At 42.1% G+C, this 72,089-nt stretch overlaps 2 protein-coding genes and 1 long non-coding RNA gene across 3 annotated transcripts; 1 reads left to right on the top strand and 2 right to left on the bottom strand.

The window, feature by feature from the left end:
- The first annotated feature begins 26,385 nt into the window (after positions 1-26,385).
- LOC131308162 (uncharacterized) lies at positions 26,386-31,346 on the top strand. Its single transcript, XM_058334977.1, has 5 exons — positions 26,386-26,584; positions 26,668-26,757; positions 26,859-26,972; positions 27,109-27,504; positions 31,008-31,346. Exons 1-5 carry the CDS (start codon positions 26,423-26,425, stop codon positions 31,020-31,022), a joined length of 777 nt encoding a protein of 258 aa, XP_058190960.1. The 5' UTR covers positions 26,386-26,422; the 3' UTR covers positions 31,023-31,346.
- A 6,333-nt stretch (positions 31,347-37,679) lies between these two features.
- On the bottom strand, positions 37,680-47,260 carry LOC131306777 (uncharacterized). The gene is made up of 5 exons (XM_058333203.1): positions 47,137-47,260; positions 46,089-46,237; positions 42,571-42,753; positions 38,238-38,410; positions 37,680-37,794 (listed from the first exon to the last, which is right to left on the bottom strand). Exons 1-5 carry the CDS (start codon positions 47,258-47,260, stop codon positions 37,680-37,682), a joined length of 744 nt encoding a protein of 247 aa, XP_058189186.1.
- An 8,954-nt stretch (positions 47,261-56,214) lies between these two features.
- On the bottom strand, positions 56,215-57,720 carry LOC131308161 (uncharacterized). The gene is made up of 2 exons (XR_009194352.1): positions 57,532-57,720; positions 56,215-56,270 (listed from the first exon to the last, which is right to left on the bottom strand). It is a non-coding gene; the product is annotated as an uncharacterized LOC131308161 (long non-coding RNA).
- Between the last annotated feature and the right edge of the window lie 14,369 nt (positions 57,721-72,089).

Genomic DNA, 72,089 nt, shown 5'->3' with positions numbered 1-72,089 from the left:
ATTGTTACTTGGTCATGCCGTTTGGTTTGAAAAATGCTGGTCCCACCTACCAAAGAGCCGCTACGACCATTCTGCACGACATGATGCATAAAGAGGTTGAGGTCTACGTAGACGACATGATTGCTAAGTCAAAAACTCGGGAAGGGCATGTGCCTGTACTGAGGAAGTTTTTCGAGAGGCTCCGAAAGTTTCGCATGCGTCTCAATCCACAGAAATGCACCTTTGGGGTCACAGCAGGTAAGATGCTCGGTTTCATGATCACTTCGCGTGGGATTGAGGTCGATCCGTCCAAGATCAAAGCGGTGCTTGAAATGAAGCCACCAGAAACTGAAAAGGGAGTGCGAAGCTTTTTGGGGAAGGTTCAGTTCATCAGCAGATTCATCGCCAAGTTAACCTTAACTTGCGAGCCGATGTTTCGTCTACTCAAGAAGGACACCCCGTTTGTATGGTCGGACAGATGTCAGGCGGCTTTTATGTCCATTCAGAGCTATCTGCAAAACCCGCCTGTCTTGATGCCACCAGTGCCCGGAAAGCCCTTGATTGTATACTTATCTGTGAGTTCTACATCCATGGGATGCTTGCTAGCTCAAGAGGGTGACCAGGGAGTTGAGAAGGCCATTTATTACTTGAGTAAGAAAATGGTTGGGTCTGAAGAGCGCTACTCTGCCTTGGAAAAAACGTGTTGGGCTTTGGTTTGGGCTTCTAAGAAGTTGAGACACTACATGCTGGCTTACCCAGTGAAATTGATTTCTCGAATGGATCCACTCAAGTATCTGTTTGAGAAACCGGCTCTCACTGGTAAGTTAGCACGCTGGTTGCTCCTTCTGGCAGAATTCGACCTCGAATATGTCACGAGGAAGTCGGTAAAGGGGCGAGCCATCGCTGAGTTTTTGGCTGATCACCCTGTGGATGGACCGAAAGATGCAGATTTTGTGTTCCCAGATGAAGAAGTGCTAACAGTTGTCGAAGACGTTTGGACTCTTTACTTCGATGGGGCGGCCAATCAGAAAGGATTTGGGATCGGGGTTTTGCTAGTCGCCCCTGATCGTTCTCATATTCCGCTTGCATTCAAGCTTAACTTCGATGTTACAAACAACCAAGCTGAATATGAGGCCTGTATCGTGGGTATGGAGGCTGCGCTCACGCTCGGCGTAGAAAGACTCGAGGTCATCGGGGACTCTAATCTTGTTGTATCTCAAGCCAATGGGGACTGGAAGGTGCGTGAAGAGGGGTTGAAACCTTATCATCAAGATTTGGAGGGGCTAATTCCTCGCTTTAACAAAGTGACTTTCACCCACATCACCCGTTTGAAGAACCAGTTTGCCGATGCCCTTGCAACCTTGGCTTCCATGGTCGAACTACCCTTCGGAGTCAAACTCCGCCCAGTCTTAATTGAACAACGGGACCGCCCCGCTTATCAATACGTCAACGCCATCGATGATGTCAATGATGGCCTACCCTGGTACCATGACATATGGAATTTCGTCGAGAATGGCACGTATCCGGCTGAGGCCTCCAAGAAAGATCAAACTGCATTGCGGAGGATAGCCGCCCAGTACATCATTTGTGGGGGAAAGTTATATAGGAGGTCTCATTGCGGAATGCACAAGCTCTGTGTCAACGGGACCGAGGCCGTCAGAATCATGGAGGAGATCCATGAGGGGGTCTGTGGCCCTCACATGAGCGGCGTCATGCTGGCTAGGAAAATCTTGCGCCAAGGCTATTTCTGGTCTACTATGGAATCTCAGTGTGTAGATTATGTGCGGCGATGTCACAAATGCCAAATTCATGCTAATCTAATGCATGTTCCACCCTCTAACCTGTTTGGCACGGCTTCGCCTTGGCCTTTCTCTGTATGGGGCATCGATGTCATCGGCATGGTCAGACCATCCGCATCAAATGGTCATAGGTTCATCCTCGTGGCCATAGATTATTTTACCAAATGGGTGGAGGCTGAATCTTATAAAAGCCTAACGGCAGTTCAAGTCGCTCACTTCATCAGGAAAAACATCATCTACCGATATGGGGTTCCGCAAGCGTTCGTATCAGACAATGGGAGTCATTTCAAAGGCAGGGTCCTGGAGCTCTTCAAAGAATTCAAGATCCAAGTCCATCACTCAACGGTCTATCGTCCCCAAACAAATGGTGCGGTTGAAGCGGCCAACAAAAATGTCGAGACAATCATCAAGAAGTCTGCAGAGTCCGCCAGGGACTGGCACGAGCAACTGCCTTTAGCTCTTTGGGGTTATCGAACGTCGATTCGAACATCAACGGGGGCAACCCCCTATTCCTTGGTCTACGGGATGGAAGCAGTTCTCCCTATAGAGCTTGAGGTGCCGTCTTTGAGGATCATGGTAGAATCGGAACTCTCGGAATCTGAATGGCTCAGTGGGAGATTTGTCGAACTCATGCTTTTCGATGAAAGGAGGCTTCGGGCCCTGTATCATGTTCAGGGGTATCAGCGAAGAATTGCCCGGGCGTTCAACAAAAAAGTGAAGTCTAGAGACTTGGTCAAAGGGGACATGGTTACGAAAGAGATTCGGGCACCAGTTTTTGACCCCCGTGGCAAGTTTCGACCCAAACGTTCCGGACCTTACATCATCAAGACCATCCTTTCTGGGGGAGCGGCTCAGCTCATTGATCTTGACGGCAACGAATTCAGCTCTCTGGTTAACCTGGATCAACTCAAACGATACTATCCCTGAGAGAAGCTCGTTGGGCCGAAAACCACAAGGGTGGGCGGTTCCAAGCAAAAATTAGAGCAAGCCTGCTAGACCGAAAACCTGAGAAGGCGGTTTAGGCAAAAATAAATAGGCATCAGTCAAAGCTCGCTAGGCTGAAAAACCCGAAGTGGCAGCACTAGGCAAAATTTAGAGCGCAAAAGGAGAGTTAAAATACTCGAGTGAACCTTAGCCTGAACTACGTGCTGACCTGATTCCCTGAAAGGGGATACGTAGGCAATCTCTCTGTGAGATTCGGTCACAATCCATCAACTTGATCCACGGTTTCCCATTACCAGGAGTTGACCCAATACTTGGGTGACATGGCGGTTCAACACTTGGGTCAAAAGGGGAAAACTCTCGAACTTTCATTTTTATCCAAATTATAACTTCTATTACACAGGCTGAGCATTCTTAAAAAGATTAAAGCATAAAAATAGAATAAAGTGCTCGAGGCCTTAACAGGCTCACGGTTTATTCTAGATCATCAGGATTCGTCAGAAGTCAATTGTTGTTTTGCCTGCTTGCGATTTCCCTTCTTAGCCATGTTTGATATCGGTGCGTAAGTTCCGTGCTAAAGTCTGGGTCAGCTCCTTCGAGTTGCCGCAGGCCCCAGTCGTGCTCATACCCTCTCAGATTCTGGGCAGTGAAAGCAGGGACTTGGAAATCTTCAGTCCCAGCTCGGTGGAGTCCTTGACTCATTCCTAGCTGACGAAGGATGCGTCCGGGGATGTAGAATGTGAAAGCGGTCAGCCCAGCTATCACTACTCTCTCGAATCCTGCAGAACTCAGGGCCATGTCTGGAATGTTTAAAGCTTCATGCCGCCATGTGATCTCGTTCGGCGGCATTTCCCTCATAAATGCGCACAATTGATTCACAGACATTTCCGGATAGATCATACCCCGCTGGTGCATTCGGCCGGGCAGATGAGGCCAGTTTGCTTCCGGTGCTGTGAGCAATCCCAATTTGTCAGATAACCAGAGCTGCATGAGTGGAAAAACAAGTGAGAAGTTACATAAAAGCTTGAGAGAAAAGACAAGTAAGAAGCTTCGATATAGCCTTAGCTGAGAGATGAGGTAAAAACAGAACGTGTGAAAGCCGGAAAAAGGTGAGCTGAGTGAGAACTAAGCTAACCTGCAGTAGTAGTGGACTACCGCCGAACACGTTTGTTTGGCCGAAAGAAACCAAATCCAAACCTATGAGTGTCTCTACCAGAACCAGTGGTACCACATTTCTCCGGGCACCCATTTGAGCGGCGACGCTCACCAGCATGGGGTTGACTTGCCCATTTGGAGATATCAGTAAATAAGCAGCCAGCACGCCGATTGCCAGGGCAAATCGACGTCGAGCCTGCACGGCTATATTCTCTACATCCCCTTCTGGCCCATACCACTCCATTAGGCGCATGATGTTGATTTGCCCTCCAGTTAGCAAACTTTCGGCCGCTCCTCTAGTAATATCAAGACTTGACTGTAACAGCTTTGGCATGCTCTTCCTATAAGGCGGCACGACAATCACGCTCGAGTCAACTCCTTGGAGGTATGCTTGGAATTCCTCCACGGTTGGGCATAGCTCGTTAACCCCAAACCTGAACACGTGAACCTCTGGGTCCCAGAATTGTAGGGCTACCCTCAGAAACTCAGGACGGACCCTCACATTGCGCAGGAAACAGAATGCGGCCAGCCCGTGAAACCGGAATGACAGCCAATCTCCAGCAACAAAGGCCATGAGCCAGGGGCTAATTAAGGCAGGAAGATTATTTGCCATTCTGCTTCCTCGTGGGACTTTCAAACTATGGGAGGACTGCCTTTCATTTGCAGAATATTGGCCTCTTTATAGGCGGAATGCATAGAGCGTCCTCCCTTCCCAGTACAAACATCCTTGCCATGTGGCCTTTTCTTCTTCAAAGTGAGGGCATCTCTGCACTGCCCCCCCCCCCCCCCCCCTTGAAGTACTCTGAGCAGTTAAAGATTGATGACGAGGCTTGGACGTCCAAAAATCTGAGATGGTCAAAATAAGGTGGCCTGGCACGGCCCAACCATCGCGCGATGGTCTCAGCCCATCGCTCGAGTGAGTACCACCCACTCCATCGCGCGACATTCTCTCTCCCTCGCGCGATGGTTCAACCTGCATTTTGACAGATTTCACCAGCTACTGTCCAATTTTGGTCGCATCCTATTCCAAGGGTACTTTTGCAACTTTTGTGGTTCCGGCAAGTCAATGTGAGCATATGCAACCATATCCAAGCATCGGATTCGAGATATCACGTTTAACGAGGTTTTTGAACCCTCGGTGGCTCGTTTCAAGGCCAAATGTGTGTTTCGGAAGGTCAAAACTCGTTCCGGAGGGTCGTGTCTTTTTCTCTCAGGCCGTACAGGTGATGGTGACCTATTGTGACTGTACGGAGGTGTCGGTTTCAGTCCGAGACATAATAGAGTCATGTTTTCCCATCTCGTGTCCCTTTTGTGTCCTTCGTAAGGATTTTGGGCAATCTTGCATTTCGGGGGGTATTCCTCGAGTCCGTCGGCTCTCTTGAGTCATTTTGTGTATTCATGACCTCATGAAGATGTTCTTTTTATCCAAGTTAGAATATTCTGGGTTTTGGCTTTTAAATGTCCAATATTCCATTCCCTCGTATCCTCGTGTCCTCGTGTCCTGACCGTATCCTGGGGTACATTTTCGTTTTTCTCTGAGTTAGTTCTGTCTGTATGTATGTGTGCGTTTATGAACAGTCTCGGTACATTATCAATGCAAGCATGGTATTAGTGGCAAGCGTTTATTTATTCTAAGTTCATTGCAAGAGTAAAATGAACTGAAAATGCAAATTTTATAGCTAATCCATATCTATCCATGTCAAAACAAGGAATACTACTGTGCATGCGGCGCTTCGGCCAGTCAAAAGTCATCATGTCAACTCGGGCACACTCGCCCATCAAATCAAAAAGGCGCGCAGGCCCCAAGAACATGCATCAAGTATCAACTAAGGCACTCCGGCCTTCCATCTATCTACGCGGGCACGCAAGCCCAAAAGCAAAAATCAAAGGTGTGGAAAGACAAATGAGGCTTCTAGGTCTCAGTCCTCCCCGAACCAATCACCATCCCCGTCGTCGTCGTCGTCGTCGTCGTCGTCGTCGCCTCCCTCTCTAGGATCCTGTCTAAAACCAGGGTCATCGGCCGAGTCGTCTGAACCACTGCTGTCAGGCGCCTCCTCGTCCTCCTCTTCTTCTTTTCCCTCCTCTTCCTCTTCTTCCTCAGAATCCTCGGGCAGGATCAGCCGCTTCTTGCGGACCGGCTCATCTTGCGAGGGCCTTTGGCGCATCTTCAATTGATACCTCTCCTCTGCGCGCGCCACGGCCTCTTGGGCCGCCTCCTCACTCGCAACGGGTGGCTGTACGCCCCACGTCTGTGGTCTAGTAGTAGGTGGAGGAGTAGGAGTTCTGCTTGCTAGCTTCTTCTGCGGAGGCTCTCTCGCGCTCTTCCTCCTAGGAGCCGCCCGTCCCTGAGTCTGCATTGTAAAATTTTGCACATTTAGTATATGTTCTATGTATTGTATGTTTGCAAGCAGGTACAATCAATTTCAAAGTTGACGGCAATTAAAGTACACTATGTATCGAGCAAAGCATGCGTATGTCAAGTATCGAATTCAGGAATGTATCGTTTCTCTAAAGGATATACCTGAGATCTCTGAGCTGCCGGTGGTGGGTATCGCAAGTCCAAAGGCAGGCCACTTGCCGCCCGTCTTATCACGTTCTCCAATGCGAGCATACGCCGAACGGCTTCGTTCGCCCACTCATTAGGCACCTGCAAGGATAACTTGAACATAAGTAATGGGGCAATATTTCAAGGCTTTATGGAAGTACAATAATGAAGGGTACGATGCCTTACCGGCACAGTGACGGGCGCTGGCTCAACTCTGGCAGGAACTAGGTGTAGCTCGGCCGGATTGCCCTGAGAATCCACCACAGCTATACGCCATGTCAACTCTGGTGGCCCACCTCTCACAGGTCCACTCGGACCCCGCCTCGCGCCACTCTCGCCACTGCTCTGCCTCGCAGCGACGGCCCTCCTCTCCTCAGCAGCTCCACGGGCCTGACTCCGGACCTCCCTGAACTCTCGTACTCTCAGCGGCCCCGCCAAGCGCTCTCTCTGGTAAACTGCATAGTCCATGCCGGGACGCAGGTAGCGTGTCAAATCGGTGTCAGGCCGCGTGAAGATCTCTAGCTCGGCCAACGTGTACTCCCCTGTGTGTGAGGCCCGTGGTGGAAGCGGTCCGGGCACCTGGAACCCTGCGTGGCCAAGCGACTGGCGTGTCACTCGGTCACCCAAGTACCACTGCCAACCAAAAGCCGACTCCAGCAGCACTCTGCTCGCCGTCACGGCCCTGCTCCTGGCCAAGTACTCAGGCTCTGACTCTGCCACTTTCCAAGGATCCCACTCTACCTGCGCAAGCAAGCGATGCAAACGTCGGTCAGCGACAGCATTAAAGCAATAAAAGGGACGCATATTTATATTTGATGAAGTCGTGACATACCTGTGAGGGTCGGAGCTCGTCTAGGTATACCCTGAAGCCATTCAGGTCGCCTCGCCCTCTTTTCTCTCCCATATTCTTTTTGCTCCAGATATGAGCACGTGGGAGGATCCCCAAGTCCAGGCTCTTTGTCACTGGACGGCACATGTTCAGAACTTCATAGGCCCAGAGCTGCAGAGTTATCAAGGTTCAAATCATTAGTACAATGCAGGAATATATTTGAGCAGTTTATGTATTCAAACAGATAAGTACATAATGAAAAATGTACCTTACTCTATTATGATCATACCTCCCAAATCCGCCAGTAGCCAGCGGTGCTCATCTCGGTCCTCGACGAGTCCCCCATGAAACCATAAGCCGCACCAAGCGCAGCTCCTCCCCAGTCAAAACGTGAGGCCGTCCTCAGATCCCTCAGTGCAGGCAAGTACGATAGGTGGACCTTGCTTCGCCTGTTCGGATACAGGGTGGCACCAAAAAGGTACAGCAAGTAAGCCCGGGCCATCTGCTCTGCCTCTTGCTCCGTCGCCACCTCCTTTGCAAGGTACCGGGTAAACTGCCCATATCTCGCCATCCCCTCCTCAACCTTGGGCACCTCTCCCAAGAACCACTCCAGGGCCGCCTCGTCCTCCTGAATGCCCGAGTCAAACGGGATAGGGTCGCCTCCAACCCTCAAACCAGTAATCGCCGCGAAGTCAGTAGGCGTCACTGTCATCTCCCCGAGCGGTAGGTGGAAAGTGTTGGTGGTATCTCTCCATCTCTCTGCAAGCGCAACCAAGACAGCGTGGTCATTCCTGGCCCGAGTCAAGGTCTGTATGAACTCCCCAAAACCTGCCATGTCCACCAACTGCCTCACCCCCTCCGGCAAACCCTGGTACAACGCCAAGGAACTACAGGCGCCCCTGAAACCCTGGATGTCCCTCTGTCTCGCTCTCTCCTGCATTAGACACGGAAATAAGCGACAGGAAATATATCAGCATGTGAGGCTTTCATTCTCAAGTTCTAGGTAATCAATACAACTTGGCAGCAGATGGTTGGTTCAAGTTATTATGTCTCATGCATGGCATTCAACGTGAAACTATAGTGTCACTATTCGTATCTACTTCAAAGGATCATCTTATGTTTTTCGGTACGTAAGCAGCATGCGTTGTATTAAAATGGTAATCACAAAAGTAAATGAGGGATTTTCAGAAATTTACCTCAGCCCAGCTGCTCGAAATGTGGGTGTCGGGGTCTCTCAGAACAAGCTCGGGGTCGTACTCCGCTTGCCGTGGCCTGTATGCCGCAAAACTTGACGGTACAAACAGGTGTGGAACTGGTGGCCTGTATCCCACTGCTGAAAATGGGGCGCGAGTCAAGCCCTCCGCCTCTGACACTGCTGTCACTCTGGGTCCCTGCCCCTTCGCTCCAACCCGCTCCTCGGCCTCCGCATCTCTCAAAACCTCCTCCTCGGCGGCCCTCGCCCTCTCGGCCCTCGCCGTAGCCTCTGAAGCGGCTATCTCCCGCTCTCGCTCCTCTCGAGCCTCCAACACGGCAGCCCCAATCATGGGATCCTCTTCCAGAAGCCGGGCTAATCTCTCGTCACTCAGGAACTTCGCAAGATCCTGTCTCGTGATCGGCCTGTGGCCCGATGACGTGGCCCTCGGCCGAAACAGTACCTCCTCCTCAGGAACCTCCGTGGCTTCCTCCTCCTCGGCCACCACGCCCTTGCCCTTCGCCGGGTCCCTTGGCGGAGTCTCGCTTGGCCCGTCGCCACCGCCCTCGGTACCTCCACTGCCTACACCCTCGAGAGTGCCGCCAACTATTACCGAGCCATTTACGGCCTCGCTCGGGTCCAGTTGCACGACTCCAGCAATCACGACCCCGACCTCCACTGTCGCGCGACGGTCTGACTGCGTCGCGCGACGATCCTCGTCGCCAACCGCCTCCTGCTCGTGACCTTGTTCGCCATCGCCACCGCTAGTTACCTCTGCACTGGCGTCTACGGCGGCCCCCGCTCGCGGTCGATTCTCCGTTTCGACCTCCATTGGTCCTCCCTCGTCCTCCGGACGATCAACCACTTGTTCACTACCTCGGATATCGCTGTGATCCGCCATGGATGATGATACGCACGTGGGTTTGCTTAGTTTTGGGACGAAATCAAGGGTTTGGAGAGGAAAAGTTTGGGAGAGAATAGTGTTGGAGGGAGTTCGAAACTGCTGTGAGCGGTTTTCGAACGTCCCCGTAGATTGTATGGAAGAAAGCAGGTCCGGGCCGGGTCTGAGCTCTTGACAGACCCAGGCCTGAACAGATAACCCTCGCGCGACGGTATGACTATGTCGCACGATGGTTTGGTTGGGCCTCCAGGCCCAATGCAGCTTCTGGATAGGCCCAATCATGCTTATCCACCCTTAAGAGCCCATAGGTTCTCACTTAGGCGCTGCAACAATTTTGAGGTTTATTGTGAGTTGATGACTTTTAAAATCCAAGGCGCATTTATATCCCCAGCAGTGGTCTCCCCGTGTAAAGTCCAATTATCAGTCAGCGACGATCCATCCGTCCAACTTGAATCAGCGACGATCCATCCGTCCAATTATGAATCAGCGACGATCCATCTGTCCAATTATCAATCAGCGACGATCCATCCGTCCAATTTGAATCAGCGACGATCCATCCGTCCAATTATCAATCAGCGACGATCCATCCGTCCAATTATCAATCAGCGACGATCCATCCGTCCAATTTGAATCAGCGACGATCCATCCGTCCAATTATCAATCAGCGACGATCCATCCGTCCAATTATCAATCAGCGACGATCCATCCGTCCAATTTGAATCAGCGACGATCCATCCGTCCAATTATCAATCAGCGACGATCCATCCGTCCAATTTGAATCAGCGACGATCCATCCGTCCAATTATCAATCAGCGACGATCCATCCGTCCAACTTGAATCAGCGACGATCCATCCGTCCAATTATGAATCAGCGACGATCCATCCGTCCAATTATCAATCAGCGACGATCCATCCGTCCAATTTGAATCAGCGACGATCCATCCGTCCAATTATCAATCAGCGACGATCCATCCGTCCAATTTGAATCAGCGACGATCCATCCGTCCAATTATCAATCAGCGACGATCCATCCGTCCAACTTGAATCAGCGACGATCCATCCGTCCAATTATGAATCAGCGACGATCCATCCGTCCAATTATGAATCAGCGACGATCCATCCGTCCAATTATCAATCAGCGACGATCCATCCGTCCAATTTCAATCAGCGACGATCCATCCGTCCAATTATCAATCAGCGACGATCCATCAGTCCAATTTGAATCAGCGACGATCCATCCGTCCAATTATCAATCAGCGACGATCCGTCCGTCCAATTTTCAATCAGCGACGATCCATCCGTCCAATTATCAATCAGCGACGATCCATCCGTCCAAATTCGTATCCACAATCAATCTGCTCCCCAATCCGTTGGTGCACGGTATTTGTATATACTTGCTAGCACTTTTCGTTTAAATCGGCTTTTGGGTGGATTGGATGGGTGTCTAGAAATCTTTGACGTTACCCGTACCAGCCAATGGTGCTCCGCGTGCCGTCAAAGAGGGACTACTGTAGACACCGCAATTTGACTTCTCGATCATTTTACTTTGTTCTTCGGTTTCTTGATTCCCCGATGATGAATCAGGTCGAAACAGTCTCGAGAACTTGGAATGGCTTGAGTTTGGCATGTGAGGAACCCATCCTTAGCCCTAAAACCTTTAATCAGAACCTGGACCTTGGTTTGAATGTCGCGCGACAAACTAGGACCCTCGCGCGATGGTCTGTCTGCCAGGTGGTGGTCAAAGTCAAAGCTTTGACCATTGACCCTCGCGGGGTTGGCTGGACCCTCGCGCGATGCTCTCACTTCATCGCGCGATGGTCAACACCTGTCATTTTCACCCAGATTGCGTGGTGGTCAGGGGGCTACAGGCCTATGTGACCCCGTTTTCTCGGCTGAACAGCGTTCTGGGGGGGCTCCCCTTGAACCACCTCACCCCCCATTCTCCCATCACCTTTGCCAACCACTCCTCCACCAAGCAATTGTAACCAGCATTGTTGGCTGGTTACAAGGCCTTGGTTAGCCATCCACTAACCCCTTCTTTCTATAAATACCCCCCCCCCCCCCCCCATGCTTCCTTGCAAAGGGTTACCAATCTCTCTCTAAGAAAGAAGAAGGCAAACTCAAGCACAAACATCTCACACCACTCACTCCCACATAATCACCCTCCAAATCTCACCATCTCATCATTCAAGCCATCTCCAAGACACTCAAGCAAAGGTATAATATCTTTTTGCTCACTGTTCGAACCCCTGAGGGAGGCTGGCAGGGTCAAGGCTGGTAATCGATACCAGTTCTGGCCCTAAAGCTGGCAGAGTTTCAAGAGCTGTTAACTGGGAAACCCTCGCGCGATGATCCCGTATACTCGCGCGACAATTCTGTCTGCGTGAGATTGGACCACGTGGGGAAGGGACCCTGGTCTTTAAGTTTATTATTGTGTTTGTAGTCTTTTAAAAGTCTTTTAAGGAGCTTTAGCTCACTGTTTTGCTGTTTTGCATTTTGAAAATCATTGTTTGGCTTAGTTTGTAACACCTCTTGGTTTAGGATGCTCTTGGGATGCTCCTGAACATGTCTTAGAGCCCTAAGTATGCAAAGCAATTCCTGGAAGTCCAGTCTGAACAATCGCGTGGCTGTCTCACTCTGTCGCGCGATGGTTCTGTGTCTTCCAGGGACTGCCCTTGCATGAGCAGTTTGGCCTTGGCCTCCGTTTAGACACCCCCACTGTTTAGGGGTTGCGTTTATATTATATTTCCGTCTGTTTGTTGTAATATTGTTTACTTTCAAGTACCTATAAACTGCTTGGTTTGCACCTGGGTGAGCACTGGTCCTTCCAAAGCCCAGAAGGGGATGAAATTCAAACCATTGGTTAAGCATCAATACTCGCGCGAGTATATGGTTATGTCGCGCGATGGTTTGCTTGCATGCGGATGAACTCACGCATGCAAGCTGGCTGTTTGTTTGTGCCAAAATCATACACAGCGCTGTCTTGATGTATGATCGATGTTTTGAACTTCATTCCATTTATTACTTGTCATCTCATTCATCCATGCTATCTATCACATCTTGCAAACTGTTACAGTTTTAATCCCTTAAACTGTTCCCCCGCCCTAAATGGCTAAAGAATTGACTAATCAAAACAGAATCGCAAACAAACTTTTTTCGCAAATGCCTAAGTAGAGACCGATCTCCGGATTGGGCGAGAGGGGTGCCATAAAACCCTTCCCCTCTCGTAACCTGGCTCCCGAACCCAGATATGGTTATGACGGACTAGTTCCTTAACTTTTTTTTCAAATCAAACAGCGCAGCAAGTGCTTCGAAATACGGTTCCTTGAGTGTTGAACCTTCAAACCCGAGTGGCGACTCTGTATTTTGCGAGCGCTCGCTTTCCCCGCACGCGCTCCCTCGACCCGGGCCCCTTGCCTCGCGTCTCGGAATCCGAAAATTCCGAAAACGGGCACGCCATGCCCACAATAGGCATCACTGTCATCTCCCCGAGCGGTAGGTGGAAGGTGTTGGTGGTATCCCTCCACCTCTCTGCAAGTGCAACCAGGACCGCATGGTCATTTCTGGCCGGAGTAAGGGTCTGTATGAACTCCCCGAAGCCTGCCTCATCCACCAACTGCCTCACCCTCTCAGGTAAACCCTGGTACAACGCCAAGGAGCTGCAGGCGCCCCCAAAGCCTCGAATGTCTCTCTGTCTCGCTCTCTCGTGCATTAAACACGGAAACAAGCAACGGGGGGGGGGGGGGGGCGTATATCAGCATGTAAAGCTTTCATTCTCAAGTTCTAGGTAATCAATGTAACCTGATAGTAGATGGTTGGTTCAAGTTATTATGTCTCATGCATGGCATTCAACGTGAAACTATAGTGTCACTATTCGAATCTACTTCAAAGGATTATGCCACGTTTCTCGGTATTTAAGCACATGCATTGTATTAAATTTGCAATCACAAAAGGAAATGGGGGATTTTCAGAAATTTACCTCAGCCCAACTGCTCGAAATATGGGTATCGGGGTCTCTCAGAACGAGCTCGGGGTCGTACTCCGCCTGCCGTGGCCTGTAAGCTGCAAGACCCGACGGTACAAACAAGTGTGGAACCGGAGGCCTGTACCCCTCTGCTGAAAACGGAGCGCGAGTCAAACTCTCCGCCTCGGACACCGCTGTCACCCTAGGACTGTGTACCATGGCTCCAATCCTCTCCTCGGTCTCTGCATCCTTCAGTGCCTCCTCTTCAGCGGCCCTCGCCCTCTCAGCTCTTGCCGCGATCTTTGAGGCGGCTATCACCCGCTCTCGCTCCTCTCGAGCCTCTAACACGGCAGCCCCAATCATGGGATCCTCTTCAAGAAGCCGGGCTAATCTCTCGTCGCTCAAAAACTCTGCGAGATCCTGTCTTGTGATTGGTCTGTGGCCCGATGACGTGGCTCCTGGCCGAAACAGTACCTCCTCCTCAGGAACCCCGGTGGTCTCCTCCTCCTCGGCCACTACGCCCTTGCCCTTCGCCAGGTCCCTCGGTGGGGTCTCGCTCGGCCCAGTGCCATCACCATCAACGCCGTCACCGCCAGCGCCACTGCTACCGGTATCTCTACCGAAACCACCACCAATCACCACCGAGCCTTCTACTGCCATGCTCGGATCCAATGGCTGAACAACAAGCCCCGTAACCCCGGCCTCCTCCGTCGCGCGATGGTCTGACACCGTCGCGCGATGATCGCCTTCGCCACCAGTCTCCTGCATGCGGCCCTGTTCGCCATCGCCGCCGCCCGTTACCTCTGCACCGGTATCTACAACAGCCCCCACTGGCGGCCGATCCTCTATTTCGACCACCATTGGTCTTCCCTCGTCTTCCGAACGATCAGCTACTTCCCCGCTACCCCGAGTAACGCCGTGGTCAGCCATGGAAGATGGTACGCGTGCGGGTTTACTTGGTTTTGGGACGAAATCGAGGGTTTGGAGAGGGGGAATTTGAGAGAGAATAGTGTTGCAGGGAGTTTAAAACTGCTGTGAGCGATTTTCGAACGTCCCTATCGATTAAAAGGAAGAAGGCAGCCTCGGGCCGGGTCTGGGCTAGTTTCAGACCCAAGCCCTAACAGAAAACAGTCGCGCGATGGTGTGGCTTCCTCGCGCGATGATTCAACTGGGCCGTTGGCCAGGTTCAGCCTCTGGTTCAGGCCAAATTTTATACATTGCTTTAATGAAGTCCAGGAGTCTTACTCGGGCCTTGCAAATGGATCCCTTCGTGATATCCTTTACTACCAAGTTCAAATCAGCGACGATCTAACCGTCCAATTTCGAATCAGCGACGATCTAACCGTCCAATTTCAAATCAGCGACGATCCATCCGTCCAATTTCAAATCAGCGACGATCCATCCGTCCAATTTCAAATCAGCGATGATCTAACCGTCCAATTTCAAATCAGCGACGATCTAACCGTCCAATTTCAAATCAGCGACGATCCATCCGTCCAATTTCAAATCAGCGACGATCTAACTGTCCAATTTCAAATCAGCGACGATCCATCTGTCCAATTTCAAATTAGCGACGATCCATCCGTCCAATTCCAATCAGCGACGATCCATCCGTCCAATTTCAAATCAGCGACGATCTAACCGTCCAATTTCAAAACAGCGACGATCCATCCGTCCAATTCCAATCAGCGACGATCCATCCGTCCAATTTTCAAGTCAGCGACGATCCATCCGTCCTATTTCCTCAGCGACGATCCATCCGTCCAATTTCAAAACAGCGACGATCTATCCGTCCAATTTCAAAACAGCGACGATCCATCCGTCCAATTTCCATCAGCGACGATCCATCCGTCCAATTTCAAGTCAGCGACGATCTATCCGTCCAAATTCGGATCAGCAATCAATCTCCTCGCCAATCCATTGGTGCACAGTATTTGTATATACTTGCTTGCATTTCTCGTTCGAATCGGCTTTTGGGTAAAATTGGATGGGTGTCTAGAAATCTTTGACGTTACCCTTACCAGCCAATGGTGCCCCACGTGCCGTCAAAGAGGGACTACTGTAGACACCCCAATCTGATTTCCCGATCGTTTTACTTCATTTTTCGGTTTCTTGTTTCCCCGATGATGAATCAGGTCGAAAACAGTCTTGAGAACATGGAATGGCTTGAGTTTGGCGTTCGTGGAACCCATCCTTAGCCCTGAAAAACCCTTGAATCCAAACCTGGACCTCAGGCTTTACAGTCGCGCGATGCACTGGAACCCTCGCGCGATGATTTGCTTGCCAGGTGTTAGTCAAAGTCAAAGTTTTGACTATTGACCCTCGCGGGGTGTAGCTTGCTACTCGCGCGATGGACTCACTGTCTCGCGCGATGGTCAACACTTGTCATTTTCACCTGGATTGCGTGGTGATCAGGGGGCTACAGGCCTATGTGACCCCGTTTCGTCGACTGAACAGCGTTCTGAGGGGCTCCCCTTGCACCATCTCTACCCTATTCTCCCATCACCTTTGCCACCCCACTTCTCCACCAAGCAATTGTGACCAGCCTTGTTGGCTGGTTGCATGGCCTTGTCTAGCCACCAACCAACTCCTTCTTCTATAAGAACCCCCCCCCCCCCCCCTATGCTTCATTTTAAAGGGTTACCAATTTTTCCTCAAGAAGGAAGAAGGAAAGTTTAAGCACAAGCACCCTATATTGCACCCATTCCCACATAATCCCAGTCCAAGCCTCACCACCTCATTCAAGCCATCACCAAGACACTCAAGCAAAGGTATAATACCTTTCTGCTTACTGTTCGAATCCCTGAGGGGGGCTGGCAGGGTCGAGGCTGGTAATCAATACCAGTTCTAGCCCTAAAGCTAGCAAGGTTTCAAGAGCCGTTGCCAAGCACTCCTTCGCGCGATGGTCCCGCTCACTCGTGCGACAGTTCTGTCTGCATGAGATTGGACCACGTGGGGAAGGGATGCTGGTCTTTAAGTTTATTGTCATGTTCATAGTCACTTTCAAGTCTTTTAAAAGTATTAGCTCACTGCTTTGCATGTTAAAAATCATAGTTTAGCTAAGTTTACAACTTCACTTGGTTCGGAATGCTCTTGGGATGCTCTTGAACACGTCTCAGAGCCCTAAGCATGCGAAGCATTTCCTGGAAGTCCAGTCTGAACAATCGCGCGCGTGTTTCACTTCCTCGCGCGATGGTTCTTTGTTTTCCCAGGGACTGCCCTTGCATGAGCAGCTTGGCCTTGGCCTCTGTTTAGTCACCCCCACTGTTTAGGGGTCGTGTTTCCATAATATTTCCATCTGTCTGTTGTAATATTGTTTACTTTCAAGTACTTATAAACTGCTTGGTTTGCACCTGGGTGAGCACTGGTCCGTCCAGAGCCCAGAAGGGGGTAAGATTCAAACCATTGGTGAGGCATCAACACTCGCGCGAGTGTATGGTATTGTCGCGCGATGGTTTGCTTGCATGCAGATGGATTCACGCATGTAAGCTGGCTGTTTGTTCGTGCCAAAATCATACACAGCACTGTCTTGATGTACGATTGATGTGTTGAACTTTATTCCATTTATTATTTGTTATCGCACCTATCCACGCCATATTTATCACATCCTGCAAACTGTTACAGTTTTAAATCTCCGATGAACTGTTCCCCCGCCCTAACTGGCTAAAAATTGATTAATGAAACAGAATCGCAAACAAACTCTTTTCCGTAAGTGCCTAAGTAGAGACCGATCTCCGGATTGGGCGAGAGGGGTGCCATAAAACCCTTCCCCTCTCGTAACCTGGCTCCCGAACCCAGATATGGTTATGACGGACTGGTTCCTTAACTTTTTCAAAATCAAACAGCGCGGCAAGTGCTTCGAAATACGGTTCCTTGGGTGTCGGACCTTCAAAACCCGAGTGGCGACTCTGTATTTTGCTAGCGCTTGCTTCCCCGCTCGCGCTCCCTCGATCCGGGCCCTTGCACTTTGGAATCCGGAAATTCCAATGGCACGCTGCCCACAGAAATATGGCTGATTCTTTATTTGATAAAGAATCCTATAAATTGGTTCCTTCCAAACCGTAGTGATAGAAAAGAAAGATTTGGGGTCAGGAGTTTGCTTATCCTTGTACGGCTCTTTCTTAGCCTGTTCATACTCCTTTCTCTCTCTATAAGTCTTGGGCTCTGGCTTATCCACCTTTTTGACAGGTGCCTTTGGCTGTTCGGCAACAATCCTGCCATCCTCGCGGAGTATGTCATCCTCCATTCTGGCGTGTTGCTCTATCCGTTCCATCAGTTTAGCCAACGTGGCTACCGGATGTTTATTCAGTGAGCGACGCAGCTCTCCCCGAATAGGCAAACCAGTCTTGAAGGTGGCAATTGTATACTCTTCACTGCAGCTTTCAATCTCGTTGAAAGTTTCCCAGTACTTCTTTGCATAATCCCTGATCAGCTCGTTTTCCGCCTGTTTCATGGTGGAAAGACTTTCAAACGTCTTTGGGGTTTTTCTGCTTGCCAAGAACCGAGCAGTGAATCCCTCAACCAACTGCCTCCATCCTCGTATAGATCGTGGGGCCAGTTTATGAAACCAAGACAAAGCCACCTTGCCAAGACTGGAGGGGAACATCTTGCATAAGATGGCATCATCCCCCTCGTGCATGAACATAACCTATTGATAGTGCTGTATGTGAGCTACGGGGTCCGCATTTGTCTCGTATAGTACGAATGTACCGTGCTTCACCCTGCTCGGCAACCTAGCCTCTTGTAGCCTCCTTGTAAAGGGGGAGGTTGCAATATTACTCAGGGCCTTCCGTGCTGCTTCTCGTGCAGTTACTGTCCCATCCTCGAGTTCCTTCGACTTGTGAGCCGTAGCCTTAACCCAATCAGCATCAGGCCTCTCGTACCTGTCCCGATGATGCTTCCTTGTTTCCTCCTCTTCTGGGGTGGAACTTCGGTCCATGCTCCTCCTTTTTCGTGAAGAAGCCCTTCTTTCCGGTGTTCGGCTTTTACTTCTGCTTCTCCTCTTTCGTGGAGAAGCTTCGTATCGCCCTATGATAGGACTCCTGCTCCTTTTTCCTCGTGAATGAGCCTGCTTATGGACTACCAGAGTCTGTCTGTCCTTCTAGGAATTCCTTCGAGAAAGTTCAGAATCTTCTAGGTGCTCTCGTACCCGTTGTAATTCTTGTATCTCATACTCTCATTTTTTAATCAAACGAGCGTACTCCTCGATTTCCCTTCTCTTTTTATCGAGGACATTGTTGTCATTGTGTATACTTCTTGAATGGGTGACTGATTCCTCTCTTCGGTGAGACTTACTCCTTCTCGTGGAGGCAGTGGTAGTTTTGTCTCCTTTTTCTTTGGAGTTATCTCTGTCATGTCTACCAGTGGGCTTTCTCGGAGCACTTGGTGGGGATTTATCTCTTCCCCCACCCAACTGGTCCTTTGGATTAAACGGCGTGATTGGATCTTCTTCCATCATGATTATTTTTCAGAAGAATTGGTTCGTTTTCCCACAGACGGCGCCAATTGTAGGGGGATGAAAACAATTGATGCTTCGGATCACCTTGGATTGCAATGGCTTATACGTGCCTTTTCACCAGAACCCTAATTCGTCGTCGGCATCCTAATCTGCAAAATAGACAAGGGGTGAGAGCACCTCTGCCTCTTGTGGCAAAGGCCCTCCGATGCCAAAGTTAGTGTCACGTACTAATCAATAAACCCTAATTATCAGTAGATGAATCGTATGAATGCTAAAAATTGCGTACCTTTTATCTCTAGGTTTACCTCGTATTTATAGATTTGCGTATGCTTGCTGTCCAAGCATCCCTGTTGCCCTAGAATTCCTATCTCGTATAGGGAACCAAGGACATCTTGGACTCTCGTTCCCTTATCAGTTTATTATAAAAGAGTCCTTTTAGGATTCTTTTCCATTACTGGCCGAACATCCCATTCTCATTGGGTATCTTTCCCAGATCCTATATTCTCGGGATCTCATCCCTTACGGGACATGACTACTCTGGAATCTTCCAGAGTATTCCCTCTGCTCCTACTCTTGATTGGAGCTCTTTCCTTGTTCGGCTATCTCGTAGCCGAACAGTGAATCTGGACTAATGACCCCACATGTAACTGGTCCACATTTTTATGCTTTTGGTAAATGACTTCACGTGTCTTTTATCTACACTTGCCGAACAGACTATATGGGCCAATGACTCCTCATGCCAATGATCCAAATCGCCGTTCACCGCCCTTCCCGGCTAAGTCCTACCATATTTACCACGTGCTCTCATAAACCATGTGTTCGGCAACTAAAATGTATCTGTTCGGGAATACCTCCCTACAGATACATCACAGTGGAAAGAACCATAGTAGAGTCCATCACGGTGGGTATTCTATGAGCCCCACAGTGATTACAGTGCAATCTGCAAATTCCGTTCTCATTATTTTTTGGATTACAAAATCTATTGCGTTATCGATAGAGGTAGTGGCTTCGTCAAGTACTAGTTAACAATAAAAATACCATCTTCAGGTACCATAGTGAAATACCACAGTAAAAATTTTAGTTATTTAACACCCCTTGGGAGATGGTTAGTGTAGTACCATAATGAAATACCTGCGTAAATGAAGAGAAATTTGTTGAAGTGGCCACAAAGCTGTTACATGAACTCAGTCAAGTGCGGTGAGTTAGATTCATTTACTTTGCATCTCAAGGACATGTCAAAATATTCATAATCTAAGAACCACAGACACTTAAAGAAGGATAAGTGTCCATGTTCGACACGTGTCAGTGTCGAACACTGAAACTTCTCGGACACTCTCTGATACTTGTCCGATACTCTTTTTTATAATATAGAACCAATCTTGTTTATGCCTTGGAGCATTTCATGCATAATCGTAGACTTCTATTACTAAAAAGCCTTTCTAGGTTAATGTCTAAATAGGTATGCTGGACACCAATCTCATAATATAATCTGAGCGTTGAATGTCCATGGTATTTCCCATATTTTGAAGAGTCCATGCAACATAAATGCACAAAAGAAATGTCAAGAGGGCAGAGTTTAGTGAATCCTTCATAGAATTGAGAGTAAGAAATGCATAATAGACATCCATTCCATGAGGATTTCCTTGACTGTCAAATTTCAAAATTTATTCAGTCATGCCTGCCTTATTAACTATCTTAGGCTCTTAGCACTATTAGCGGCTGTAACAAGTTCTCAAAGACTGACCAAGCGCAATCTTAGAACCATTAACTACGGCAGATCATGTACTTCAATAGAACAACATTCTGACAATGGATGACGGAACATGATATTAGAGAATTAGTTGTGCATCAACATAACTAGAAATCAAGAGCAATGCATCCACATACCTGTAATCAACTAGGACACAGTCCTGCATAGAGAGCTGGAATGCCTCCTCGCTCCACTGTCTTGACAAAAGTTGCCAATGCACTTAATTTGTTTGCTTTACTTGGTAATTGAAGCTGCCTCTGGAGAGCTTCAAATGGATAGTACTAGCCTTAGCACAAGCACCATAAATAGCCCCATGTAGCAAGGTTCTGCAACACTCAGATCCTGGCCCTGTTCCTTCATCTACTGAAATCCTTTTCCTTCCCATAGTTGAATGCAGATAAGCTGATTTCAATATATCATACACCCTATAGAAAATTGCACCTAAAGGAGTCACACTCATAATAGTGGGCAATAAGCCCTTGTAAAGAGAGAAGATCCCTTCAGTCAGGATAACATTGTGGAAAGCACCCACCACACCACCCAAAGCTTCCCCACCAGGAAACGACACCCATATAGGGATAGAGGGTTAGATGTGAGATTACTATGTAATTTTTACAAGACTAGTATATTTTCTGTGCTGCAACAAAATGTATTCTTATCTCTCTCATTCATGTTTCATTCTTATTGTGAGTTATAAACCAATACTATGACACGATATTAATTTCAGGTTTTTTAAAGTTAACTCCTATGGATAAGAGTTGGATTCATATAAGGAATAGGCTAGACCCTACCTATATACAAGGGGTGGAAAAGTTTATAGAATTTGCTTATGATAAAAAGCATCCAGATTCAAAGATATATTGTCCTTACAAGAAATGTGTGAACCTTATATTTGGGACAAGAAGTGGCGTGAAAGAACATCTAATTATAAATGGATTCAATACTAACTATACGAGATAGACAATTCACGGAGAGTCTTTAGCTTCATCTAGTAAAAATGAATCAGATGCAAATCAAAGCTCTTATTTTCAAGATGATATGATTGGTATGGTGCATGATGCATTTGGAGTTCCAAGACAAGATGGTGGGATTAGAGATAATGAAGGACTTGAAAGTATGGGGTTAGGGCCCGATAAGGAGACTGAGAAATTTTTTAAGCTGCTTGAAGATGCACAACTTGAGTTGTATCCCAATCGTAAGACATTTACAGCTCTCTCTTTTACAACTCATTTGTTGCACATAAAAATGCTTGGTGGTTGGACTGATACCTCATATGATATGCTAGTTGAGTTATTGAGAAAAGCGTTTTCAGTTCGTGAAACCTTGCCCAAGTTGTTTGCTGAAGCAAAGAAGTTTAATGAGGCCTTAGGCTTTAGTTACGAAAAAATTGATGCATGTCCCAAGGATTGTATGTTGTTTTGGAAAGATAAAAAGGGGCTGCGCAACTGTGAAAAATGTGAAACATCACGATATAAAGAATCTACTGTCTTTTTAGATGATGGAACAGCCAAACTGACACAATTTCCTGCGAAACAAGTAAGGCATTTTCCTTTAAAGCCAGCGCTTCAAAAGCTTTTCATGTCAAAGGAAACATCAAAACATATGAGATGGCATGCAGAGGGACAGACCAATGATGGTAAATGGAGGCACCCTCCTGATACACCTGCTTGGAAAATATTCGACGAAAAACACCCTGAATTTGCGAAAGACATTCGAAATGTGAGATTGGGATTAGCAGCTGATGGTTTTAACCCATTTAGAACAATGAACATTACTCATAGCACGTGGCCAATCGTGTTGATGCCGTATAACTTGCCTCCGTGGTTGTGCATGAAACAACCGTTTTTCATTCTGGCTTTGCTCATTGATGGTCCTCATGGTCCTGGAAATGATATTGATGTCTACTTGCAGCCTTTGATTGAGGAGCTAAAAGAGTTGTGGACTGAAGGTGTGCTTCCTTTGATGCATCAACCCAACAAATGTTTCATATGCGAGCGACAGTATTGATGGGAACTATAAATGATTTTCCAGCGTTAGCGATTCTATCTGGTTGGAGCACAAAAGGAGCACTAGCTTGTCCTTCTTGCAATGTGGAAACCCAATCTCTATGGTTGAAAAACTTTAGGAAGTATTGCTATATGGGCCATAGACACTTCTTGGATCAACGACATAACTTTCGGAAAGATGCCATATCTTTTGATGGAACTATTGAAACTAGACCAAGGCCACTTCACTTGTCAAGTGCTGATATTTTTAAACAAGTTCAATTCATTCAGAATAATTTTGGGAAGGGTGAAGAAAGGGGGAGAACTGCACCTAAAAAGAGACGAGTACATGCTGATTATGGAATAAGTGCCAACACTATGGAGCAAGGAGTAGAACAAAAAAAAAACATACGAAAATTACAATTGTGAGCAACAGCCCTTTGAGGGGGCTCTGCCTTCTTTCTAGGATTTGTAGAGAGAGAAAGGGGTTATTCTTGCCTTCTATCTAGATTTTCTAGAGAGAGATTCACACTACTATGCAGATCTTCCCTCAAACAATCTGTTTGAAGGGCTTGATTAATACTTGATATTATCATTTTATGGCAGATTCCTCGGGTTCTGCACTACAGCTCGTCATTATAGGCAATGGTTAGAAGAAGCTCCAGTCGGCTATCTTCAAGCTACTAAATCTGGGTTCTTATGGCGTCGATTCTACTGAAGGCCTTAGGGGCTATCCAAAGGGGCCTTCAAAGTGCTTTTGGCCAGATTGATCTATCTATTCAACATCCGAATGCTTTGCAAGAAATATCTGACTACATCTTCACATTTGAAACCAGCCTTAAGGTAATGGAACTATGGATCTTGTATTTGATACTCGTTTCTTGTTCCTTCCATGTTTTATGAGTAGATTAGAAGGTTTCAATCAGCTGATGCGTGGTATTGGTTTCAATGGAGTTTTGGTGGCTAATGGTTTTGAACAATAACTGGTTTGTGGTTTACAAAGCCGTGAGCTAGAAATCTGGTTGGGAAGAAGAAGTGAGGCCACGCACTTGGGTGCATCTGGGCAATTCCAAATCACTTGGGAAATGTTTGGGGGCCATCAAGATTGGGCCGAATTATATTGATGGTCAAAGGGTGTTGGGCCCTAAGGGTGTTGGGCCCTTTTATAACTACAAATGGATCTCACATGCTCAGGTCCGTGGTCTAATTGTTGGGTTACTGGTGGGCCACCACTTGTATTTAGTTCTTTCAATTGGACATTTTGCCATGGAGATAAGCCTTTTGCTAAATGGGCATTGATGTCACCTCGGTAAATTAGTACGTTTCTGGGCTATTTGACCCAATTAGGATAAAATGGGGTTCCTTTATTAGCACATGTTTACTTAACTCACGTGGCCCGAGACTGCCTAGGGGTTATTGGGATAGTGTGGCTGACTTTATCATCTGGTTGTCATGCCCAGTTTAGTTACAGGGCACTTTGCCCAATTTGGGGCTCAAAGCTGTGCAAAACCCTTGATTTCTTTACTGTACCGGGCCTGATTGTTCTATGCGTGGTATGTGTGTAACTGTGATTGTTCTTATTAGATGGGTGGTAATTCGCTAGTTGAGCGGAGCAGTATATAGTTCCCTACAGTTTGTGTAGCCTCGTTTTGGGCATGTTGATTCGGTGGCAGAATGTAGGCTCCTTCTACCTTGCTTCTAGATTTCGGCGAGCCTTTGGTTATCGGTTGAGGTTGTGCAGTTCGTATGGATTAGACATTTGAGCGGGGTTTGGGAGTACCCGAGTTTTGGATGCATCTATCTTCTTATTGCCTCCTTGAGGTCGAGGTCCTTTGTAGTAGTCGGTTCTTTAGAAGTGAGTGCCGCGTTGGGAATTGTTGGGTTCAGTTAGAGTGTTAGAATCTTGGTCTGCTTATCCCTTCTCTGGATGACTAGTGCTGATGGGTTTTGACTGAAGGGGCAGGTTATTTTCTGGCGAGCCTTTGGGCTTGGATGAGGGAGTATTAGGCCGGATGGAATGGGCGTGGTGTGCAGGGTGGGGCCCCTTGTCGGATGTTGACATCTCTGGTTCAAGTCTCTTCTTGGTGCCTTGTTCCTCTGTAGTAGCTGTTTAGCCTTCCCTTGATGCTGATTTGCTATGCTGCTGCTAGTCCTCAGTGATGGTTATCATTTGGTCATTTCTGATCGTGACTATTTATTTTATTTGCTAGCCTGGCGGGATGTGCGAGGTAGTAGTTAGCTTTCATGATATTCTACTCGTATATATCATACCCCGTTGTACTATCCTTCCGCTTAGATGGATAGTGCAACGGGGGTATGATCTCAACACACATGCCACTTTTGTTATCTTACTTAATCTATCATACTCTCCATGCGTGTTGTGCATGGATTATCGCACTTTTTTCAATCTTTTTTTCCCCCCTTTTCTTTTCCTCCTGGGGTATGCCCCTTGTAGGGTGTACATTAGGTTAATCTTTTTTAATTTCAAGCTACTTTACCAAAAAAAAAAGGAGTAGAACATAATTGGAAAAAGAGAAGTATATTTTTTGACTTAGAGTATTGGGTGGATATTTTGATTCGCCACAATATTGACCTAATGCCTACAGAGAAGAATGTCTTGGAAAATATACTTGGGACACTACTCAATATTTTTGGAAAAACAAAGGACAATCTAAAGGCTCGACAAGACCTAAAGGTCATGCGTATACGCACGGTACTCCATCCTCAACAACGGCCTGGTGGGAAAGTCTTTCTTCCTCCTGCTTCTTTCACAATGAGTAAAGAACATAAACATATATTTTGCAAAGTGTTGAAAAATGTTAAAGTCCCTGATGGCTACTTCTCCAATATTTCACACCGTGTAAACCTCAAAGAAACAACTATTTCAAGGTTGAAGAGCCATGATTGTCATATTCTTATGCAACATTTCTCTGGATTTTAATGCATGCTAGTAGAAGTCTTGCACTATATCATTTTGTCCTTGTACTTGATTTCTGCAACTTTTCAATCTGCCAGTCTAGCTTCTTACTCCTAGAGTTTTAGATGGAGAGTTGCACAAACCATAGAGAAACATAGTAGAATTATTGCTCAAAAACAGCATCAAAATGCACTAGAAACAACCACAACACATATAACACATGGTGCCATCGTGCATGGGCATTTCCAATACCAGCAGGCACATACATACATACATTCATAGAATTTCCTCTATTGGTAAATCATTAAAGTGGCACGTCACATAAATGAGAGAGCCGTGGAGCTAGAATCACATCAACATTCTATGAGCAGGCACACTGCTCCAAACTTGCACTCCCTGGAACAAAGCAATGAAGGGTCAAGAACTTCAGTTGGAGCAGGTACATTCAATTTAATGTACAAAAGAAAAATATATATGGTTGTTTAACCTTTTATTTGCCAAGGAAATTAAATTATGCAGTTACTTGCATTTACTTGTTTATGTTCATTATTTCATGTTATTCTTTACTAGATCCCAACTTGCAACAACAAAGACCTAGGGGGAGAGGCTTTGCTCGTCCGTATGTTGGGTGGGGTACAAGAGGGAAGTTAGAAGTTAAATTGAATAAAGACAATCAACCAATAGGTAACACGGCAGGTCCCTTACAAAGTCAACTTGGCATCTTAGTAAGAAACACAACTTTGGCACCCTTAACTTTTACTGATTGGATGGCTCCGGAGCTATATTTATACAAGGAACGCATATGGGCAGAGGTTAAGGTATTTATTATAGGGAAAAATTCAAATTATGGGCTAATATTGATGCTGCTATTGTTTTTGAATCTATCTTCTTAGACTGAATCAGTTGAGCTAATGTTGTTGCTGCTATATTGTCAATGTTTAGTTTTTGATATACTTATATGCCGGAAAATACAACCACACCAGATGATTATAAGCATAATTGTCTGATGTTTATTAGAAAGAAATGGAAGGATTGGAAAGATGAGCTTAAAAGAACTACTTATAACTTATATGATAATGATGAAGACCGTTTGGCGAATTGTCTGAATAGGGTCGATCCTGATCAATGGAGAGTTCTTGTGCAATTTTGGGGTACTAAAACAGCCAAGGTGATGCATGTTGGTTCTTCTTCTTTCTAATGAATATGAACACATATACATGGATAAGTAATATTGGATTTTATTTGTTAAAGAGATGTAGTAAAACCAACAGTAAAAGCAAGCACAAACAGAAAATGGGACACACAAGTGGGAGGAAAGGCCATTGTCTTGTAAGGGATGAGGTAATTAACTAACTAACCAACGTGCAGAACTAAATTTAATTCAATGCATATATATATCAAATGTGTTACCGAACACTTAGTTTTTTTGTACGCTAATAAAGTTGACACAGATTAAGGATGGAGTAGTAGTAGAGCCCGATCGTATACAGGTATTCATTAAGACTCATACAAAGAAAGATGGACAACCAGTTGATGAAGCATCAGCTTTGGCCATAGTATGTATATTTACTTCATTCATTTTTGTATTTATTTAGATTCATTTTAATGGTATGCTTCTTCTATGTCTATTTAGATAATAAAATCTTTACTTTTGTTCTTTTACTTACTATAGATAGGTTTCATTTATTTCAGTGTCGTCTTAATGAGGGAGCCTCTCAGATTCCTGAGTCTTTAGAGTCACCTGCTTTACGGGAGGAGTTATTCACTAACGTACTAAAACCAGATAGGAATGGACGTGTGCATACCTATGGCCTGGGTCCTTGTCCGAGTCAAGGGTTTGGGACTAGATATACTCGATCTCAGAAGCAGCGTGTCAAGGATCAGTTACGTGCGGAGTTGTGTGTTGAGTTGGGTGCAGAGTTGCAACAAGAGGTGCTAAGAGACGTAAATGATGAAATCACTCAATTGAAGAACCAATATGCAACCGTGGTAGCTTATATGAAAAGTGCAGAACATCCTCCATCACCAAATGGAGCTGGAAATGGAGATGGAGATCACACACCGTCACTAATGGAGCACAATGGACAGGTAAATTGTGGTTTCATGGTACTTTTTGAGGCAATGAGAATAGAGTTGGCCATTTTATTGATTGAAAATACAACTGCCTCTCATATTGATTGATCTGTGTTGTTGCCAAAATATATAGCTTGAACCCAAATAAGTATGCCTTGTGGTCTCTAAAGAAGCCTATAAATTGGTTGCTCAAATACATGTTTAAGTAGGTATGCATTAGACATAACAAGAACCGAATAGCAAGAATACCAAAGAAACTTGCTAACTAAACCTGCTAGCGACACAACCTAACACATGCGGGAGCCATTTGTACTCAAATTTTTCTGATGGTTCTTAAACCCATCAGGCCCTACAACTTCCATTGACGTAGGAAAAGAGGAAGGAGAGTTACCTCTACATATAGGAGTACGAGCATAAGCAAGCCTCTTCTTTTGTGCTGTCATGTTATCTAGAAACAAGGGAGTCCCAATCAATGTTAGTTGATTAATCAAATGGTTAGTTAATGAATGTATATCTTTGCTTATCTGTAGCCATTATCTATGTAATCCTTCCATTAACTATAGCCATTACCTGTACCCATTATCTGGAAACAAAGGAGTCCCAATCAATTTTAGTTGATTAATCAAACTAGTTAGTTAGTGAATGTATATCTTTGCTTATCTGTAGCCATTATCTTTGCTTATCTGCCCATTATCTTCGCCAAACAATGGCAGTCTAGTGATTGATCACAAATAACAACAAGGAACCAGCAAGACACAAGCTCCCCTACTACTGCCAAGTTTATAGTCAAGATGACTCTGTGAAATGATAGAAAACTGAAGGAAAACCCTTGCCATTATAGGTGCCAACCAGCCGAAGACCCCCTCGGATACTCACCTCCGACTCTTCTTTATTCACATTACAAGGGAATTTAGGGGTCCACCTTCTCCCTCCAATATTCCTCACCAGATTTCCCGACTAAATATTACCTCCACTCTCAGAAGAGGGTTGGGGATCAATCACACAGTTCACGGGAAGACGCACTCCACTAATTGAAACTGTACCTAATGGAATCAATCACACATCTCCACGACGAGCAGATTGTAAATTGTCTTAACGTAATTGCCTAGAGTGATAAGATAACTTCCTGATAATAGGAGTAATAGAGATTGTGACATGAGCACCACAACACTGCCTGCTTGCTGACTGGGCCAGTTGCACAATCTTGAACCTGCTTGCTTGTAAATAGGAGTAATAGAAGGAATTCCACCCCAGTTCAAGACCATTCTTATGCCCCATGACATGCTCCACGATCTACTAGGATAGAAGTAATGGCAACAACCTGAACAATCTGCTATCTTGAACCTGCTTACTGAAAATTGCTGAAAGTTAGCGGCATCTATTTCTGCTTGCTAAAAATAGATAAGAAGTGGACACACCAAGATAAATCATTAAGCGTAGATCAACAAAATACTATGCATTTGAAAGGTTCCATTAATTTACAAACTAGCTAGATTGTGCTCCTTGTGGAAGCTTGGAAAGAGATTAATTGGACTTGGGGCAACCCAAGGTTGATTAGAACTTGAAAATTATAGACTGCGTTTGGGTGTTGGTGGAAGTGTTCCATTTTTTTTAGAATTCAATGTGTCCCTTTTTGTGTCTGTGTCCGTATCGGTTTTTGTTCTACGTAGATAATTGGAGTTGAATTTTGTTGGTCATGAGTAAAACATCCGAATAATTGTAATTTACAGCAGTTTTTTTTTGGCAATTTTAGACTAGTTTTTGGGCAGTTTCTTGAAGTGCATGGTATTGAACTGAGCAGTACTTGACCACTTTTATAGCATTTGAAATGCTGATTTTTTTTTTCCAGTTGTTGCATGTTGAATCTTAGTGGAAGCGTCCAGTTCTTGCAGTTTGAATCTCAGTCATTGTTAGGCTTGGTAATGCGGATTTAGTGCTGTTTTTAGTCCAGATTTAAGTCCAGTTGTAGTGCAATGGGTAGTTGGAGTTGCATTCCTTTGTTTTTGGCTTATAAGATTACTGGGTTGTGAATTGATATGTGCTTAGTTGTTTTTATTTTCAATCAAACTTGTATCAATTGTTAAGTGCAAAGAAACAGTAGGTTTAGAAATTTATTGAGGAAAGATTTGTGGAGGACGTAAAATGTGTTGGCTGATCAGAATGCATGGCCTTTATTGAGGAAAGATTTGTGGAGGAGCTACTTCAGCTGTAGAACTATCTGATATGCAAGATGTTTATACCAACATAGTAAGGAATGGAAACACAACTTGGGCAATAGGAGCTTCGGGTTCCCCTTATCGGCGGCGGCCCATAACCACCCTACCTAAATTAGTTCCTCCGTATAAGGTGAGAAAAACTCTGATGTGTGTTCATGTTGTTATGTTATCAACCAATTAATACGTTTACTCAGATTTTGTGAACAGAAAAGTTACGAGATTGTTTGGGGTCTTTATTACGATCTTTGGTGATATTAGTTACAAACCATTAGGTGTAAGGGTTTTTTCACCATCCGAAGGTCTTACTGAGACCGTCTCATGTTTGATTTTCCTTGCCAACAACTCTTGGGACCACCTCACCCCACGCATAAGCATACGAGGTGCGCACAAGCTGGCTCGGCTCGGCTCATGACACCCTGCATTACCCAAAAAAAAAAAACCATTAGGTGCGGCTATGAAACAGGATACAGTGTGCGTACTCTTGGGGGATGTGTGTAGCATTTCTGAGGTTTGAAAGTGTATTCTTGATGTTCCGTCTTGAGAGAGTTTGACTTTGACATCTATTTGCCGGCATTTTATCCCTCTTTGTTATCTTTAATAGGAGAACATAGCTATTGTGACCTCCATGGAATATGAATTGAATTTCATTCTGTTTCATTCTTATTGGGTTATTTCTGGTCCGCTAGGTCTGCTTTGGCTTATAATCCCAGTGCATGAGGTTTTAACTTGTTGCTCAGCTGCAATGCAAGGCGATGCGCTTGTGTGTTGTAATTTTCATGTGTAACAATGCGTGTAAATTGTAATGTTTATATACTAGCTAGTGTTCATTGTTCATAAAGGTGTTCAGATGCATCTAAATGCAACAAATGAGTTCCTAGAACGCTAAGTTTCAATATTAGCATTTTGCTTTAAGGATTTTGACCTTCAGTTTTATATCATCATTTTGACATTCCCAGATCTGGATTTACTGATATCTTGTCCTTTTAAAATTTGGCATGCTTCTCAACAAAGATAAGAGAAAAGCTAGCGAATAATGTCATTCCCTTTTTTCTTTTGTCCTTCCTCTGGTTGGGTGTGGCGCAGTTTGCTAGGTGCGGTGTCTAGAAGCCCTATGCGCTTTGATCAGGAGCACTACTACAAATAAGTTAAACTAGGGATATGTTTGATGCCCTATGCCCTTTATCTTTAAACTAGGATATGTTTGATGCTTGTGTCCTTCATCTTGCATTTTGTTTCTTGCACTTATTGATTGTATAGATACCCACACACCTCTATATAAATGTGTAATTGTTTCTTGTAGAGGTTGATAGGACATAGACGGACATGGAAGACATGCAATAGGAATGATGGGAAATCTTCTTGATAATGGAAACTGTTTTTGTTTTGGAGTTCGCAACCAAAAGCATATTTTGGGTATTTTTGCTGCTTTGGTTAGTATGATCTTTTGTTTTTGGAGATACACATGCAATTGAAACTTATATTTTGACGCTTTGGGTTTGATTTTCACATTGGCATTCTATACCTAGCATTGTTATTTTTTGTTGCTTTGAGAATAGTCTTTACGATGTCCAATTTGCATATATACGGAACTTGCATTTTGGTTTTGGTAGTGGAACTTCAAATTGTTTTGGACAATTACAATTTTGTAAGCAAGAAATGTGTTATCAAAAATGGTACTAGGTTAGGATAATTTGTTAATGAAAAAATCATGTATTAAAAATGAAAATTGGCAAAAAAAAAAAAAATAGAACTTTTAGCGGCGTTTTACAAATGGCAGTAAAACCAATGAAAAGAAAATATCAAGATATAAAAATGGCATTTTGAAAATGCCGGTAAAAGTTATAAAAAAAATACGGCACTTATAAAATGCCTGTAATATTACCTTTTCCGGCATTTGAATCAAATGCCGTTAATAAATGTATATTCGGCAATTTTTTATCCGACACTGTACATATGCCGGAAAAACTAGTAGCAAATGCCAGATTTATTTCTGGCATTTGTACAAATGTCGTTTATGTATTACCGACACTTAGCTAGACGGCATTTTTTACTTTTGTCAACAAATGCCGTCAATAATATTACCCGCATTAATTTGATCTGTACTGGCATTTTAAAAATGCCGCAAAAAGCTTAATTTGGCGTAGTGTTACAAAAACGTTCCAAAGCACCAATACAATACAATACCGTACCCAAATACCCATATGGTACCATAAAAAACAAAAAAAAAGGTACCATACTGCACCAAAGCACCCATATAGTATAATACCGTACCAAAATACCCATATATACCATACCATACCAAAACGGTACCATACCTTACCAAAACGTACCAAAGCACCCATACGGTACAATACCGTACCAAAAAACCCATATAGTATCATACCATACCAAAACGGTAACATACCTCACCAAAACGTACCAAAGTACCCATACAGTACAACACCGTACCAAAAGACTCACATGGTACCATACCATACAAAAATGGTACTATACCTTACAAAAATGTACAAAAGCACCACTACGGTACAATACTGTACCAAAACACCCATATGGTATCATACCATATCAAAGTGGTACCATACCGCACCAAGTACTCATACGGTACAATACCCTACCAAAACACCCATATGGTACCATACCAAACCAAAACGGTACCATACCATCCCAAAACGTACCAAAGCACCTACACGGTTCCATTCCATACCAAAATGGTACCATATTATACCAAGGCGCCCATACAATACAATACCATACCAAAACGGTACCATACTTCCAAAAACATACCAAAACACCCAGACGGTACCATACCATACGAAAAAGGTATCATACCGTACCAAGGCACCCATACGGTACAATACCGTACAAAAACGGTACCATATCTTACAAAAACGTACCAAAGCACCCATACGATACGATACCGTACAAAAACACCCATATAATACCATACTGTAGACACCCCAATCTGGTTTCCCAATTGATTTACTTTCTTTTTCGATTTTTGTTTCCCGATGATGAATCAAGCCAAAAATAGTATTGAGAGTGAAATGGCTTGAGCTTGGAGTAAGCAAAATCCATCTTGAACCCTAAAACCCTAAGTCAAAGCCCTGACCATAGGGGTTGACCATCGCGCAACCCATTGGGTCCCTCGCGCGACTCCTCACTTGCCAGGTGTTTGTCAAAATCAAAGCTTGACTGTTGACCATCGCGTGGGTGGGTAAAACCATCGCGCGATAAACCCAGTCCCTCGCGCGATGGTCAACTCCTGTCGTTTTCACCTTTTTCCAGCTGGATTTTTTGATGATCAAGGGGCTACTGACCTGGGAACCCCATTTTCGTCGACTGAACAGCGTTTGCAGGTGCATGGGTTGCACCACCCTCACAACCACTCCCCTCACCTTGTTGGCCACTTCTTCCACCAAGGAGGGCTGGCCAGCCTTGTTGGCTGGTCACTAGGCCAAGTCCTTCACCCACCTCACACCTTCTCTTGTCCTATAAATACCCCTCTTTGGTCATCTTGCAAAGGGTGACAAAAAAGAAAGAAAGAAAGGCAACACCATTTTCAAACACTCCTCATACTTCATTACTAAAGTCATTTCCATACACTCATCTTCCAAGCCACACCACCTAGTTCAATCCATTTCCGAAACACTCAAGCAAAGGTATAATTCCTTTACTGTTTACTGTTTTGATCCCTGAGGGGGGCTAGCAGAGCCAAGGCTGGTAATCAATACCAGTTATGGCTCTAAAGTCAGCAGAGTTACAAGAATCGTACACCAATCCTCCTGCGCGCGATGGACTCACTCAATCGCGCGATGCTTTTAGCTGTCACGCAACAATCCTCGCAGGGATAAGGTTTTGGTAATTTCTGTTTTGTTATAGCATAAAAAGTTATGTTGAAGCATGATTAGAATTAATTCCACTATTTTGCATGTTAAAAATCCATAGCTTAGCTTAATTTGTTTAGTAAGTTACTTTGGAATGCCTCTGGGTTGCTCTTGAACATGTCTCAGAGCCCAGGCATGCAAAGCAATTCCTTGAAGTCCAGTCAGGACACTCGCGCGATGAAGTGACTCCATCGCGCGATGGTTCGTCTGTTTCCAGTGGTTGCCCTTGCATGGGCAGCTTGGTCCATGACCATTGTTTAATGCCTCCACTGTTTAGGGGTTTGTATTTATTCTCTATCCATTTCGTTTGTAATAATTATTTACTTTCAGTACATATAAGCTGCTTGGTTTGAATCCTGGGTGTGCACTGGTCCTTCCAGAGCCCAAAAGGAGATAAAATTGAACCTGTTGGAGGGATATAACTATCGCACGATGGTATGAGTTGGTCGTGCGACGGTTGACTTGCATGCTGGCAGAGCCATGCATGCAAGTTGGCTGCTGCCTGTGCCCCATTTATATCAACGCACTGTTTTGATGCCCGGTAACAGTGTTGGGTTTTATCTTGTTTATCTTTCAAGCATGCCATGCATTCATATTATCTTTGATCACATGTTGCAAGGAGTTATGGCTTTTAATCCCCAATTAATTGTTCCCCGCCCTAATTGGCTAAAAATTGATTAATAAAAGAAGAATCGCGAACTTTTTCACAAAATCTTAAGTAAAGACCGATCTCCAGAATGGGCGAGAGGAGTGCCTTAAAACCCTTCCCCTCTCGTAACCTGGCTCCCGAACCCAGATATGGTTATGACGGACTGGTTCCTTAAACTTTTTCAAATCAAAATAGCGTGGCAGGTGCTTCGAAATACGGTTCCTTGGGTGTCGGACCTTCAAAACCCGAGTGGCGACTTTGTATTTTGCGAGCGCTTGTCGTCCAACTAAGCGCTCCCTCGATTCCGGGCTTTCGCGTTTGGAAATTCGGAAATTTCCAAAGGGCATGCTGCCCACACATACCATACATAAACGGTACCATAGCATACCATAACGGTACCATACCATACCAAAGCACCCATATTGTACAATAGCAAGCCAAAACACCCATATGGAACCATACCATTCCAAAACAGTACATTACCTTACAAAAATGTTCCAAAGCACCCATACAGTAAAATACCGTACCAAAATACCCATATGGTACCATACAATACAAAAAGATACCATACCTCACCAAAGCACCCATACGGTATAATACTGTACCATAATACCCATATGTTCCGTACCATACCAAAATGGTACCATGCCTTACAAAAAAACGTATCAAAGCACCCATACGGTATAATACCATACCAAGAAACCTATATAGTACCATACCATACCCAAACGGTACCATACCTTACCAAAACATACCAAAGTACCCATACAGTACAATATCGTACCAAAAGACCCATATGGTACCATACAATACCGAAATGGTCTCATACCTTCCAAAAATGTACCACAGCACCTATACGGTACCATACCATAACAAAACGGTATCATACCGTACCAAAGCATAAATACGGTACAATTCCGTACCTAAACACCATATGAAACAATACCATAACAACACGGTACCATACCTTACTAAAATGTACCAAAGCACCCATACGGAACAATACCATAACAAAACATCCACCTGGGACCATACCATACCCAAAAAAAAAAGAGGTACCATACCGCACTCAAAACACACCAAAGCTCCCATTCAGTTCCATACCATACCAAAACAGTACCACACCATATTAAAGCACCCATACAGTGCAATACCGTACCAAAACTTTCATGCGGTACCATAACTTCCCAAATTGTACCAAAGCACCCATACGGTACCATTCTATACCAAAACGGTACCATACTATACCAAGGCACCCATAACGTACAATACCATACAAAAACACCAATATGGTTACATACCATACCAAAACGGTACCATACCTTCCCAAAACGTACGAAAACACCTATATGGTACCATACCATACCAAAAAGGTACCATATAGTACTAAAGCACCCATACGGTATGATAACGTACAAAAATGTTACCATAGCTTACAAAAACGTACCAAAGCACCAATACAGTACAATACCGCACCAAAACACCCATATGGTACCATACCTTTCCAACACGGTTTCATACCATACCAAAATGTACCAAACCACGCATACGATACAATATTGTACCGAAATACCCGTATGGTACCATACCGCACCGAAGCACCCATACGGTACAATACCATATGAAAACACCCATATGTGCTATAACATACCAAAAGGGTACCATACCTTATCAAAATGTACCAAAGCACCCATACGCTACAATACTGTACCAAAACACCCCTATGGTACCATACCGTACAAAAATCGTACCATACATTCCCATAACGTACCAAAGCACCCATACAATAAAATACTGTACCAAAACACCCATATGGTAGCATACGATACCAAAACGGTACTATACATTCCCAAAACAAACAAAAGCACCTATACGGTACCATACCATACTAAAATGGTACCATACCGTATCAAAATACCAATACGGTACAATATTGTACCAAAACACCCATATGGTACGGTACCATAACAAAATGGTACCATACCTTACCAAAACGTACAAAAGTACCCATACGGTACAATACCTTATAAAAACTCTCATACGGTACCATACTATACCAAAACGGTGCCATACCTTCCCAAAACTTACCAAACTACCCATACGGTACAATTCCATACCAAAACAGTACAATACTATACCAAGGCATCCATATGGTACAATACCATACCAAACCACCAATATGGTACCATACCATACCAAAACGGTACCATACTTTTCCAAAACGTACCAAAACACCCATACGGTACCATATCAAACCAAAACGGTACCATATTCTACCAAAGCACCCATATGGTATAATATCATACAAAACCGGCTCCATAGCTTACAATAACGTACCACAGCACCCATACAGTACTATTCCGTACCAAAACACCCATATGGTACCATACCTTACCAAAACAGTACCATACCATACAAAAATGTATCAAAGCACTCATATGGTACAGTATTGTACCAAAATATCCATATGCTACCATACTGCACTGAAGCACCCATATGGTACAATACCATACCAAAACACCCATATGTGCCATAACATACCAAAAGGGTAGCATACCTTACCAAAATGTACCAAATCACCCATACGGTACAATACCGTACCAAAACACCCCTATGGACCACACCATACAAAAACCGAACCATACCTTCCCATAATGTACGTAAGCCAAGTCAATTATGTGTAGTATTCTGTGACCATCCCCACCAAAACTTCCTTTCCCAACGCCCCAGATAAAGCCTATTCAACCTCCAACAGTTCCGTCTCCACCAACTACTTCTACCTCTACCTCTACCTCTACTCTAACTACCTCCACTCCGTCTAAACCATCTGATCCAAATTCAAAGTCACCTCAGTTAATGGTTCAGTCAACTTCTAACCCTTCCAAAAATCCAATTTCCACTCTCCTACATACCTTAGCCACTATACCAGAAACCCCCTCACCAGAACCAACCATTGAGTTTGATTCAGATTCTGAATCTACTTACTCTATTCCAATTCCTCATGTTTTCATGATGAACCCAGATCTTCCTAAAGAACATGTTGAAGATCCTATTATTGAAGAAGGTCCTGAGTTTGATACACCACCAGAAATCTCAACCTTTGATTCCTTCTCACATTCCAATATCCATACCCAAGGTTTGTCGTTTGATAACATTCCCCCATCAAAATGGCTGGATAAGTTTTATGAAACTCATGCTTGGTGCACTACTGCTATGCTCTCTCCCAATGCTACACTAAGTATTGTTATTACTAAGTGTACAACAAAATTTCTTGGCCGTCTTTGTCAATGGTACTTAGCTCTTGGTGAGTACCGACAGCTGCAGCTTAAACAATTGCCAACCCTTGATCAATTCATCTTAGTCCTGCTTACTGAGTTTCTTGGAGACCATAACAACACAAAAGAGTTTGTTCGAGAAGAATATCTCGGCATGAAGTGTTGTTCATTCAAAAGAAAAGACTGGGAGATTCATTATGATTGTATGTCTCAAAGATTTTATCTTCTCAACAGCATGGATATTGATGTCAACCTCAAGCAAGCTTTTCTCAATTCCCTTCCTAAACCATTGGAAAATGAGACAACAATGTTACTTTAAACAAAAGGATTGACGCTGAATGCAACATCTCTTGGCGGTATTTACCAGCACTCTTTGATTGCCTTGAAAAAACTGTGCAATCACCAGAAATTTCTCAGAACTCTTGAAGAAAAGGGAAAACTTCTTGGCAAAGTATGTGACCGACCCGACCTCTCTATAAAATGCAAAGACAAGAAGTGCACTTGCCGTCCTTCATACCGGAAGTCCAAACACTTTCAGAAATGGAAGTTCCAATCTCCTGGCAAGTTTCAAAAGTTTTCAAAATCTGGCAAGTTCTCACGCCGGAAAAAATGGAAATTTTTCAAGAAGAAAAAGTTCAGAGGGCAGCGAAAGTCTGATCGGTGCTACATATGCAGAAAGAAATGGCACTATGCAAAATAGTGTCCAAATAAAGCAGTAAGGGACAAAATAGTGAATTCTTTGGCTCTCATTGATGATGATCTTGAAGATGGCGATGTTGAATCACTATTTTTCATTGATGATGAAGCAACAACTGAAGCAGTCGTAGCATTTACCTTTGATGATTCAAATAATTCATCAGAATCAGATGATTCTTCCGATGATTCTGACTCATTCCCCTATGAAATCCAAACATTTGAGTTCTCAAATATCATGATAGCTCAACCTCTAGCCAAGGTTAAAATCTTGCTTGGAAAATATGAGAAACCCATACTAGTCATCGCTTTCTTTGATACTGGTGCAGCAGCCTCCATTCTCACCCAACAATCATCCCTAGGTCCTATTGGCAATCGTGTTTTAGGCCCTTTACAGCAGCCAATGGAGAAACTTTTGTCATCACTCTGATCAGTAAGCCTATTACCATCCAACTTTTTCCAGGATACACCATAAAACACCAAGTCTATGGTTCTGATCTCCCAGGGAAAGATTTACTGTTAGGCTTTGATATTCTCCAAAATCTCAGCAAAGTCTCCTTGCTCAAAAAAGGTTTGAAATACAAAAACTACCTGTTACCCTAGACCACCCAACCAAATCTCTTTTCCATCGAAAACTTCTCCTCCATCAAAGAAGCCATAATCCAAACTTCATGTGCTGAATCTCGTTCCCAATTCCTCACCAAATGCTCCAACCCACTTTGGAAAAATCCAGATTTCTTCATTTCTCTTCCCTTTAAGAAAAATGAAGACATCAACCCCACCAAAGCTACCCATCATGGAATGAACCCAGAACACAACCAGCTTGCTCTTCAGGAGCTCCAGCAACTCCAGTCAGAAGGTTTGATTAAGCCCACAACCTCTCAGTGGGCATGTGAAACATTTTATGTGAACAAAAGGACAGAGCAGATAAGAGGAAAATGTTGCCTGGTTATCAATTCCAAGCCTCTTAATCATTTTCTGCAGGATAACAAATTCCCTCTTCCTCGGAGAAGTGTTCTTTTTGTAAACTTGCCTAAAGCTCAAATTTTCTCTAAGTTTGACCTAAAAGCAAGTTTCTGGCAATTGGGCATCCACCCAGATGATTGTCCCAAAACTGGTTTTGGCATTCCAGACCACCATTTCCAGTGGTCAGTCATGCCTTTTGGATTGAAAACAGCTCCATTTTTATTTCAAAAGGCCATGATTCGGATATTTGCTCCCATTCTATCCTCAGCCCGCCCTCGTCTATATTGATGATATCCTACTCTTTTCCCCAGATATAGAGTCTCATGCTGTTCTACTACAAATTTTCCATTCCCTAGTCCAAACCCATGGTATCATGCTCTTAGAGAAAAAAATATTTCTTGCTCAACCCGAAATTGATTTTTTAGGGATGCATATCTCTAAAGGTCAATATGCCCTCCAACCTCATATAGCCTCCCAACTTGACCATTTTCCAGATGAAGATCTTATAGTCAAACAAGTTCAACAGTTCCTCGGAATTGTTAACTATATGGCTGATTTCATTCCCAACCTTGCCCATTACCGTACTCCTCTCTCAGCTCTACTAAAGAAAACCTCTCCTCCTTGGTCAGCCCTTTGTACCAAAGCAATCAAAGACCTCAAAGCCATAGCCAAAACTTTTCCACCATTAACCATACCTTCAGATGGGAAGAGAGTCCTTCAGACAGATGCCTCTGATCTATATTGGGGAGCAGTTCTTTTGGAAGAAAATCCAGAACAAAAGCGCAAAATTTGTGGATACAAAAGTGGTGCATTCTCTCTAGCAGAGCTTCATTACCACTCAACTTACAAAGAAATTCTGGCAATTAAAAGGAGCATTGAGAAGTTTGAATTTCATCTAATCGATCATCATTTCTTGATTGAGACTGATATGATGAGTTTTCCTAGCATGCTTAAGTTCAAATAGAAACACCTTCCAAAGGCACAGTTGCTCAGATGGCCAATTGGTTTTCCAATTGGAGTTTTGATGCTGTTCACATAAAAGGAAAAACAAATGTCCTCCCTGATTTTCTATCAAGGCTCAAAAAAGAAATCAACGAATTTTCAAAAACAAAACCACATTCCTTTGTTCCGGGTTGTTCCCAATGATTTCCTATTTCCACCCAGTTAATCTTCCTGTCCACCTTCAGTGTCAAATTTTAGAGTTAACCATTTTTTCCAGGTGTGTCCAAATGTGTCAAAACCTTCAACATCTCTGTATTTTCAAGTGTGGTCTTGATGAAGGTACCATAAAAGGTTTACCTTTCCATCCTGTCTATCCCTTTCTCACCCAGTTTGAAGTGTCTTACCCCAATATGTCTTATTTCAAAAAAGAAGCCTATCTCCTCTTATGGTATTTAGTCGATGTGTATACTATAAGTGTCTGTTTTAATAAATCAGCAGTATTAGTGTATCTGGCTCATACGGCGTTCAATCAGGTCCATCATACAAAAGATTTCTTTTTGAAATTTCTCTTGCTCTTCGGAAGCATATCTTTTTGGCAACAGAAGATCAGACAAATCCCCAACAGTGCAGGCGGAGATCTCCAATTTGCTTTTTGGACAAGTCGCAACAACAGGAGTCATCCCAATCCAGATGGTTCTATTACATGGAGAAAGGAGTATCACACCATATTCCTCTCTGCATATCCAGAGTCTTAGAGCATCCAGAGCGACAGTGGAAATTACCTGGTCATGACTCAAACACTGTGTTCACTCAATGGATTGACACATGCAGAAGTTTCCTCATCTCTCCTCCATTATGAATCTGCAAATTGGAAATTCAATGATACTTATCCGGAAGAATGGTGCCAAAATATTCGCTATTTTTGGAACAATATTACTTGACCGACAGTACTGAAGACTATTCTGGAAGTAGTGGTTCAGATAATCCAGAATAACATCCCTATGTTCAGGCCACCTGTCTCTTTTGTGTGGTGCCCCCTTTCCATTTCCAGGAGAAGGTAATATTATTAATGTGTACTGTTATTGTATAATTATTGGTGTTGTGTATATCATATTATTAGTGTTTACTGTTAAAGTAGTACGTGTAGATAAGTCATATGTGTATGACTAGTAATAGTAATGGTTCAGTATGTATAGGCTAGGCTAAAAGTCTATGTTAACATAGTACAAGGCAATTATGTGTAGTATTCTGTGACATAATCGATGATGTAAGCAAGGGACCCTTTTATGCCTATAAAAAGGGGTCCCCTCTCCGGTGTAAAAACCCAAGTCAGAAAATCCAAGTTAGTGTGTGTTTTATAATATTTCCCCTATTGTTTTCTCTATTGCTCTCTCTCACGATCCTAACCTACTTTGTGTTTGTACCCACTTTGTGTCTGCTAATTGTGCACCTCTTGTCTTTGCATTTTATAGAGAGGTCTAGTCGGTCACATGCTTTGCCAAGAAGTTTTCCCTGTTCTTCAAGAGTTCTGAGAAATTATTGGTGATTGCACAGTTTTTCCAAGGCAATCAAAGAGTGCTGGTAAATACCGCCAAGAGATGTTGAATTTAGCGTCAATCCTTTTGTTTGAAGTAACCTTGTTGTCTCATTTCCCAATGGTTCAGGAAGGGAATTGAGAAAAGCTTGCTTGAGGTTGACATCATCCATGCCGTTGAGAAGATAAAATCTCTGAGACATACGATCATAACGAATCTCCAAGTCTTTTCTTTTGAATGAACAACACTTCATGTCGAGATATTCTTCTCGAACAAAGTCTTTTGTGTTGTTATGGTCTCCAAGAAACTCAGTATGTAGGACTGAGATGAATTGATCAAGGGGAAATATTATAAAACACACACTAACTTGGACTTTCTGACTTGGGTTTTTACATCGGAGAGGTGACCCCTTTTTATAGGCATAAAAGGGTCCCTTGCTTACATTACCGATTATGTCACAGAATACTACACATAATTGCCTTGTACTATTTTAACATAGACTTTTAGCCTAGCCTATACATATTGAACCATTACTATTACTAGTCATACACATATGAGTTATCTACACGTACTACTTTAACAGTAAACACTAATAATATGATACAACACCAATAATTATACAATAACAGTACACATCAATAATATTACCATCTCCTAGAAATGGAAAGGGGGCACCACACAAAAGAGACAGCTGGCCTGAACACAGGGATGTTATTCTGAATTATCTGAACCACTGCTTCCAGAATAGTCTTCAGTTCTATCGGTCAAGTAATATTGTTCCAAAAGATAGCGAATATTTTGGTGCCATTCTTCCGGATAAGTATCATTGCATTTCCAATTTGCAGATTCATAATGGAGGAGAGATGAGGGAACTTCTGCAGGTGTCAATCCATTGAGTGAACACAGTTTTTGAGTCATGACCAGATAATTTCCACTGTCGCTCTGGATGCCTTGAGATTCTGAATATGCAGAGAGGAATATGGTGTGATACTCCTTTCTCCATGTAATAGAACCATCTGGATTGGGATGACCCATGTTGTTGCGATTTGTCCAAAAAGCAAATTGGAGATCTCCGCCTGCACTATTGGGGATTTGTCTGATCTTCTGTTGCCAAAAAGATATGCTTTCGAAGAGCAAGAGAAATTTCAAAAATAAATCTTCTGGAGGATGGACCTGATTGAACGCCGCATGAGCCAGATACACTAATACTGCTGATTTATTAAAACAGACACTTATAAGATACACATTGACTAAATACCATAAGAGGAGATAGGCTTCTTTTTTGAAATAAGACATTGTGGTAAGACACTTCAAACTGGGTGAGAAAGGGATAGACAGGATGGAAAGGTAAACCTTTTATGGGACCTTCATCAAGAACATACTTGAAAATATAGAGATGTTGAGGTTTTGACACATTTGAACACACCTAGAAAGAAGGGTTAACTCTAAAATTTGACACTGAAGGTGGACAGGAAGATTAACTGGGTGGAAACAGGAAATCATTGGGAAACAACCTGGAACAAAGGAATGTGGTTTTGTTTTTGAAAATTGGTTGATTTCTTTTTTGAGCCTTGATAGAAAATCAGGGAGGACATTTGTTTTTTCTTTTATGTGAACAACATCAAAACTCCAATTGGAAAACCAATTTGCCCATCTGAGCAACTGTGCCTTTGGAAGGTGTTTCTGTTTGAACTTGAGCATGCTGGGAAAACTCATCATATCAGTCTCAATCAAGAAATGATGACCGATTAGAAGAAATTCAAACTTCTCAATGCTCCTTTCAATTGCCAGAATTTCTTTGTAAGTTGAGTGGTAATGAAGCTCTGCTAGAGAGAATGCACCACTTTTGTATCCACAAATTTTGCCCTTTTGTTTTGGATTTTCTTCCAAAAGAACTACTCCCCAATATAGATCAGAGGCATTTGTCTGAAGGACTCTCTTCCCATCTGAAGGTATGGCTAATGGAGGAAGAGTTTTGGCTATGGCTTTGAGGTCTTTGATAGCTTTGGTACAAAGGGCTGACCAAGGAGGATGGGTTTTCTTTAGTAGAGCCGATAGAGGAGTACGGTATTGGGCAAGGTTGGGAATGAAATCAGCCATATAGTTAACAATTCCAAGGAATTGTTGAACTTGTTTGACTGTAAGATCTCCATCTGGAAAATGGTCAAGTTGGAAGGCTATATGAGGTTGGAGGGCATATTGACCTTTAGAGATATGCATCCCTAAAAAATCAATTTCGAGCAAGAAACATTTTTTTCTCTGAGAGCATGATACCATGAGTTTGGACTAGGTAATAGAAAATTTGTTGTAGAATAGCATAAGACTCTATATCTGGGGAAAAGAGTAGGATATCATCAATATAGACGAGGGCTAAGGATAGAATGTGAGCAAATATCCGAATCATGGCCTTTTGAAATAAAGATGGAGCTGTTTTCAATCCAAAAGGCATGACTGACCACTGGATATGGTGGTCTGGAATGCAAAAACCAGTTTTGGGACGATCATATGGATGGATGCCCAGCCGCCAGAAACCTGCTTTTAGGTCAAACTTTGAGAAAATTTGAGCTTTAGGCAAGTTTGCAAAAAGAACACTTCTCCGAGGAAGAGGGAATTTGTTATCCTGCAGAAAATGATTAAGAGGCTGGTAATTGATAACCAGACAAAGTTTTCCTTTTATCTGCTCTGTCCTTTTGTTCACATAAAATACTTCACATGCCCACTGAGAGGTTGTGGGCTCAATCAAACCTTCTGACTGGAGATGCTGGAGCCACTACAAGAAAATTTGGATTGGGTGACGACTGAAAATCGTCACAAATTGCATGTTTTTCGTCACAAATAATATAGGTGACGAAAACTAATTTGTCGACTAAAGGTTGTCGAGGATTCCTACCTGGTGACGAAATCTACTTTTCGTCATCTATATTGCCTTTTGGTGACGAAATATTTCGTCACCAAAAAGTGAATAATTTGTGACGAAAATTTTTTCATCACTTATTGTGCTTTTTGACGACGAAATTTTTTGTCATCAATTATTTTTTTTGGTGACAAATTTTGGGTCTCAACAGTGACAAAAAATTTCGTCACTAATATAAGAAATCGGTGACGAAATTTTTCGTTGCAAAAGACGTTTTCATATGGAAAAAAAATCCTTCTTTCTTACTCCTACTGGGTTTCGAACCCAAGTCACTTAAGTTTTTCGCGCAATCTCTGACCAACTGCACTACACACACTTTTCAATAAATATTTGAAATATCTAATATATAACATATATGTTTAACATGAAAATATATTTCGAATGTAATGTTGAACCTTTAAACATTAAAATTAGCAATTTTGATAAACATGAAAGTTGTAGGCAATTGAGTTATTGTTCAAACCCAATTTGAATTATTTCAATCAGAATTTTTAGTAAAGAGTTATGTCCGAAATACATTTAGTGACAAAGCGCAATTCATAAATTTCGTCACGAAATGTACCCATTTGCCGACGAAATATATTTTTCGTCACTAAAGTTAAGCATTTGGTGACGAAAAAAATATTTCGTTACTAAATTGGTCTCATTTGGTGACGAAATATATATTTTGTCACCAAATGATTATCTTTGGCGACGAAAAATAATTTTGTCACCTTTATTAAGCTTTCAGTGACAAAAAATGTATTTCGTCGCCAAATGAGAACCTTTGGTGACAAAAATATTTTTTTCGTCGTTAAACATGTATAATTGATGATGAAATTATTTTGTCACGGAAGTTGTCAAAACAGTGACGAATTTATTTTTTCGTCGCCAAATATACTCATTCAGTGACGAAATTAAATTTCGTCGCCACTTTTTCGTCACCAATTTTCATTTTTCTTGTAGTGAGCTCCTGAAAAGCAAGCTGGTTGTGTTCTGGGTTCATTCCATGATGGGTAGCTTTGGTGGGGTTGATGTCTTCATTTTTCTTAAAGGGAAGAGAAATGAAGAAATCTGGATTTTTTCAAAGTGGGTTGGAGCATTTGGTGAGGAATTGGGAACGAGATTCAGCATAGGAAGTTTGGATTATGGCTTCTTTGATGGAGGAGAAGTTTTTGATGGAAAAGAGATTTGGTTGGGGGGTCCAGGGTAACAGGTAGTTTTTGTATTTCAAACCTTTTTTGAGCCAGGAGACTTTGCTGAGATTTTGGAGAATATAAAAGCCTAACAATAAATCTTTTCCTGGGAGATCAGAACCATAGACTTGGTGTTTTATGGTGTATCCTAGAAAAAGTTGGATGGTAATAGGCTTACTGATCAGAGTGATGACAAAAGTTTCTCCATTGGTTGCTGTAAAGGGCCTAAAACACGATTGCCAATAGGACCTAGGGATGATTGCTGGGTTGAGAATGGAGGCTGCTGCACCAGTATCAAAGAAAGCGATGACTGGTATGGGTTTCTCATATTTTCCAAGCAAGATTTTAACCTTGGCTAGGGGTTGAGCTATCATGATATTTGAGAACTCAAATGTTTGGATTTCATAGGGGAATGAGTCAGAATCATCGGAAGAATCATCTGATTCTGATGAATCATTTGAATCATCAAGGGTAAATGCTAGGACTGCTTCAGTTGTTGCTTCATCATCAATGGAAAATAGTGATTCAACATCGGCATCTTCAAGATCATCATCAATGAGAGCCAAAGAATTCACCATTTTGTCCCTTGCTGCTTTATTTGGACACTGTTTTGCATAGTGCCCTTTCTTTCTGCATATGTAGCACCGATCAGACTTTCGCTGCCCTCTGAACTTTTTCTTCTTGAAAACTTTTGAAACTTGCCAAGAGATTGGAACTTCCATTTCTGAAAGCGTGTGGACTTCCGGTATGAAGGACGGCAAGTGCACTTCTTGTCTTTGCATTTTATAGAGAGGTTTGGTCGGTCAAATGCTTTGCCAAGAAGTTTTCCCTGTTCTTCAAGAGTTCTGAGAAATTTCTGGTGATTGCACAGTTTTTCCAAGGCAATCAAAGAGTGCTGGTAAATACCGCCAAGAGATGTTGTATTCAGCATCAATTCTTTTGTTTGAAGTAACCTTGTTGTCTCATTTCCCAATGGTTCAAGAAGGGAATTGAGAAAAGCTTGCTTGAGGTTGACATCATCCATGTCGTTGAGAAGATAAAATCTCTGAGACATACGATCATAATGAATCTCCAAGTCTTTTCTTTTGAATGAACAACACTTTATGCCGAGATATTCTTCTCGAACAAACTCTTTTGTGTTGTTATGGTCTCCAAGAAACTCAGTATGCAGGACTGAGATGAATTGATCTAGGGTTGGCAATTGTTTAAGCAGCAGCTGTCGGTACTCACCAAGAACTAAGTACCATTGACGAAGACGGCCAAGAAATTTTGTTGTACACTTAGTAATAACAATACTTAGTGTAGTATTGGGAGAGTGCATAGCAGCAGTGCACCAAGCATGAATTTCATAAAGCTTATCCAGCCATTTTGATGGGGGAATGTTATCAAAGGAGAAACCTTGGGTATGGATATTGGAATATGAGAATGAATCAAAGGTTGGGATTTCTGGAGTTGTACCAAACTCAGGACCTTCTTCAATAATAGGATCTTCAACAAGTTCTTTAGGAAGATCTGGGTTCATCATGAAAACATGTGGAATTGGAATAGTGTGAGTAGATTCAGAATCCGAATGAAACTTTTTGGTTGGTTCTGGTGAGGAGGTTTCTGGTATAGTGGCTAAGGTATGTAGGAGAGTGGATATTGGATTTTTGGAAGGGTTAAAAGTTGACTAAACCATTAACTAAGGTGACTTTGAATTTGGATCAGATGGTTTAGACGGAGTGGAGGTAGTTGGAGTAGAGGTAGAGGTAGAGGTAGAGGTAGTTGGTGGAGACGGAATTGTTGGAGGTTGAATAGGCTTTATCTGGGGCGTTGGGAAAGGAAGTTTTGATACCAAATTAGCAGACACGAAGTGGGTACAAACACAAAGTAGGTTAGGATCGTGAGAGAGAGCAATAGAGAAAACAAGAGGGGAAATATTATAGAACACACACTAACTTGGATTTTCTGACTTGGGTTTTTACATCGGAGAGGTGACCCCTTTTTATAGGCATAAAAGGGTCCCTTGCTTACATCATCGATTATGTCACAGAATACTACACATAATTGCCTTGTACTGTTTTAACATAGACTTTTAGCCCAGCCTATACATACTGAACCATTACTTTTACTAGTCATACACCTATGACTTATCTACACGTACTACTTTAACAATAAACAATGAAAGTTGGATTTGAGGATTGAACTGGGATGGGCTTTTGTTGATTTTTCTCATAAGCTGTAACCCAAGACTCTGGGAGAAGCTTGTGAAGCTCAGGACGTGAAATCTGTCGTGGAACATGGACATAGGAAGCTTGGTGAGGGGCGTTGACAGTTACAAAAAGGGCTTCATCTGTGGAGGAAGGTAATGACATGTCAAAGGCATGGTTTTGAAGGCGATAGGCCATATGGTAGTGAAGGGTTGCTGCATATGTGGTGAAAATTTGGGAGGCACCACCAATTTGAACTTGGACCTTCAATGCTGATAGCAAATGAGGATCTGCTAGTGGCATATTGAAATTGGGGTAAAAGGTAAAGATCACAGTTCCAGCATTTAACGTGGTTTGGACAGTAGCAATGCATGCGTGCTGATACTATATGAACCTGGTGTCTACCAGAGTAAGTCTGGAAGTAACAGGTAAACCTTTTCTGCCATGGAAAGTGACACCCAGTCTGATTGCTCCAAAGTGAAGATGTGTAAATCCTTGTTGTTGCCAAAGGCGAGGCAAATCAACTGGGATTTCCAAGGGTAAAAGTTGTTCAGCTTCTGTAATTGCTATAAAACATTGATCAAACTTAGAGGCTCGGACATATTCTTTGACAGAAGTTGGACGCTTTATAGAAAAGAGTTGGGTGACAGTCTTTTTTACAGATGTTTGGGGTCTGACAAAGGAATTATATGGGTTTAGAAAAGGAAGATCAGTAAGGGGAACCTTACTGTCATCAGGTAGATATTCAAACTCATATAAGTACTCAAGATTAGAAGAAGAAGATGAGGAATTTCTACTGGTGGATGATTGTGAAGGAACTAAAGAGGAGGTAGCAGAGGAATAGGTGGAAAATAAATGATTCATTTTTTATGGATAAAAGTCTGGGTTCTTCGTTTCCTCATACAACAAATCTTTTCCTTTTCAATGTAAAATCTTTTAACTAATTTTGATTAATAAAATTTTGTATACCAGGGTAGATAAACCGAGACACACTGCTCAAAAGCCAAAAGTCTCAAGGTACTTAAACCCACTGATACAATTTTTTTTAACCAAAATAGTTAATGAAGTTTCTGATGTGGAGGATCCTTAAAAGGCAACCATAGAGCATGCGCTTCTATTTTTCTTCTAGAAAAGATTTGAAGTAGTTTTGGAAAAGAAGTTCCCAGAGGAAGGGTTTATGCTAGAATGAACAACATTGGCTCTGATACCAAATTAGCAGACACGAAGTGGGTACAAACACAAAGTAGGTTAGGATCGTGAGAGAGAGCAATAGAGAAAACAAGAGGGGAAATATTATAGAACACACACTAACTTGGATTTTCTGACTTGGGTTTTTACATCGGAGAGGTGACCCCTTTTTATAGGCATAAAAGGGTCCCTTGCTTACATCATCGATTATGTCACAGAATACTACACGTAATTGCCTTGTACTATTTTAACATAGACTTTTAGCCTAGCCTATACATACTGAACCATTACTATTACTAGTCATACACATATGACTTATCTACACGTACTAGTTTAACAGTAAACACTAATAATATGATACAACACCACTAATTGCCTTGTAATTATTTGATAACAATAAACCTTTTCATATTTGCTCCCGTTCTATCCTCAGCCCTTGTCTATATTGATGAAATCCTACTCTTTTCCCCAGATATAGAGTCTCATGTTGTTCTACTACAAATTTTCCATTCCCTAGTCCAAACCCATGGTATCATGCTCTCAGAGAAAAAAATGTTTCTTGCTCAACCCGAAATTGATTTTTTAAGGATGCATATCTCTAAAGGTCAATATGCCCTCCAACCTCATATAGCCTCCCAACTTGACCATTTTCCAGATGAAGATCATACAGTCAAACAACTTCAACAGTTCCTTGGAATTGTTAACTATATGGCTGATTTCATTCCTAACCTTGCCCAATACCGTACTCCTCTCTCAGCTCTACTAAAGAAAACCCCTCCTCCTTGGTCAGCACTTTGTACCAAAGCTATCAACGACCTAAAAGCCATGGCCAAAACTCTTCCTCCATTAACCATACCTTCAGATGGGAAGAGAGTCCTTCAGACAAATGCCTCTGATCTATATTGGGGAGCAGTTCTTTTAGAAGAAAATCCCGAACAAAAGCGCAAAATTTATGGGTACAAAAGTGGTGCATTCTCTCTAGCAGAGCTTCATTACCACTCAACTTACAAATAAATTTTGGCAATTAAAAGGAGCATTGAGAAGTTTGAATTTCATCTAATCGGTCATCATTTCTTGATTGAGACTAATATGATGAGTTTTCCCAGCATGCTCAAGTTCAAATAGAAACACCTTCCAAAGGCAACATTGCTCAGATGGGCAAATTGCAGCTGGGCATCCATTCAGATAATCGTCCTAAAACTGGTTTTTGCATTCTAGACCACCATTTTCAGTGATCAGTCATGCCTTTCGGATTGAAAACAGCTCCATCGTTATTTCAAAAGGCCATGATTCGGATATTTTCTCCCATTCTATCCTCAGCCCTCGTGTATATTAATGATATTTGTACCCAAAGTAGGTTAGAATTGTGAGAGAGAGCAATAGAGAAAACAAGAGGGGAAATATTATAGAACACACACTAACTTGGATTTTCTGACTTGGGTTTTTACATCGGATAGGTGACCCCTTTTTATAGGCATAAAAGGGTCCATTGCTTACATCATCAATTATGTCACAGAATACTACACATAATTGCCTTGTACTGTTTTAACATAGACTTGTAGCCTAGCCTATACATACTGAACCATTACTATTACTAGTCATACACATATGACTTATCTACATGTACTACTTTAACAGTAAACACTAATAATATGATACAACACCAATAATAATACAATAACAATACACATCAATAATATATGGTACAATACTATACCAAAAATCCACATGGCACCATACCATACCAAAATGGTACTATAAAGTCCCAAAACATACAAAAGCACACATATCGTACCATACTGTACCAAAAATTGTACCATACCATATCAAAACACCACTACGGTACAATACTGTACCAAAACAACCATATAGTACCGTACCATAACAAAACGGTACCATACCTTACCAAATGTACAAAAGTTCCCATATGGTACAATACCGTATCAAAACTCCAATACGGTACCAAAACGGTACCATACCTTTCCAAAACGTACCAAAGCACCCATACGGTACCATTCCATACCAAAACGGTACAATACTATACCAAGGCACCCATATGGTACAATACCAAACCAAACCACCAATATGGTACCATACCATACCAAAACGGTACCAAACTTTCCCAAAACGTACCAAAACACCCATACGGTACCATATCAAACCAAAACGGTACCATATTCTACCAAAGCACCCATACGGTATGATACCGTACAAAAATGGCACCATAGCTTACAAAAACATACCAAAGTACCCATACATTACTATTCCGTACCAAAACACCCATAAGGTACTATACCTTACCAAAACAGTACCATACCATACCAAAATGTACCAAAGCACTCATATGGTATATTATTGTACCAAAATACCCATATGCTACCATACCACACCGAAGCACCCATACAGTACAATACTGTACCAAAACACCCATATGTGCCATCATATACCAAAAGGGTACCATACCTTACCAACATGTACCAAAGCACCCATACGCTACAATACCGTACCAAAACACCCCTATGGTACCATACCGTACAAAAACCGTACCATACCTTCCCATAACGTACCAAAGCACCCATACGGTACAATACTATACCAAAACACCCATATGGCACCATAAGATACCAAAACGGTACCATAACTTCCCAAAACATACAAAAGCACCGATATGGTACCATGCCATACCAAAATGGTACCATACTGTATCAAAACACCAATACGGTACAATACTGTACCAAAACACCCATACGATACCGTACCACAACAAAATGGTACCATACCTTACCAAAATGTACAAAATTACCGACACAGTATAATACCGTATATAAACTTCCATACGGTACCATACTATATCAAAACGGTATCATACCTTCCCAAAACGTATCAAAGCACCTACGCAGCACATTCCATACCAAAACGATACCATACTATAGCATGGCACCCATATGGTACAATACCATATGAAAACACCCATATAGAACTGTACCATACAAAAACGGTAACACACCTTCCCAGAACGTACCAAAACACCCATACGGTACTATACCAAACCATAACGGCACCATACCTTAGCAAGGCAGCATACGGTACAATATCGTAGAAAAATGGCGCTATAGCTCACAAAAACGTACCAAAGCACCCAAACGATACAGTACTGTACCAAAATACCCATAAGGTTCCATTCCATACGAAAACGGTACCATACCTTTTCAAAACGTACAAAAGTACCCATACGGTACAATACTATACCAAAAACACTCATATGGTACCATACCATACAAAAACGGGACCATACCTTCCCAAAACGTACCAATGCACCCACGCGGTACCATTCCATACCAAAACGGTACCATACTCTTATGATACCATACAATACAGAAACGGTACCATATCATACCGTAACGGTTCCATACCGTACCAAAGCACCCTTACAATACAATAGAGAAAAAAAACACCCATTTGGTTCCATACATTTCCAAAACAGTACATTACCTTACAAAAATGTTCCAAAGCACCCATACAACACAATATCGTCCCAAAATACCCATACGGTACCATACCATACAAAAAAGGTACCATACCGCACCAAAGCACCCATACGGTATGATATCGTACCAAAATACCCACATGTAATATACCATACCAAAACAATACCATACCTTACCAAAACGTACTAAAGCACACCAATACGGTACAATACCGTACCAAAAAACCCATATAGTACCATACCATACCGAAACGGTACCATACCTTACCAAAACGTACCAAAGTACCCATATAGTAAAACATCGTACCAAAACACCCATATGGTACCATACCATACCAAAACGGTACCATACCTTACAAAAATATACAAAAGCACCTATATGGTACAATACGGTACCAAAACACCCGTACGGTTCCATACCATATCAAAATGGTACCATACTGCACCAAGTACTCATACAGTACAACATCTTGCCAAAACACCCATATGGTACCATACCGAACAAAAGCGGTACCATACCATCGCAGAACATGCCAAAGCACCCATACAGCACAATACCATACCATAACGGCACCATACCGTAGCAAAACACTCATTTGGTATAATACCATACCGAAACACCCATATGGTAGCATACCATACCGAAATGGTACAATAGATTTCCAAACGTACCAAAGCACTCATACGGTACCATATCGTACCAAAACAGTACCGTACGGTACAATACCGTACCAAAACACCCATATGGTACAAGACCCTACCAAAACGGTGCCATATTGTACCAAAACTTACCATACCACCCATAAAGTACAAAACTGTACAAAAACGTCCATATGGAACCATACCAAGCTAAAACAGAACCATACCTTCCCAAAATGTACCAAAGCACCCATATGGTCTCATACCATTCCAAAACGGTACCATAAAGTGCCAAAGCACCCTAACAATACAATACACACCCATATGGTACTAATCCATACAGAAACGATACCATACCTTTCCAAAACATGCCAAAGCACCGATACAGTACCATAGAATACCAAAACGGTACCATACCGTACCAAAACTCCCGTACGGTAGCATACCATACCGAAATGGTACAATAACTTAACCAAACATCAGCACCCATACGACACAATACCGTACCAAAAAACTCATATAGTACAATACCATTCCAAAACGGTGCCATACCTCCCCAAAACAGTACCATACTGTACAAAAATACCCATACGGTACAATACCATACCAAAACGCCCATATGGTACTATACCGTACTAAAAAGGTACCATATTGTACCAAAACGTACCAGAGCACCCATACGGTACAATACCATACCATACCAATACGGAACGATACCTTCCCAAAACGAACCAAAGCGACAATACGGATCCATACCACCCCAAAACGGTATCATACAATGCAAATGCACTCATACAGTACAATACACACCCACATGGTACCATTCCATACCAAAACGGTACCATACCATGCCAAAAACATACCAAAGCACCCATACGATTCCATTCCATATCAAAACGGTACCATACTATACCAAGGCACCGTACAATACCATACCAAAACACTCATATGGTACCATACATTCCCAAAACATGCCAAAGCACCCATACAACACCATGCCATACAAAAATGGTACCATACCATAGCAAATTACCCATACGGTATAATACCATACCACACATCCATATGGTAGCATACCATACCGAAACGGTACAATACCTTACCGAAAAGTATCAAAGCACCCATAAGAAACAATACCGTACCAAAACAATCATATGGTACCGTACCATACCAAAACGGTACCATACCTTTCCAAAACGTACCAAAGCACTCATATGGTAGCATACCATACCAAAATGGTACCGTACCAAAATGGTACCATACCGTACAAAAAGTGCCATACGGAACAATACCGTACCAAAAGGGTGCCATACTGTACTGAAACATACCAAAGCACCCATACGATACAATACAGTACAAAAACACCCATATGGTACCATACCATACCAAAAAGGAACCATACCTTCCCAAAACGAACCAAAGCACTCATGCGGTCTCATTCCATTCCAAAACGGTACCATACAGTACAATACACACCCATATGATACCATTCCACACCAAAACGATTCCATACCTTCCCAAAACGTGCCATAGCACCCATACAGTACCATACTATACCAAAATGGTACCAAACTATACCAAAATGGTACCACACCGAATCAAATTACCCATACGGTACAATACCATACCAAAACTATCATATGGTACCGTACTATTCCGAAACGGTACAATACCTTACCCAAACGTACCAAAGCATCCATACGACACAATACCGTACCAAAAAAATCATATGGTTCCATACCATTCCAAAACAGTACCATACCTTCCCAAAACAGTACCATACCATACAAAAATACCCATACGGAACAATACCGTACCAAAATGCCCATATGGTACGATACTGTACTAAAATGGTTCCATACCATACCATACCAAAGCACCCATACGGTACAATACCTTTGCAAAACACCCATTTGGTACGATATCAAACCAAAACGGAACCATACCTTCCCAAAACGAACCAAAGCAACCATACGGTTCCATACCATACCAAAATGGTACCACACAGTGCCAACGCATTCATACAGTACAATACACACCCATATGGCACCATTCCATACCAAAATGGTACATTACCTTGCCAAAACGTACCAAAGCACCCATACGGTACCATTCCATACCAAAATGGTACCATACTATACCAAGGCACCCATACGATACAATACCATACCAAAACACCCATATGGTACCATACCTTCCCAAAACGTACTAAAACACTCATACGGTACCATACCATACCAAAACGATACCATACCGTACCAAAGCACCCATACGATACAATACCGTAAAACACCCATATGGTGACCCACCCTACAAAAACGGTACCATAGCTTACAAAAAAGTACCAAAGCATCCATACGAAACAATACCATACCAAAACACGCATATGATACCATACCACACATAAACGGAACCATACCATACCATAATGGTACCATACTGTACAATAGCAAACAAAAACACCCATATGGTACCACCAATTCCAAAACAGTACATTACCTTACAAAAATGTTCCGAAGCACCCATGCAGTACAATACCGTTCCGTAATACCCATATGATACCATACCATCCAAAAAAGGTACCATACCGCACCAAAGCACCCATATGGTATTATGTCGTACCAAAATACCCATGTGTACCATACCATACAAAATGGTGCCATACCTTATCAAAACGTACCAAAGCACCCATACGGTATAATACCATACCAAAAAACCCATATATTACCATACCATACCAAAACGGTACCATACCTTACCAAAACGTACCAAAGTACCCATATAGTACAATACCGTACCTATCACAACCCGCCTTTTATTACAAATAAACTCCAAACTACACTACTTTTTATACACATCCAAGCCCCGTTTTCTCAATCTATAATTTTACATTCCCAAAATAAAATTATAGTTTACATGCCTCATACTTCCTTACAAACAAATATGTACAAGTATCTGATTAAGTTCTAAAAAAAAATGAGAACTAGAACATATCCATAATTCTTAAGCCTTCGGATCCATCTCGAAACCTGAAAAATTTGAGTTAACAACAACATTAGCCACATCTCGAGCATAAAATACGCTAAATGAAAAGATATGAACATGCAAAGCTTGATACACAAAATATACTCTTTGTATATATAAATATTGAAAAGTTTTCCATGCTTCCTTTCGTCCGATGTTCTAAATGAAGTTATTAATTCTCCCAATACAATGTCAAGTACAAAGAAGCGAAAATAATCCATGCATAATGTTATCTGTTTCCATTCCTTTTTTTCTTTCTTTCTTAAAAATCTAAAGAATGCTATTAGGCCACCAAATCGAATCTAATCCCGAATAGAGAAAATAACCCATAAAATTCAATACAGAAAATAACGAAAACCGATAATATAATGTCCCACCAAATCAATTATCAAATTTACTCAACACTGAAACATCAAGTTATATAAGTTGCTCGCCAATACAACCAACCGACAACCGTGCTAGACGTCTCTAGCACATGCACTTTACGGGCTACTAACCCAAAGGACGAAGCAACCTATCCCACGCGGGCTTATGGACTTTCACCGATGGCGTCACAATTGACCCGAGTAGATTTGCCGACTTTCACCGACGGTGTCACAATTGACTCAAATAGGTTTACGAACTTTTACCGACAGCGTCACAATTGACTCCAGTTTCCCAGTGACCTACCTCAAAATCACAAAACTATCATATTCCAAAATATCTCAAATATTTGGCCTTAAAGCCCAAATCAACTAAAATTCCTCGAATACTCACCCAAATCCATCAACTTCAACAAATGTAAAATATACTCAATCTAGTCTCCACAAACACAAAAATTATTTGAAACAACTCACATATATGCAATAAGTATACAAAATCATATATCAACAAGTCCCTTTCCTCAGCCTACTAATTGCATAGGGTAAAAAAAATCCACTTGTTATAAAACAAAAATTGCCCATTTAAGTTACTATCTTTTCATCAAACACATGGTGTGCGTGTACATAACTAGCTCATGTTCAAGCACCACTTAAAATGCATGAATTTCCACTTTAAAAGAAAACCCCATACCAATCAAGATCAAAAATACGAAAACTAGTATAATTCCGATCATAGCCACGAATAACATTACCAATCTCTAACCTAACCTCGTGTACAGTGAATATATCCAAATACATAAACTAGGGCTTACTCTATCAATTGATTAACTCTAACCAAAGCTCAAATTAAGTGCACACCAAGGCATATACACACCCATATTTAATCACTTAGCATAAATTCTACCTCAAAGAGAGAAATCCCCAAATTGCCATCAAATCCTGAATTTGACTGATTGAGATTTTGTTCGGATAGATGCGTAGCCCTTTGTCTGTTGATCAGGTTTTCTACTTGCCTTTTTGCGAGATTCACGAGTCTTGACCTTCGAATTTGGTGTTGAAGCATGAGGATTTGTTGAGAGTTGAGAGAATGGAAGAGAGAAAGAACGGAAAAGAAAAAAAATGAAAAGTAGAGAACTCTCGAGAGTTCTCGGCTGTCCTCAGCCATTTTAAGTGCAAAATTGCACTATGGCCCTCCAAGAATCAAGCTATTGCTCCATCTTCTAAAATGTTTTGAGTCATTACACTAACGCCCATAAAGCCAACAATTAATAATAGCTAACTCTAAAAACTTATATTAAAAAAAACTCCATCACATATGGGCCCCACGTACTCGGTCCTTATCACGCAACTCAAGCCCGATCAACCAAACACACATATACATGTATATGTACGTCTATATAAAAAAAAATCCATGCTTTAATTACTAAATATAGTTACACGCAGCCACATTGAATAAAATAATTTAATATTTGGGGCGGGTCACTACAATCTCCCCACCTTAAGGAATTTCGTCCCCGAAATTCACCACACCCTCAAGAAATTTTGTCCCCAAAATTCACCACACCTCAAGAAGAAAACAAGCTAGATAGTTCAAACCTGGATAGTCAAACAGAATTCAGATTCCAACTCGCACATGGTTTCTTCGACTCCATGATGGTTTCAAAGTACTGTGACCAAAGGAATGATCTAATGAAATGCTATAGTAACTTTACAATTCTCCCGATTCTCATTAAATCTCTATATATAATTTTAATTTCAAGAAAACATGAAATGTCAATTTTTGTCTCCTTCAATCTGCCCAGTTCTTCTGAGTTTTGGCAATCTCGAATAGTACTTAGTTGTTGTCGCACCCAAGCAATCTTGTTAGTAGTCTCTCTTGCTAAGTCTGGCCCAAAACCGTTTCCCCAATCAGTCCAAATAATCAATGATCTTTGGAACCTTTCACTGCACATGAAGCCGGCCCAGTGCTTGATTGATAACTATTATCTCAAGTGATCCCAAAAACCTCAAAAATCTAACACACGAGCTTGTAGCACATAAGTCACAAGACACAAACCACAATTCTAACCCGGGGTTCGACATAATTGATTGTATGACACTCAAATAATGTGAAAGTTTTAGCTCAAACAAGATTTACATCAGGAAAGCTGGGCCATCAAAATCAAAGGTTCAAATCAAGGCAAATAGTTGAAGTGGGAACTAAGCTAGATATTAAATTTGAAGTCGCGCCGGCCGAACGCACCTCAAATTAAATATCCAAGCTTCGTTGTCCCAAAGAACTCAAGATTACAAGGAGATTATAAGGTTACTGACCGCTAGATTGAACAAGTCAAAGCTCAATGGAGGCTAAACAATGAACTTGATATACCAACTTTTAAAAATTCAGACAGATCATCAAAATATGAAGGATTAGCCATGACCTCAAGTCAAGGAAAATGAACATTATTTGTGTTTCTGGCAAGAGAAATATATTGACTATAGAAGCAACATACAATTACAAGGTAAATGCGCAATTTTTTAGTTGATGACAAATCAACATAAGAGGACAAAGCCAAAGCAAGCAAAGAGATTCAAGGCCAAAATTAGGAATGAGTAAGACTCCCTAACAAGTTGAATCAGAACAATCGAGGACAAACAACTTGCCTCCAAAGCTGAAAAACAACATTAGATTTCGATTCCAAGGAAGGCAACCATAACAACCAAATCAGAAAATGATAACACTAACAAGTTTACACCATTGAATATAAAACAATGTGACACCATCAAATTTGACTCCGATAAGTAATAGTGGCAACATTAGAATTTGAGTGAAATAACAAGTTGCAAGAAAATCAAAACTAACCAACGAAATTGATACCAAAGCATAACAGTATCAACAACAGAATTAGAGTGAGGGAGCAAGAAGCATATGCTAGCACTTGAGCCATCAACAACAGTAATAGATGCACCATAGGACATTGAGATAGTAAAGATTGAAATTCACCCGGATAATCCAAGGAAAGGCAATGTAGCAGTCATTGGAGATAGCCAAAACCAAGACATGATACCAAGACGTGAAATACCTCAAGCCAAGGGAAAGTAGATTATGACGCAAAATGGAGACAAGAACCAAGTGAATCAAGGAAAAGAAATATTGCAAGAGTAATGATGATAAACCCATCTATCGAACATGTCGCCTAGTGTGTCAACAGGTAGCATCCAAAAAGTTCACACAAGCACATGCATAATTCTATCCATGTTACTCACACAAACATAAATATACAAATCTAACCTAAACCTCCAAGCACAAAGCTCAAAAATACTAGTTAACAAATAAGCACATATCACATCTAACAAAATAAAAGAAGGGTGCCCAAATGAGACTAAGTCTCCTCCCACGGTTCCTAGGTATTCAAACCTATAGCCCTGGTACCATTCTGTCACGACCCGCCTTTTGTTACAAATAAACTCCAAAATACACTACTTTTTATACACATCCAAGCCCAGTTCTCTCAATCTACAATTTTACATTCCCAAAATAAAATTAAAGTTTACAGGCCTCGTACTTCCGTACAAACAAATATGTACAAGTATCCAATTAAGTTCTAAAAAAAATGAGAACTAGAACATATCCATAATTCTTAAGCCTTCGGATCCATCTCGAAACCTAAAAAATTTGAGTTAACAACAACATGAGCCATAGCCCGAGCAGGAAATAAGCTAAATGAAAAGATATGAACATGCAAAGCTTGTTACACAAAATATACTCTTTTTATATACAAATATTGAAAAGTTTTCCATGCTTCCTTTCGTCCGATGTTCTAAATGAAGTGATTAAATCTCCCAATACAATGTCAAGTACAATGAAGCGAAAATAATCCATGCATAATGTTAACTGTTTCCATTCCTTTTTTTTTTCTTTCTTAATAATCTAAAGAATGCAACTAGTCCACCAAATCTAATCTAATCCCGAATAGAGCAAATAACCCATAAAATTCAATACGAAAAATAACAAAAATCGATAATATAATGTCCCACCAAATCAATTATCAAATTTACTCAACACTGAAAAATCAAGTTATATGAGTTGCTCACCGATACAACCAACCGACAACCGTGCTAGACATCTCTAGCACATGCATTTTATGGGCTACTAACCCGAAGGACGAAGCAACCTATCCCGCGCGGGTTTACAGACTTTCACCGATAGCGTCACAATTCACCCGAGTAGATTACTGACTTTCACCGACGACGTCACAATTGACCCAAATAGGTTTACGGACTTTTACCGACGGCGTCACAATTGACCCAAGTTTCCTGGTGACCTACCTCAAAATCACAAAACTATCATAATCTAAAATATCTCAAATATTTGGCCTTAAAGCCCAAATCAACTAAAATTCCTCGAATACTCACCCAAATCCATCAACTTCAACGAATGTAAAATATACTCAATCTAGTCTCCACAAACACAAAAATTATTCAAAACAACTCACATATATGCAACAAGTATACAAAATCATATATCAACAAGTCCCTTTCCTCAGCCTACTAATTGCATAGGGTAAAAATAATCCAACTGTTATATAACAAAAATTGCCCATTTAAGTTACTATCTTTTCATCAAACACATGGTGTGCGTGTACATAACTAGCTCATGTTCAAGCACCACTTACAATGCATGAATTTCCACTTTAAAAGAAAACCCCATACCAATCAAGATCAAAAATACCAAACTAGTATAATTTCGATCATAGCCACGAATAACATTACCAATCTCTGACCTAACCTCGTGTACAACGAATATATCCAAATACATAAAGTAGGGCTTACTCTATCAATTGATTAACTCTAACCAAAGCTCAAATTAAGTGCACACCAAGGTATATACACACCCATATTTAATCACTTAGCATAAATCCTACCTCAAAGAGAGAAATCCCCAAATTGCCATGAAATCCCAAATTTGACCGATTGAGATCTTGTTCGGATAGATGCGTAGCCCTTTGTCTGTCGATCAGGTTTTCTACTTGCCTTTTTGCGAGATTCACGAGTGTTGACCTTCAATTTTGGTGTTGAAGCATGAGGGTTTGTAGAGAGTTGAGAGAATGGAAGAAAGAGAACGAAAAAGAAAAAAAATGAAAAGCAGACTACACTTGAGAGTTCTCGGCTGTCCTCAGCCATTTTAAGTGCAAAATTGCCTATGGCCCTCCAAGAATCAAGCTATTGCTCCATCTTCTAAAATGTTTTGAGTCATTACACTAACGCTCATCAAGCCAACAATTAATAATAGCTAACCCTAAAAACTTTTATTAATAAAAACTCCATCACATATGGGCCCCACGCACTCGGTCCTTATCACGCAACTCATGCCCGACCAACCAAACACACATACACACGTATATGTACGTCTATATAAAAAAAATCCATGCCATACTAAATTACTAAATATAGTTACACGCAGCCACATTGAATAGAACAATTTAATATTTTGGGCGGGTCACTACAGTACCAAAACAACCATATGGTACCATACAATACCAAAACATACCATAGCACCCATATGGTACCATACCATACCAAAACGGTACCATATCATATCAAAGCATCAATACGGTAAATTCCGTACCAAAACACCCAAATGGTACCTTACCATAACAAAACGGTACCATACCATACTAAAACGTACCAAAGCACCCATACGGAAAAATACCGTAACAAAACACCCATATGGTACCATACCATACCCAAAAAAAAAACGGTACCACAACGCACTCAAAACACACCACAGCACCCATACGATTCCATACCAAACCAAAACAGTACCATACCGAACCAAGCACCCATACAGAACAATATCGTACCAAAACACTCGTATGGTACTATACCATACAAAACGGTACCATACCTTAGAAAAACATACAAAAGCACCCATACGGAACATTACTGTACCAAAGAACCCATATGGTACCATACCAAACCAAAATGGCACCATACCATTTCAAAAAGTACAAAAGCACCCATACGATACTATACCATACCAAACCATAATGGTACCATACCGTACCAAAGCACCCATACAATACAATACCATACCAAACCACCCATATGGTACAATACCTTACCAAAACGGTACCATAACGTACCAAAATGTACCAAAATACCCATATGGTACCATGCCGCACCAATGAACCCATATGGTACAACACAATACCGAAACACCCATATGTGCCATACCATACCAAAAGGGTACCATACCTTACCAAAATGTACCGAAGCACCCATACGGTACAATACCGTAACAAAATACCCCTATAGTACTATGATGTACAAAAACGGAACCATACCTTCCCAAAACGTACCAAAGCTCCCATATGGTACAATACTGAACCAAAACACCCATATGCCACCATACCGTACCAAAACGGTACCATACCTTCCCAAAATGTACCAAAGCATCCATACGGTACCATACCATACCAAAATGGTACCATACCTTATCAAAATACCAATACGGTACAATACTGTACCAAAACACCCATATGGTACCATACCATAACAAAAGGGTAGCATACCTTACCAAAACGTACCAAAGCACACATACGGTATAATACCGTACCAAAATACCCATAAGGTACCATTCCATACGAAAACAGTACCATACCTCACCAAAACGTACAAAAGTATTCATATGGTACAATACCATACCGAAAAACCCATATGGTACCATGCCACACCAAAACGGTACCATACCTTCCCAAAACATATCAAAGCACGCATATAGTACCATTCCATAAAAAAATATTACAATACTATACCAAGAAACCCATACGGTACAATACCATACCAAAACACCCATATGATACCATACCAAACCAAAACGGAACCATACCTTCCCAAAACATACCGAAACACCAATACGGTAACATACCGTACAAAAAAAGTACCATATCTTACAAAAACGTACCAAAGCACCCATAGCATACAATACCGTACCAAAACACACATATGATACCATACCATACATAAATGGTACCATACCGTACCCAAGCACCCATACAGTACAACAGCAAACAAAAACACCCATATGGTACCATACCATTCCAAAATAGTACATTACCATAAAAAAACGTTCCAAAGCACCCATACAGTATAATACTGTACCAAAATACCCATATGGTACCATACCATACAAAAATGGTACCATACCGCACCAAAGAACTCGTACGGTATAATACCGTACCAAAATACCCATATGTACCACACCATTTAAAAATGGTACCATATATTACCAAAACGTACCAAAGCACCCATACGGTACAATACCGTACCACAAATCTCATATAGTACCATACGACACCAAAACTGTAACATACCATACCAAAATGTACAAAACTACCCACACAATTCAATACCGTACCAAAATACCCATACGGTACAATAAAATACCAAAATTATATCATACCTTCCAAAAATGTACCATAGCACCCATACCGTACCATACCGTACCAAAAAGGTACAGTACCGTATGAAAGCATCAATAAGATACAATTCCGTACCAAAACACCCATATAGTTCCATAGCATAACAAAACGGAACCATACCATACTAAAACGTACTAAACCATCCATAAGGTACAATACCGTTACAAATCACCCACATGGTACCATACCATAAAAAAAAAAAAATTAACGGTACCAAAGCGCACTCAAAACACACCAAAGCACCCATACGTTTCCATGCCATACCAAAATAGTACGATACCGTACCAAAGCACCCATACAGTACAATACTATACCAAAACACCTATATGATACCATACCAAACAAAAATGTACAAAAGCACCCATACGGTACAATACTGTTCCAAAGCACCCATATGGTAACATACTATATCAAAATGTTACCATACAGCACCAAGTACTCATATGGTACAATACCATACCAAAACACCCATATGGAACCGTACCAAACCAAAACGGTACTATACCATCCCAAAATGTTCCAAACCACCCATACGGTACCATAACAGTACCATACCGTACCAAAGCACCCATGTAGTACAATACTGTAGCACAACACCCATATGGTACACTACCTTAGCTAAACGGTACCATACCTTACCAAAATGTACCAAAGCACTCATAGAGTATAATACCGTACCAAAATACCCATATGGCACCATACCGCACCAAAGCACCCATACAGTACAATACTATATCAAAACACCCATATGTTCCATACCATAGCGAAAGGGTACCATACCTTACCAAAATGGACCAAAGCACCCATACGGTATAATATCATACCGAAACACCCTTATGGTACAATACCATACCAAAACGGTACCATACCTTTTCAAAACGTACTAAAGCACCCATACGGTACAATACTGTACCAAAACATCCATATAGCACCATACCATACCAAAACGGTACCATACCATCCACAAACGTACCAAAGCACCCACACGGTACCATACCATACAAAAATGTACCAAAGTACCCACACAGTACAATACCGTACCAAAACACCCATATGGTACCATACAGGACCAAAACGGTATCATACCTTTCGAAAATGTACCACAGCACCCATACGGCACCATACCTTACCAAAACGGTACCATACCGCCTGAAAGCATCAATACGGTACAATTCCATACCAAAACACTCATATGTTACCATACCATAACAAAACGGTACCATACCTTACTAAAACGTAATAAAGCATCCATATGGTACATTACCGTAACAAATCACCCATATGGTTTCATACCATACCAAAAATAAAACGATACCATACCGCACTCAAAATACACCAAAGCTCCCATACGGTTCCATTCTATACCAAAACAGTACCATACCGTAACAAAGCACCCATACAGTACAATACTATGCCAAAACACCCATATGGTACCGTACTTTACAAAAACGGTACCATACATTACAAAAACATACAAAAGCACCCATATGGTACGATTCTATACCAAAACACCCATACGGTACCATATCATATTAAAACATTACCATACCGCACCAAGTACTCATACCGTACAATACCTTACTAAAACACCCATATGGTACCATACGAAACCAAAACTATACCATACCATCCCAAAACGTACCAAACCATCCAAACGATACCATAACAGTACCATACCGTACCAAAGCACCCATACAGTACAACACCATACCTCAATACCCTTATTGTACGATACCTTAGCTAAGCGGTACCACACCTTACCAAACTCTACCAAAGCACTCATACGGTACAATACCGTACCAAAATACCCATATGGTACCATACCGCACCAAAGCACCCATACGGTACAATACCTTATCAAAACACCCATATGTGCCATACGATAGCACAAGGTTACCATACCTAACCAAAATGTACCAAAGCACCCATACGGTACAATACCGTACTAAAACACGCTTATGGTTGTAACAACTCCAATTTTAATAAATAAAATCTCGTTGTTTATTCAAAATTCTGTAATTTCTCTTGGTTGGCTTTATAATTTTCTTGTTGATTTCTAATAATCCGTCATGATTAGATTTGAGACTCCTACATTATATTTCTTGGCTAGAGATTCTACTTGGCAAGTATAGTTAGCTTCTAACCAACTAGTTGGAGGAACCGAACTACCCATCCATTTAGTTACCCTTTAACCATTACCCATTGGACGATAAATGTTAGGGAAATTCTTATCCATTGTACAATAGAAAACCTAGATTTTCTATCAAAGATATTTTGTGCTAGATTTGATAAAGTGCTCATATTTAGTTGTATATAGACTTATATACACATGCCTAAAGGATATTTGGTTATTTTAAATATTATTCAAGTATATATTATCTTGTTCCTATTATCCATTGGTCAAAAAAATGTAAGGGAAAATATTATCCATTAATAAGTTAGTTAATATTATAATGGAACATGTGCCAAATTGGAATACTTTAATAGGGAATTTTGATTTGGAAATCTAGTTAAAGATCACCTAGTACCTTGTACCTTTATTTATATGCTTGGTCATACTTATATATATACATATCTATACAAAGTACAAGAGAGAGAGAGAGAGAGAGAGAGAGAGAGAGATTGGAGTGTACCTTGTCTTGATCTTCTTCGGTCTTCCTTGATCTTCTTACATTGTACTTGACTTGAATACAATCCATGGATATACACTTGTTCAAGCGAAATCCATTCACATTGTCCTTTTTTGTACATCTACCAATATAAAAACCTTGTACAAACCTCCTTTCTTCCACCAAAATCTTTCCAAATCAATCCAAAGTACTAAATCTAGCCATGCAAGCTTAGAACTAGATCTTGATCTTTCAAAGAAAGCATGACAAGTTGAATAAAAAATGAGATATGGAGAGAGAGAGAGATTTCGGGTGAGAAGGAGAGAGAGGGAGCCTTGGCCTATAAATAGCAAGCCATTCCAAGCTTAAACTCACACCTTCACTCTTTGCTCAAACTTTTCTCTAGAATTTCTAAGCTTCTTTTGTTTCAAAGTTCAAGTTCTTTCAAATTCTTGAAGTTCTTGAGAGCTACCACCTCACCACCTCCAAAACCACCCCAAGATCTTTTAAGTAGCCTAGTTTAGCTAACAAAGTTGTTTCTAGGAAGAGAAAATCCATCTCTCTTCCTTTCGAAGCACTTCGGAGCCGTTACGCCGCTGATTCGCAAAACCGACGACCTATTCTCAAAATCGACCAACTGCCAAGAAGTAAGGTAGGATCCCTTGTCCGCTAAACTCTACGTATAACATAGAATCGTAGGTTGAAAAGTATAACGTAGAATCTTCTTATATATCTTTAAGTATATAATGTTATCTCTACAAGGTTTGAAATGTATGATAGTTAGTAAACTTATTCTCGCTAATGGAAGTATGAGCGTGTAGGAATAATTGACTTCTACCCTAATAAACATGTGTTGTTTTGAATTTTCCACAAAGGGAGAAAGAGCATTTTTTTCAAAAGACAAGACTTTATCATTGATAGAAGTATTCATATTTTGATCTTTAGGATGGTTATGAGCATGCATACATGAATTGCTTGTATTACTTATGGTATAATATTGAGTTGGATGATCTTGTTAGTTTAGTTTCAAGATTTCAATGAATGATTTATGATTGCATATGAAGTCCTACCACGGAGTCAATGCATGAAAATGAGACACGGAAATCGAGAAAGTAGAAACATGACACCTAGGGTGTGGTTAATGAAAAGGCGTGTTTTGAAAAGGTGAAATGTTTGGAAAACCACAATGTGGCCGGACGTGGTAGCCCATTGTGTGGTGTGTGTTTTGTGTGCCAATGGGAACCCGGGACGGCGGAACCATTGTGAGGATACTCGGGAGACCGGAACGGTGGAACCGAGGTTGGGTGTGTCAAAAACGATTTTGAAAATGTTGATATGGTTATGAAATGGAGACACGATCTACGAGAAGTCGCGTCGGAGAAACTCAAAAAATCATGGACACCAACGTTAGTTTGGATAATAAATGTGGATGTGTCATTGTTTGTCAAATATGTTTGAACTATGTGGAAATCATTGATTTTATGGTTTAATGTTTGTAAGTTAAGAGTTAGATTAGAGGGTATGGGTTATTCTATTGAGCGTTGTAGCTCATGGTGTTACCTTTTGGTGACCCTGACATATTATATTGGTGGCGATGCCAGTATAATGTGTCAGACCTCATAGATGAACAGGGTGAGCTGTATACATTGGAGGCCTTCGGAACCGAGGAGCTTGCTAGGATGGAAGAGCAGGCGGAACAGTAGTTAGGAACCCTAGTTCCTTCCCTTGTTGGAAAAGTACTCTTGTAAGACTTTGTGATGTAATAATGAGCTAGATGCACTTTGCTTTTGTAACAAAATGTCTTATTAACGTACCCAGAAAATTGGGGGTGTTACAATGGTGCAATACCATACCAAAATGGTACCATTCCTTCCCAAAACGTACCAAAGCACCTATACAGTACTACACTATACCAAAACATCCATATGGAACCATACCAAATCAAAATGGTAACGTACATTCCACAAACGTACCAAAGCACCCATACGGTACCATACCATACCAAAATGGTACTAAACCATATCAAAACACTAATACGGTACAATACTATACCAAAACACCTATATAGTACCATACCATAACAAAACGGTACCATACCTTACCAAAATGTACCAAAGTACCCATACGGAACAATACAATACAAAAACACCCATATGGTACCATTCCATACGAAAACGGTACCATACCTTACAAAAATGTACAAAAGTTCCCATACGATAAAATACCGTACCAAACACCCATATGGTACCATACCATACGAAAACGGTACCATACCTTTCTAAAACGTACCAAAGCACCCATGCGGTACCATAATATACCAAGGCACCTATTCGGTACAATACCATACCCAAACACCCATATGGTACCATACCATACCATACCAAAATGGTACCATGCCTTCCCAAAATGTAACAAAACACCCAAACGGTACCATACCATACCAAAGCACCCATATGGTACAATACCATACCAAAAAACCCATATCGTACCTGTAGGGGGATGAAAACAATTGATGCTTCGGATCAACTGGATTGCAATGGCTTGTTCGTGCCTCTTCACCGGAACCCTAATTCGTCGTCGGAACCCTAATTTGCAAAATAGACAGGGGGGTGAGCGCACCTTTGCCTCTCGTGGCAAAGGCCCTCCGATGCCTTTGTTAGTATCACGTACTAGCAATCAAACCCTAATTATCAGTAGGACAGCAATATGAAAGCAATATATTGCGTACCTTTCACCTCTAGTTTTTACCTCATATTTATAGATTTATGGATGCTTGCTGCCCAAGTATCCACATTGCCATAGGATTCCTAACTCGTATAGGAAACCCAGGATATCAAGGAGTCTCGTTTCCTTTATCAGTTTATGGAAAAGAGTCCTTTTAAGATTCTTTTCCATTACGGGCCGAACATCCCATTCTCATTGGGTATCTTAACCTGATCCTATATTCCCGGGATCTTTATTCCTTTACGGGATATGACTATTCTGGAATCTTCCAGAGTATTCCCTCTGCTCCAACACTCGATTGGAGTTCTTTCCTTGTTCGGCCATCTCGTTGCCGAACAGTTTGCTTGGACCAATGACTTCTCATGTTACTGGTCCATATCGCCGAACACCATCTTGCACGGCAACTGTCTTGTCTATGTTCAAACTATGGTCCCACGTACCATTTGTTCGGATATCAATTGCATCGCTTTCAACCCATTATCCCTCGTATCACGTACTCGGTTCTTACTTTATCTGTTCGGCTGTATCGTAACCGAACAGTTCTGTTTGGACCAGCTACTTCGCATGCAACTTGGTCCAAGGTAATCGGAATGTCACTATCTGCTGATCAGTCAGCACTGACCGGCAATCAGTCATGTTCAATTTGAACACATGTTCTTATACACCACGTGTTCGGCAACTAAATGTATATGCTCGGGAATACCTCCCTACAATTGCTCCCCAGCTTCATTCATTTACCACTGTTTGGGGGGCAATATATGAAGCTTTTAGAAACAAAAACTATATTTTAGATCAGACTCTTCTGATCCCGTGCGGTCACTGCTCTAATATTCATTTGATGTTTTGGCGCTTTTTGCCTTCGTGCCATCTTGAGGCATCGATTCCACGTGGCACGTTTCGTATGCCTATCATTAATCTCGAACTGACGTTCTATGAAACGGCGTCAGAACGGTTTTTGCTTTCCGTTACCTTAACCTGTAATGGCGTGAGAGGAGATGTTTCATCTCCGTCTCTTGCTTTTAAACCCCTGAAAGGGCGCTGTTTGGGTTTTTACCCAAGATACAACTCGAACTTTCAGTTTCTTCTCTTCTCTAAGCCTTCCGCCATCGCCGCCGTCTGCAAACTCGATTGCATTCCAGGGAATCGTCACAGTATTCTTGTAAGATTCTCGTTCTCACTCCATTTTGTTTGCTTAGGTTTCCATCTGAGATCTCATTCTCAGATTTGTGGGTTGTTTCTAGGGTTTCAATTCGTACCCATTTCCAGTTTTTCTTCTTTTCTAAATATACTCATGGCGGATGGCAACCCTCCTAGACCCAGTAAGTTTAGGAAGCTTTGTGATACCCCTGCTACCATGGCGGCATTTAGAGAAAAATATAACGTCCCTGAGAATGTAGGTTTTGAACTCGCCCCTTTAGGTGCAGACAGGGATGGCGGTTCATGGGATAGGATGTGTATCCCAATTGTAGCCATTGTCGAAGGTGGGGTTCGTTTTCCCCTCCACCCACTACTCCGCCAGATTTTAAGCTGGTACCGTCTTACACCCATGCAAGTTTCAACCAATGTTTTCAGACTGATTATGGGGACTATAGCCCTAAATGGAATTCTAGAGACCCAATTAGGAATCAGGGACATCCAGTGGTGGTATAGTATAGTACTAAACCCCGAGTACAATACTTACTACTTCAAAGTTAGGAGGGCAGAGAAGCGCTTCGTGCTCAATCTGCCAGATTCTGCTCGTGACCACGAGATCGACTCCCTCTATGTGACTGGAGCATTCGAGCCTTTAGGGGAAGATGGCCAAGTGCTGGGGCTCCATTGCCCCTACATATGGGGCTATCCACGTATGCTCTTGCTTTTATCTTTTGTAATTTCTTCATTTACTGCTTTTTCTCATAGCTTTTCTATATGTCTAACTTTGGTTTTTCAATTCAGATCTCGCAGCTAAAAATGCTAACCATCGTCCCAGACGTGTACCGAGCAACATCCGAACAGAGGATATTAACAAAGTCCTAAAATATACAGGCGTGCCTGGTACCCGAACAGCAGGTCGGGGTCGTGACGCTGACGTACTTCTGGGATACGATCCTGCGTACAGAGGTGTCATCGACAGGAGGCTTGCCCATCCCAGCACCAGTGCCGCTTCTACCTCCACATCCACTGCTCCCCAACCACGTATTTCAAGACTTCAAGCTGGTGTTACCGTTGCTGGTCAACTTGGAGAAATTCCTATTTCAGAAGGAGTGCCACTTCCCCGCTTGAGACTCCGAAGACCTTCTCAAAGACAGGTCATTCCTCTTCAACCCGAACAGCCAGTATTGAATCTTGACACCAGCCAATCGTCCTCTTCAGGTTACACTCAATCTCCTCCTAACTCAAGCACCATGACACGTCAGCCTTTAAACCTCAGCTCCTTCCTCACCGTCTCTTCTCGGGGACGGGGATCTGGTCGGGTAGCTTCCACAGGGAACGCTCTTCCTGTACCCCGTCGTAACAGAGGAGGTTCGACCCGCTCCACTTCATCTCGTGAAGTGGATACTACCGTAGAGGCCAGTGATGCTCACAGAGACAAACGGCCTAGATCAGAAGACCCAACTGGTACTGCTTCTCAAGCAGATACTGAAACACATCACCCTGTTTCACCAATTACCCAAGTACTTCCTCAA

This window comes from Rhododendron vialii, chromosome 11a (genome assembly GCF_030253575.1).
Source record: "Rhododendron vialii isolate Sample 1 chromosome 11a, ASM3025357v1".
Classification (NCBI taxonomy): Eukaryota; Viridiplantae; Streptophyta; class Magnoliopsida; order Ericales; family Ericaceae; genus Rhododendron; species Rhododendron vialii.
The sequence above is the reverse complement of the archived record's forward strand: the minus strand, read 5'-3'. Positions and strand labels throughout refer to the sequence as shown.

What these genes read in the sequence shown, in the direction of transcription:
- LOC131306777 (XM_058333203.1), bottom strand. Translation starts at nt 47,260, where the DNA reads ATGAACCCAGATCTTCCTAAAGAACTTGTTGAAGATCCTATTATTGAA. An exon ending in GCGACAGTGGAAATTATCTG is followed by an intron (nt 38,411 to 42,570) that starts GTCATGACTCAA and finishes TGGATTTCATAG; the next exon opens with GGGAATGAGTCAGAATCATC. An exon ending in GCCAAAGAATTCACTATTTT is followed by an intron (nt 37,795 to 38,237) that starts GTCCCTTACTGC and finishes CCAATGGTTTAG; the next exon opens with GAAGGGAATTGAGAAAAGCT.
- LOC131308162 (XM_058334977.1), top strand. Translation starts at nt 26,423, where the DNA reads ATGTTTATTAGAAAGAAATGGAAGGATTGGAAAGATGAGCTTAAAAGA. An exon ending in ATTGTCTTGTAAGGGATGAG is followed by an intron (nt 26,758 to 26,858) that starts GTAATTAACTAA and finishes ACGCTAATAAAG; the next exon opens with TTGACACAGATTAAGGATGG. An exon ending in AAGCATCAGCTTTGGCCATA is followed by an intron (nt 26,973 to 27,108) that starts GTATGTATATTT and finishes CATTTATTTCAG; the next exon opens with TGTCGTCTTAATGAGGGAGC.